We start from the raw sequence: 72,089 nt of genomic DNA on the forward strand, positions 1-72,089 counted from the left end.
AGGTCCCTGTCTCCGGCTGGGAACGCCGCCGTCTCCCGGCTTCGGGTGATGGTCCAGTCGGAAGGCCTGCGCGGGGCCGACCTGGTGGCCGCCTTCGTGGAGAGCCGGATTCTTCCTCTCCAGAGCCGGCCCCATACGATGTGTCAGATGAGCGGCCGCTTCGACCCAAGCTGGCTGAGCACATGGGAAATGCCTCATGCGGAGGTGGCGCTCATGGTTAATTACATCGCCAATTGCAAGATCGCCGGGGACTGGCAATACGGCAAGGCGTCGTATTCTCGTGCCAATCCTCCGCCCGTGGTAAGCTTTTCCTCTCTATCATCTTTTGTTGTTAGCCGGCTTCATGACGGCCGGCTTCTGACCAGTCGGTTCTTTTAGCAGAACCCCCTTCTTCCGCCGCCGGCCGGGGCGGCAGGGATTGAACGCCAGTACGCCCCCGATCGCACGGTAGACGATGTTGACGACCCGGACTTGGGGGCGGCCGCCATGGAAGACGCCGTCGTGGGGGACAACGCCGAGCCCGGAGGCATAGGGCTCTCCGCCAGCTTTGAGGACTTGCCGGATGATGCTGAAGCCGAAGAAGTCCCGCGTCGCCAGCCGGCGGCCGACCGTCAAAGCGCGGGCTCGTTTGCCGCGCTGGCTGCTGGCGGCGGCGCACAGAAGCGCCGGGCCGCGTCAACCCTCTTCGGCAGTCGGCCGAAGAAGTCCAAAGCCTCCGCTGCAGCGACAAAACGAGACAAGGCGGCCGCGAAGGCGGCCCGCTTCCGAAAAGCGGTGAAGCAGCCTCAGGCGGTCTCGGCGTGAGTCATCGATTGCTTGTATGCATGATTTTCATTGTTTTCTCCTGTTCGAACATTCTTCCTGACCCTTCTTCGCTTGCTGAACAGGGCGCCACTTTCCCTTGAGCGGGGCCCAGGCGGCTCCGTGGTTGGGCCGATTGGAGGGTCTTCCGGCCCCCGCCGCGTGGATCCCCGCGCCGACCTCATGGAAGCCACAGAGCGGAACGCTCGTGAGGCGCGGGAAGAGAGGGAGGCGGCGGAGCGGACGGCTGCTCAGGCGGCGAAGGAGCGGGCCGACGCGGCAGCCAAGGCCCAGGCGGAGGCGGCGACCGTGGAGACGGAGGCGGAGGGCTCGCGCAACCAGCCTCCGCTGCACGCCATCCCCCTCCGAGCCGTGGCCCTCGACACCCCATTGCCCCTGGCGGAGGAGACCGTCCAAGACCCGCCGCCAGTGCAAAGGGAGGAGCTCTTCGTGGTCTTCGCGGGGAGAGCGCCGCCGGCAGCGCCAACCGGAGCGGGCCAAGGCGGCCAGTCGTCGGCGGTGCCAGAGGAGCCGGCCGGGGGTGAGCCAAAGGCCAGAGCCGGCCTCGAGGTGCAGCCGGTGACGCGTCAGCGCGCAGGAGGAAGCGCCGCTCCGCCGGAGCCGCGCCAAGCTGCGGGCACCGGCCAGTCGGCGGAGGCTCTGGAGGCGGCCAGCTCCGCCACGTCCGAGTGGACTCCCAGCGGGGGGACCGGCGAGCTGAATGTGGAGGCCCAAGAGGTACGGAGCCGGCTTCGAGCTCAGGCCGCCCTGCTGTAGTAGTATACCCAGGAGTTCCTGTCGACGCGAGCTGCCATCCGGGCAAGTCTTTCGTTCTCGACCGCTCTGGTCTCTTGATTTCTTTCCGTGGGGGCGCGTCAGCGCACCCACTGGCTGTAGTCCCCGAGATTCGGGCCGACTTCTGAGCAGTCGGGTCGAATCTTTCTCGACGACTATCTTATTTTTGCTTTCTGTCTGAACTTTTCAGGAGTATCATAACTCTCGCGCTGCCGCCTTCAACTCCCAGGCTCAGGAGTTGGGTCGGAAGACCGGCGACCTGGCCAACAGCCGAAGTAAGTGCTCGCTCTTATCTGTTTGCTGTGGGGGCGCGTCAGCGCACCCACTGGGTGTAGTCCCCGAGATTCGGGCCGACTGCTGAGCAGTCGGGTCGGATCTTCCTTGACGACCTTTCCCTTATTGGTTTTTTCTCTTTGTCTTTCGTTCTTGCAGGGCCAACGCCGACTTGAGAAAGGAGCTCGGCGAGGCGCAGGCCGCCCTTCGCGCCAGGGACGCTGAGTACGCCGCCTTGGTCCAGGAGCGCGACCGCCTGGCCAAAGAGCTGGCCGACCAGGCAAAGAGCCATAAGGCGGCCCTGCAGAAAGTGCAGGACAGCGAGGCCGCCCTGAAGGCAGAGTTTGAGACCGAGGCGGCGAGCTGGGCTGAGACTCGTCGGGCGCTGGATGAAGGCTTCGGCCGCATCGAGGACTTGATCGATGGTAAGCCGCCTTCCTCGCTCCTCTCCTACCTCTTGCCGCCTGGGGTTTTGAACTGACACAGCTGCTGCCAATTTTCTTGTGCAGATTATTTTCCCGGCTACTCCGCCTTTGCCGCCCAAACCATCGAGGCCCATCGCGAAGCACGCCGTCAGGCGGGGGTCATCATCGCGCCAGACGCGAACCGAACGCTTGAAGAGCAACTCTTGGCTGTCCAAGCGCGGTTGCAGCCGGCTCACCGGATGCTTCGCCGGCTCCAACATGCCGGGGCGCAGGTGTTGGCCGCCCTCTGGCCCGGCGAGACGACCCCCCGTACCCCGAGCCGGACCGCCGACTGGCTGGAGGTCGCAGTCGGCCGCTTTGAAGCTTGGAAGGCGTCGGCGGCCCGTCTTGGAGCCGGGCGGGCATTGGAGTTTGTTCGCGCTTGGTACCCAGGGCTGAACCTGGACCAGCTGCGTACTTGGCGGCTGGAGGCCGACGCGGAGCTGGAGGAGGTGCGGCCGGCTATCGCCCAGCGTGCCTCAACGATCGCTGAGTGCACCGACATCAGTGTCTTCGCACCTGAAATCAACGATGATGGCGTCGCCTAGCCGGAGGAGTGGTTCGGTCTGAACCCGGCGGTGGGCAAGGACTCGGCCAAGGAGATCGCCTCTAGCGACGAGGGCGAAGATGACGAGGAAGGGGACGGTGAAGACGTCGAGCCGGCTAGTGGAACAACCGGCCAGCCTCAAGCTGACCGTGCCACCAGCAACAAGGCGCGTGGAAGAGCGCCCTCTGCGGGAGGCGGTGATCAAGCTGAGGTCCGCTAGCCAGCCACTCCTTCAGCCGGCGCAACCGTCTCCACCGACCAGCCCAGCTCGTCAGCCGCTCCGCCAGCTTGACCCGCCATCCTTATTTTTCCTGCTTGTTGTCTTTTGAACAATCTTTAAGCTTTCGCAGTTCCACCCACTGGGGGTGTATCCAAACTATGTTGAATGCTGGCCTCTTGGAGGTCTTTTATGTAAATGTTATTATCTGCATGTTTGGTTCCCACTCGCGTATGCTTTTTGTCCTTAGGCTTTTTCCTTTGCCGCCTTCCCTCTTTGGGGAGGCTAGTACTCGAGCTTTCTTGGATTGAAGCGAAGTGAATGGAAACCGGCCGGCCGGCTACTCTGGTAGTCGGTCGGTGGTAGGCGGCAAACCGGCTTTCGTTATATTAGTCCGTTGGCCCCTAGCCATTTTTCGTGTGCGCATCCTTTCCTGCTTTTTGACTCTTGCCAGCCGAACAGCCGGTTCTTCGAACTGCGACTTTGGCAAGAGCTAAGCCTGGGTGTCGGTACACTACTTGTCTGACCGCGGGTAGGACTTCTAATATAACTCCAGTCGGCCAGTCCCCGGGCCGACTAGTCGAACCCGGTGCCGGACGGAATAAGTAAATGAAATGACAAGGTCATAAGCATGATACTTTTCATTCATAGATAAAAGATGGCAGTCCCCGAGCCTTCCTCGGGGGGCCTATTGTCTCGTACTTAGTACAAAAGTTAGCGTGATACATACTGCATTTCACCTGTAAAATCTTCGAAGGAGGTTGGCGTTCCATGGTCGTTCCGACTCCTTGCCGGAGTCGTCTCTCTTGCGTGCCTTGGGCTTCTGCGCGTCGATTAGGTAGTAGGAGTCGTTGCCTAGGGCTCTGCTGATGACGAAGGGGCCCTCCCAAGGGGCCGCGAGCTTGTGCTGGCTGGTTGTTCGCTGGATCAGCCGGAGCACAAGGTCGCCCTCTTGGAAAGATCTTAGCCTGACCTTCCGACTGTGGTAGCGGCGCAAACCCTGCTGGTAGATGGCAGACCGGCTGAGGGCTAATAGCCGGCCTTCTTCCAGCAGGTCGACGCTGTCTTCTCGCGCTTCCTTGGCCTCCGCCTCCGTGTACATGGTTACCCGGGGCGAGTCGAACTCGATGTCGGTTGGGATGATCGCCTCGGCACCGTACACGAGGAAGAAAGGAGTGAAGCCGGATGACTTGTTTGGGGTAGTGCGCAGACTCCAGAGGACAGCCGGCAGCTCATCGAGCCAACAGCCGGCTGAACGCTCCAGTGGCACGACCAGTCGGGGTTTGATGCCGGAGAGGATGAGGCCGTTGGCTCGCTCTACTTGGCCGTTTGACTGCGGGTGGGTGACGGACGCTAAGTCCAGCCGGATACCTTGTGCTGCGTAGAAACGTGCCAAGGCTCCTTTGGCAAAATTCGTGCCATTGTCGGTGATGATGCTGTGTGGCACGCTGTACCAAGTTGTTATGTCTGCGATGAATGTCACGGCAGTCGGCCCATTCAGCTTCTTGATCGGCTTTGCCTCAATCCACTTGGTGAATTTGTCCACGGCGACGAGCAAATGCGTCATGCCGCCGCGCGCCGTCTTGAATGGGCCCACCATGTCCAGTCCCCAAACGGCAAAAGGCCAGGTGAGGGGAATGGTCTTGAGTGCCGAAGCCGGCATGTGTTGTTTGGAGCTGAAGAGTTGGCACCCTTTGCAGTATTTAACTAATTCTTTGGCGTCATCCAAAGCAGTCGGCCAGAAGAAACCATGGCAGAGAGCTTTGGCGACGAGTGACCTTGAAGCCGCATGGTGGCCACATTCTCCTTGGTGAATGTCTCTGAGGATTGCAATGCCCTTCTCTTGCTCGACACACCATTGGAGGACTCCAGTGACACTGCGCTTGACGAGTTCTCTGTTGACGATCGTGTATGCTCCGGCTCGACGTTGGACTTGTCTTGCCTCTGTTTCGTCAGCCGGTAGATCTTGGTTTACTAGGAAGTTGAGGATGGACTAAGCCCATGATGGAGCCGCGACTTCTCCTACTGCCAATGTGGCTACTACCACCAGGGTGGGCGGGCTGGGTGATGAAATATTGGAGTCGGCCACCGGCTGTTGTGTTGGTGCAGTCCCCGGGCTGGCTACCGCAGTCCCCGAGCCGGGTGTGGCAGTCCTCGAGCCGGTTGCCGAAGTCCCCGGGCCGACTACTGGAGTCCCGGGGTTGCCTGCCCTCTTCGAGCCGGACCCAGCCGCGTCGGGGTCAGGCGGCACGAAGATGGAATCGGACTCGGGAGACGGCTTGATTGACGGCTTGAGGAGGCGTTGTAGAGCGACGCCGGTTGGTATTGCTTGCCGAGTGGAGCCTATTCGAGCTAGGGCATCGGTTGGCTCGTTGTCGGCTCGCGGTACGTGGAGGAACTCGCATCCTTCAAAGTATCCGCTAAGCTGCTGAACCAGGAAACGGTAGCTCGCCATATTTGCGTCCTTGGCGTCCCAATCGCCGGATGATTGCTGAACCACCAAGTCCGAGTCGCCATAACATAGGATCCGGCGGATGCCGAGTTCCTTGGCAAGCCGGAGCCCATGTATGAATGCCTCGTACTCGGCTACGTTGTTGGAGGCGGCGAAGTGGATCTGTAGCGTGTATCTGAGCTTGTCGCCTTTGGGAGAGGTAAGGACGACGCCGGCTCCCAAGCCGGTGCGCATCTTGGACCCGTCAAAGTGCATGCGCCAATGGGTGGAGTCGGGAGCCGGCGGCAGGTACTGGGTCTCGGCCCAGTCGACGAGGAAGTCGGCCAGTGCTTGGGACTTGATGGCGGTACGGGGCTGGTAGAAGATTGTGTAAGGGGCCAGCTCAATGGCCCATTTCGCCACTCGGCCGGATGCATCCCGGCAGCCTATGATCTCGTCCAGTGGGGCGGTGCATACAACCGTGACAGGATGCTCTTGAAAGTAGGGCTTCAGCTTCTTGGCGGTAAAGTACACGCCGTAGCACATCTTCTGGTAGTGCGGGTGGTTCTGCTTTGAGGCGGACAGCACCTCGCTCAAATAATACACCGGCCTCTGGACCGGCTGGGCTCAGCCTTCTTCTGGGCGTTGGACTACGATGACGGTGCTGACCACCCGGCCGGTTGCGGCAATGTAAAGGAGCATGGGCTCTTTCTCAGTCGGCGCCGCCAGGACAGGCGGCGTGGCCAGCATCTTATTCAGCTCGTGAAAAGCTTGGTCGGCCTGGTCGTTCCACTCGAAGTGAGTGCTCTTCTTCATGAGGCGGTAGAGGGGGAGAGCTTTTTCTCCGAGCCGGCTGATGAAGCGGTTCAAGGAGGCCAAGCATCCGGTGTACTTCTGGATTTCTCGCAGCTTAGTGGGGATCGCCATTCTCTCGATGGCCTTGATCTTCACTGGGTTGCACTCGATGCCGCGTTCGGAGACCAGGAAGCCTAGGAGCTGGCCGGCTGGCACTCCGAACACGCATTTCTCGGGGTTGAGCTTGATTTGGAACCGGCGCAGGTTCTCAAATGTTTCTTTGAGGTCTTCCAGCAAGGTGCCGCGCTTCTCCGTCTTCACCACAATGCCGTCCACATAGACGTGAGCGTTTCTGCCGAGTTGCTTGAGGAGGCACTTCTGCATGCAACGCTGAAAAGTGGCACCGGCATTTCTCAAGCCGAATGTCATAGTCAGGTAGCAGAAGGCTCCAAATGGCGTGATGAAGGCGATCTTCAGCCGGTCGGCCGGGTCTAGCTTTATCTGGTGATATCCTGAATAAGCATCCAAGAAACTCAACAGCTCGCATCCGGCCGTGGAGTCTATCACTTGGTCAATCCTCGGCAGGGTAAAGGGATCCTTAGGGCAGGCCTTGTTGAGTCTTGTGTAGTCTATACACATGCGCCACTTGTTGTTCTTCTTTAGCACGAGGACCGGGTTGGCAAGCCATTCTGGAAAGAAAAGTTCCATAATGAAGCCGGCTGCCAGAAGCCGGGCTATCTCCTCCCCTACAATCCTTCTCTTCTCCTCTGATAGTCGGCGGAGGGGCTGCTTGACTGGTTTCACGTCCTCTCGGACGTGTAGTTTGTGCTCGGCGAATTCCTTCAGAACACCCGGCATGTCCTTGGGGGACCATGCAAAGATGTCCCGATTCTCACGGAGGAAATCGGCGAGCTCGCCTTCCTATTTGCTGTTCAGGCTTGCCTCGATGATGGCAAACCTCTCGGGGTGCTCAGGGTCAAGGGGTATCTTATTGGTTTCTTTGGCCGGCTGGAAAGATCCTTGGGCATCATACTCCTTGGGGTCAGGGGACTGGTTCGGTTGCTCGCCGGCCATGGCCACGACCCGGTCCAATATCTTCTTCTCTTCGGCAATCACAAGGGACTCGGCCAGCCGGCTGCTGGCTGCTGCGCACTCGGAGGACTTCTTGTAATCGCCGGCTACGGTGATGACGCCTTTGGTGCTTGGTATCTTCATCTTGAGGTATGCATAGTGGGGAACCGCCATGAACCTAGCCAAGGCGGGTCGGCCAAGCAATGCATGGTAGGGGCTCTCCAGGTCCACCACTTCAAACCAGATTGCTTCCCGGTGGAAATGCTCCTTGTCCCCAAAGAGCACATCAATCTTGATCTTGCCAATGGGGGTGCAGGACAAGCCGGGTACGATGCCATGAAACACTGTTCGAGTTGGCACGAGCTGCTTCGTCTTGACATTTAGCTTCTCCAGGGTATCACGGTACAGGATGTTGATGCTGCTCCCGCCGGCTATCAATACGCGGGAGAAGCGGGCAGCGCGTCTGTCCGTCGCGAGGGTGGCTTCCAGGACCAACGCATAAGAGCCGGGATACGGCATCACCTCTGGGTGGTCGGCCCGGCTCCAGCTGATGGATTTTTCTGACCAATGCATGTGTCCAGCGGGGTTGGCAGCGACCACGCTGACTTCCTGTTGCTCTCGGCGCTTGCCGCGCCGGTCTTCAAGCTGGCTTGTAAGGACGATGTAGGTTGCTTGCTCGTCAGGGAACTCGTCGTGCACGGCTCCGACTTCGGGCCGAGCGGCCGGGGGCGGTGGAGCCGGAGGCGGCGGGCCGGCCGGCGGAGGCGGCACGAGCACTTCCGGGTTGTGTGGTTGGACGGCTTCGCGCCGCTATGGAACTTGCACGGGGCGTCAAGAGTTTGCTCATAGGAGAAAGCCGGCTGCCAAGCCGGCCGGCCGCCCTTGGGCTTCTTGGGCGCGGGCCGCCCTTCAGGCGGCGCGTCTTCGACCGTGGCCACCTGCCGACTGTCGGGAGGCGGCGCGGGGCCCTTGCGCTTGTGGTCGTTCGGGTGTGGGCGTTGGCCGGAATCCCCTGCCGGCGTCTTGGGCGCCAGGTTGAGTACTTTCCCAGACGCGTCCACCCGCAGCTCGGTCTTCATCAAAGAGTCGGCGGTGGCGTATTTGTCGGCTATGTCCAGAAGCTCGTCGAGGGTAGTCGGCTCGTCGCAGAGGAGCTTGTGCTTGAGGAGGGTGCCTTCCCAGCATCCGGCAGTGAAGTATTCGATGGCTTGCACCTCGTGCACCTCCTCGCAAGAGTTGCGGAGCTCGGCCCAATGCGTGAGGTAGTCGCGAGTGGACTCGGCTGGGCCCTGTACGCACAGGGAGAGCTGCCTGGGCTTGGGAGCCCGCGTGTAGGTGCTGGTGAAGTTGCGAACGAAAGCTTCGGTGAAATCTAGCCAGCTGTTGATGCTGAGAGGCTTGAGGCTGTTGAGCCAGGTCCGCGCTGTGCCTTGCAGCATGAGGGGCACGTACTTCACGACAACGCGCCGGTTGCCGTTGGCTATGCTGACCGCCGTGGAGTAGTCGATCAACCAGTCTTCCAGCTTCACGGAGCCGTTATACTTGGGCGTGTCTCTTGGGAGCGAGAACCCTTTAGGGAAAGGCTCGTCGCGGATGCGAGGGCCGAAACAAGGCGGACCGACATCGTCTTCTTCTTCCAGCGCCAGGGATCGCGCCAATCGGTCGATCCGATGGCGGGCGTCGCTCTTGCCGACTCCTTCGCGGCGACCTAGTCGGCCGCTGAGAGTCGGGTGCGCCACTGGCGGTGGGGTGGGATATCTCTCTCCACGGGGTCGTGACGGAGGCGGGTTGCCCCGCCATTCCATGGCTCGGGGATGGCCATCCGCGTCTCGCTCGATGGAGATTCGGGTCCGGCTTCGGCTGGCCACCGGCTCTTTCTCGCGCCGCGCGCGGGTGTTGCTCGTAGTCGGCGTCCGGGACGTCACGCCGTGATCTCGGCGCGGGGGAGGGCTTCCCGTGCGGGCGTCGGCTTCGTGCCGCTGCGCGACCGCGTCAATCAGCTGCTGGATGCGCCGGGTCATGTGGGGGAGGTCTTCGGCCTCCAAGCCGTCCAACTCATCCACGGCCGCCTGGGCGGCACGCAGGTTCTCGAGCAGAGTGGCATAGACCGGGCGGTCGACTCCCAGCATGTCGGCGATGACGGTGCCGCGTTGCTTGACGACGCCAGCCCGGCTGGGCCCAGCCGCGGCCGGCGTGCCGAAGGCGGCACGGTCAGCTTCGCGCTGGTAGGCCTCAGTGAGGCGTCTCACGGAAGCCAGCCTCCGGCCCTCCGCGAGGAGGGCGAGGCGGCGTGCCTCCAGTGCTTCGTCGTCGGCATCGGCAGGGAGGGGGACGGACAAGTCGTGGGCCGCCGCGCGCGGGGCGTCGTGGGTGCTCTCGTCGGCCGGGCCGCTGTGGTCGATGACCATCACCTCGGTGGTGACAGTATTGTGGCCGTCGGTCCGAGGAAGCGGATCGTTGTAGATCGCGACATTGGTGGGGAAGGTGTCAAAGGAAGCCGTGTCGGAGTCGACAGGCATCGGGTCGGTGGAGCCAACCGACTCCAGATCCGCAGCGGGCTCGCTGGAGACATGGAGCTGGCCGAGGAGGTTGGCGAGATGGTCGGTGCCCGCATCGGAGGCGAGCTCGTCGGAGACGAGGGTTTCATCGAGGAGATCGGCGAGGCTGCTCGCCGCGCAGATGCTGGTGATGCCTTGCAGCGCGTCGTGGCAAGCGCCATCGGGCGTGCCGAGCTGGCTACGCTCACTGGGGAGGAAGAGGGTTCCCGTCCAGAACAGGTCTCCGGACGACGGTGTACCTGGCCCCATGGTGGGCGCCAAATGTCGGGTGGTAGGTGCGACATATGCCAACGGGTGGCTTATCTTTGTGAGAGCCAATAAAACATCGCTGGTGCCTGGAAACGGGATGAGGCGAAGACATGCACGCCGGCGGATCTTACCCAGCTTCGGGGCTCTCCGTGGAGATAACACCCCTACTGCTGCTCTGCGGGGTCTCCGCATGATCACTAGATGGACAAGTAGCTACACAATGCTCCTTGAGCTGTTTTCGGTCAAAGGAGGAAGAAGGGCCGGCTAGCTTGCTTCTTCTCCTCGTATGGTGTCTAGAACTAGCTGGGGTCGAACCCTTTGCATGGGTGCCCCGGGGGGTTTATATAGGCCTACCCCCGGGGATACAATGGTAATCCGACTGGGTGCGGGGCCCAGCCGTCTGTGACTGCGCTCGCCGGCTTCCGCGCCGGCCGCTGGGGCCCGCCGACTGGTGGGTCTCGCCGGCTGCTGGCTCCTTGGTCGACAGGCAGGCCCCACTGGTCAGGGCCCGGTCGGTGGCTGGTTACTGTTGCTCTATTCTGGTGACGTGGGCTTCGTCGTGGTAAGCATGGCTACAGTGCCGCCGCCTGGCGGGCGGTTACTGTAGCCTCACCGCATCTTGTCTCCTTAATGGGGCGTCTCCTTCGAGGAAGATGGCAAGCCGGCTACGGGGAGCCGGCTCTCTCTTAGGCCGACTGGGGGAGGTGTGGCCGCCTTCGGGTGTCTCTTTGCCTGGGGCCCACCTCCCGTGGGCTACGCTGGTAGTCCATCGTAGATGACATCGGGGCCAACATGGCAACAGTGCCGCGCCGGACGGGTCATGGCCACCCGTACGGCGCACTGTGCTAGTCGTGCTCCGGGATTCGGGGGTGGCGAGCTTCACTGTAGCCACGCCCCATCTCGTCACCGCTAGGTAGATGCAAACTTTGAGGGTACTTTCTCGACTATTTTATGGGAGCCGGCTTCTGGGAGTCAGCTTTCTCGCGGCCGGCCTTCTCGAAGCCGGCCCTCCCATGGCTTTCTTCATGAGGGCTAAAGTCGGGCCGCCTTCAAAAAGCCGGCCGGGGCGACAGCCGGCAAGGGGAAGGCGGCCCCATGTCTTGGGTTCTTGAGAGCCGGACGGGCTTGTAATTTTTTCAGAAGGGCCAGGGGAAGCCGGCTAGGCTACCCATGGCGATTTACTCCAACACTTTGCATGGCAACCTTCAAGCGGACGGACAAGCCAAAACGCTGACACACGAGACAACGCATACACGAACGACACGACGAAAGAAAGACAAAATACAACAAGGACTAATACACTCAACACAATCTCTTGAAAGAGAGGGCGGTGGCCGGAGCCACCTATGTTTGAGTCAATTGGTATGGCACCGCAAAGAATTATCCTTGGGCCCATGACCAAAACTCGTCTTTGAAGCACAAGTACCATAAAAATGGCTAATGTGAAAGAGTTGATCAATTTATGCATAATAGGGGAAGGGAGAGTTCATTGAGAGAACAACACTCCCCCTATGTCCATGCCTACACCTAAACAAGATAACAAGTTGAGTATGGTGAGGTGTGCAAGGGCTCAAGCAACATTGCTCGAATCAATGATATTTAGCTCATGCCTTAACTCGCGAAATCTTGCTTCATCCAATGGCTTCATGAAAATATCTGCAAGGTTATCATGAGTGTTGACATAGTTGAGCTCGATCTCCCCTCACCTAATGTGATCCCGGATGAAGTGATACCGAATCTCAATATGCTTCATCTTAAAGTGTTGAACTGGGCTGAGAGAAATCTTGATGGCACTTTCATTGTCACACCAAAGAGGCACTTTGTCACAAATGACACCGTAATCCTTTAAAGTTTGCCTCATCCAAAGAAGTTGTGCACAACAACTGCCTGCGGCCACATACTCGGTGGACGAGAGACAGACACGAATTTGTTTCTTGGAAGACCAACTTACCAAAGAGCAACCAAGAAATTGGCACCCTCCGGAAGTGGACTTCATATCCACTTTGTCTCCCGCCCAATCGGAATCCGAATAACCTACACGCTTGAAGTTTGCTCCTCTTGGATACCATAAGACAAACTTTGGGGTATGATCCAAATATCAAAAGATTTGCTTGACCGCCACAAAGTGGCTTTCCTTAGGTGCGTCTTGAAACCATGCACAAATTCCCACACTCAACATGATATTCAGTCTAGATGCACAAAGGTAAAGCAAGGAGCCAATCATGGAGCGATATACCTTTTGATCCACCACTTTACCATTGGGATCTAAGTCAAGTTGGCATTTGACGGGCATTGGAGTGGAAGCCGGCTTGACATCATTAAGCTTGAATCTCTTGAGCATATCTTGAGTGTATTTGTCTTGGTTGATGAAGGTTCCTTCTCTCCGTTGCTTGACTTCGAACCCGAGAAAGAACTTCAACTCTCCCATCATGGACATCTTGAACTTGGAGGTCATGAGTGCAGAAAATTCCTCATTGAAAGCTTTGTTAGGGGAACCAAAGATAATATCATCAACATATAGTTGGCACACAAACAACTCCCCTTTGACCTTCTTGGTAAAAAGAGTGGGGTCGATTTTCCCAATTTCAAAATTACGATCTTGCAACAACTCGGTAAGGTGGTCATACCACACACGTGGGGCTTGCTTAAGGCCATAGAGTGCCTTATCGAGTTGGTACACATGATCGGGAAAATAGGGATCCTCGAACCCGGGGGGTTTCTTGACATACACCAACTCATTAATGGGACCATTAAGAAAAGCACTCTTCACATCCATTTGTTGCAACTTAAAGCTATGATGAGAAGCATAAGCAATCAACATGCGAATGGATTCAAGGCGAGCAACGGGAGCAAAGGTTTCACCATAGTTGATACCCTCGACTTGGGAGTAGCCTTGTGCTACCAACCGGGCCTTGTTGCGAATGATAATTCCATGAGTGTCTTGCTTGTTCTTGAATATCCACTTGGTTCCAATGACATTGTGGTTCCCCGTTGGCCTTGGCACCAATCTCCACACCTTTTTGTACTCGAAGTTGTTGAGTTCTTCATGCATGGCATTGAGCCAATCCGGATCTTCGAGCGCCTCATAGACCTCTTGGGGTTCAACACAAGAGACAAACGCGTGATGTCACAATAGTTTCCCAATTGTCTACGAGTGCTTACCCCGTTTTGAATGCTTCCAAGCACATTTGTCATGAGATGGCCCTTGGTTGAGAGCTTGGAAGCGATCTTGGCGGCACGACGCTCCAATTCCTCCTCGGGGGCAAGTTGAGGAGCGGTCACTTGATCATCTTGAGCGTCGTCTTGAGCTTGTCCTTGATCATGAGGTTGCTCTTGATCTTGAACTTGCTCGGAGGAGAGAACTTGACCTTGGGCGTCACTTGGAGATACGACACCGTCTTGAGATAGGTTTTGCCCTTGGTCTTGTTCATGAGGTTGAGGGCCTTCACTTTGTTCTTCGGAAGCGTGTGTGCCTTGGGTTGGTGATGGCTCCACATGAGTGGAGCATTGTCCTTCTCCTTCGGCCAAAAGGGGTTCCTCAATGAGTAGGATAAAACCAACTCCCATTCTTGTTATGGCTTGGGGAGGAATTTCATCACCTACATCACAAGTGCCACTTTGCTCCACTTGGGAGCCGTTATTCTCGTCAAACTCCACGTTACACGTCTCCTCAATAAGTCTCGTGGACTTATTGAGGACATGGTAGGCATGAGAGTTTGTAGCATAACCAAAAAATATGCCCTCATAAGCTCTTGCCTCAAACTTAGACAACCGAACACCTTTCTTGAGAATGAAACACTTACACCCGAACACCCGGAAGTACTTGAGGTTGGGCTTGTTACCGGTGAGTATCTCATATGCAGTCTTGTTCAAGCCTTTACGGAGGTAGAGCCGGTTGGATGCATGACATGCGATGTTGATGGCTTCAGCCCAAAAGTTGTATGGAGACTTGAACTCCGCCATCATGGTCCTTGCCGCATCCATCAACATCTGGTTCTTCCTCTCCGCTACACAATTTTGTTGAGGGGTGTAAGGTGCAGAATATTGATGCTTGATCCCCTCATCACTAAGAAACTCATCCAAGGTGTAGTTCTTGAACTCGGTGCCCTTTTAACTTCTTATTGTCAAGATCTTTGCATTGTGTTGACGTTGAGCTTCATTTGCAAAGTCAATGACGGTTTGTTGGGTCTCACTCTTCCTCTTGAAGAAATATACCCAAGTGTATCTTGAATAATCATCCACAATCACCAAGCAATACTTCCTACCCCCAAGACCATCAAAAGATGGAGGCCCAAAGAGATCCATGTGAAGAAGCTCCAAAGGCCTCTTCGAGTAAATGATAGTCGTGGGAGGGTGAGCCTTTTCATGTAGCTTTCCTTCCATACAAGCCCTGCAAGCACGATCTTTTGCAAAACTAACATTTGTTAGTCCACGGACATGGTCCCCCTTGAGAAGACTTTGCAAAGATCTCATATTGACATGGGCTAAACGACGATGCCAAAGCCATCCCACATCAACTTTAGCCATTAGGCACGTCGCGGTCTTAGTGAGTCGCTCCGAAAAGTTAATCACATAGAAACCGTTTTCGACATGCCAAACAAAGGCTACTTTAAGAGTCTTGCTCCACAAGAGGGACACAGTATCTACATCAAAGAAAGTGGCAAAACCCATGCGTGCAAGTTGACGAACGGAAAGTAAATTATATGCAAGGACTCAACAAGCATGACCTTCTCGATCGTGAGATCATGAGAGATGACAACCTTGCCGAGTCCCAATAACTTAGAGGATGAGGCATCACCCCACTCTACATTGGTGGGCATAGATGGAATCTTGTGAACATCCACCACAAAGTCCTTGCTTCCAGTCTTATGATTAGTGGCCACTATCGAGAAACCATGATCCCCCACCGGAAGCAAATACCTACAAGAGATCAATGCCTGGTTTTAGGTACCCATTTTGTAATGGGTCCTTTGATGTTAGTAACAAGGGTCTTAGGAACCCAAATAGACCATTCAATGTACTCATAAGGAGAACCAACAAATTTGGCATAAACATGCCCATCACTAGCACGGCACAACACATAAGAAGGGTTAAAGTCGCTGGCTTTGTTGGGGAGGGAAGTGTTGCCCTTCTTGGCATCACTACCTGTCGGTGTCAAAACCGGCGGATCTCGGGTAGGGGGTCCCGAACTGTGCGTCTAGACCAGATGGTAACAGGAGGCAAGGGACACGAAGTTTTACCCAGGTTCGAGCCCTCTTGATGGAGGTAAAACCCTACGTCCTGCTTGATTAATATTGTTGATATGGGTAGTACAAGAGTAGATCTACCACGAGATCGGAGAGGCTAAACCCTAGAAGCTAGCCAATGGTATGATTTTTGTTCTGTATGTTGTCCTGCGGACTAAAACCCTCCGGTTTATATAGACACCGGAGAGGGTTATAGTTACAAAGTAGGTTACAATGGTAGAGGATCTACATATCTGTATCGCCAAGCTTGCCTTCCATGCCAAGGAAAGTCCCTTCCGGACACGGGATGAAGTCTTCAATCTTGTATCTTCGTAGTCCAGGAGTCCGGCTGAAGGTATAGTCCGGCCATCCGGACACCCCCTAATCCAGGACTCCCTCAGTAGCCCCCGAACTAGGCTTCAATGACGATGAGTCTGGCGCGCAGATTGTCTTCGACATTGCAAGGCGGGTTCTCCTCCAAATTCCGTATACCTGTTGAATAAAGTCCGGTTTCTTGTAAAAGTTGCGCTCCTTGGCTTCTACGCCCAATAATGGCCGTCTCCCACGTGTCAAACGAATATGAAAAGTCTGAGTCTTTTTACATCCACACCCCTAGCCGCGTAAATGAGCCGCCAATTTAAGGGGACGAGGATTTAGATCCAAACCACACCTTCTCCCCTTCGCGAGTGTTCATCAGAGCGCATCTGACAAAGGTGCATTCCACCATGGCCAGCCGTCGCAACTCCTCCTTTCGCCCTTCCAACCCTCAGCCTGGATATTGGGAGAGATGCTCCATCCCGCATAGTGAGCTAGTGACGCTCCAGACCAAGGGATTTCTGCCCCCGGCCTATATGGTCCCGGTTCGAGCCGGTCTTGCCATCTATAATGGCGGAGAGCAAGCGGAGAGTGCCCCTAATCCCTCTAAAGGAGAGTGGGTATGCCTTGTCCCTTATTTAATAAGAGGGCTCAGATTTCCAATCCATCCGTTTCTCCGGGGGCTCCTGGAGTTCTATGGCCTCCAGCTACACAATCTTATGACTGCATATCGCGGGCTTCGTAGCCCTCTGCGAGCTGTTTTTGGGTGTTGAGGCTCATTTCGGGCTGTGGAAAGAGCTATTCTGCCTTGTGCCCCGTTCTCCGAAGGGGTCAATATATCAAGTGGGCGGAGTCGAAGTGTGGCGCATCGCCGGGACTGGATATCTATCCGGAACCCCAAAGAAGGCGTCCGAGGACTCGCCTTCGGAATGGTTTTACATAGAGGATGTCCCGCTGCCGGATCTTGTCCGGATCGGCCTCCCTGAGTTCGATAGTGCTCCACTAAAGAAGCGCCTAAGTTGGCGTCCACGGAGCCCTCAGAGGGAAAGTGACAAGGACGTCCTTTACCTGATGGGCCGGATAAGATTGTTAGCTCATTTCGGACTGACCATGATCGGAGTCATGGCCGCATGCATCATGCGAGGGGTGCAGCCGCTACAGTATAGAGGCCACCCCATGCGGGACTTCAACGGGGAGGACGACGCCACCCGCTACGGCCGTAAGGGACCGGATTCGGCTGCGGCTCTAACAAAGACCTTGTCCGCTTTGTACAAGGGATAAGAGGAGGAATTTCTCCGCGTCAACCCACAGGGTGGATTTTTTATGTACAATCCCCCAAGCTGGGTAAGGTCACATTTACTTGCCCATCCGTTTTATATTCCCATTGTTAAATATTTAGTCTAACGACTTCAACGCAGGAACTGTGCCAGGCTATTAAAGAAATAAACAGCCCTCCTCCACAACCCGAGGACCCAGGACGGTCCCTCTACCCGGCCTCTCAAGGGGATCCGGACTTATCTGTGGAGCTGATTGATGGAGTGTTCCATCAATTGAGCAAGGACAACGCCTTGGTGGCCATTACGGCCGATTACCCAGGGCTAATCCCGGCCTCCCAGGTAACTGAGATCAAAGTCCCAGTACCCCGAATAGGGGTCCGCCCTCTCGTGTTTTCAGTTTCCTGATTACAACCGAGCTTTGCAGGAGAGGTTTTTGAGACGGGAGGCCGAACCTGCGGCGACAAGCCAACGAGGGGCCGCAGGGCCCCGTGGGCAGAAAAGAGGTGCAGTCTGGACTGAGGCGTCAACGCAAAGGTATGGCGCTCTCCCTTATCCCATGTGTTATACCTTCAAGGCATATTAACACTCGTGCTCTCTTCAGGACAAAGAGACCTCGCCGGACTATATCCGGAGAGGCTGCGAATCGCGCCTCCACCAGCCAGGCTCCAAAGTCTGGTCCGGAGGCGGAGGCGAACACAAGGCGCGCACCGGACGCTCCTCCGACGGAGGATGTGGACAGGTTGTCTGTCACCAATTCTGAGGTGGAGAGTGCCATGAACCACAGGCGTCGCCGGACAATTCTTCGCGACGCTTGTTTCTCCCAAGAGGCATTAGATGCCTTCAATTCGGGAGATGCGTACCTCCGTGCCGCTCAAAATGGTCTAGCCAGAGCCACGGAGCAATATGTAAAAGACATACGAGTAAGAAAATTTTGGTAATTATATATATATATATATATATATATATATACCAGTAGCCCCCGAGACTTGAAACAGTTAGAATAACTGATTAAGGATCATTTGTTATGCAGTTTCTTACAGAAAAGAATTCCCTACTGTCCCAGGAGCTGGAAGAGTGCAAAGCCCAACTTGAGGTCGCACTGGCCGCGGCAGGGGAGCCCAAGGGGACCCCCTCTGGTAATATACACTTTGAAAGATAAGTATTTTGCGAAGTACGGCATGGGTGCGAATCTGACAAATGAAATTGCAAATGGCGCCGGATTGAATCCGGAAAGGCAACAACTCCTATGCGAGCTGAAGGCTGGTGAGAAGGTGCTGACAAAGGTGAGGCGGGAGAAGAACGATCTCCAAGATGCCAACACCAAGCTGGGCGTCGACCTGAAAGATGTTCGTGCCCAGCTGTCAGACTCTGTTAAGGAGAATCATCGGCTTCAGCGCGACATATTTAGTAAGTGCTTGAATGAACCTTTGAAAAAAAGTTCGGCGGGGAAGTCGACTAACAGAGTAATGTTTGTAGGTGTGCTAACAGGTCGTCCTGCAGAGGAGATGCCCGGTTCTACGAGTGACCTTCTTCCCGAGCTCTCGCAACAGCTCGAGCGAGTTCGGCAGGCGATGCAAGGCATCGCCCAGGCCTTGTGGCCATCCATCTCCATGCCCGAAGGTCTTGGAGAGCTTGCGGAGAAGCGGAAGGGAGCACGGCAGTGCTTCCGATTGTGGAAGATATCGGCCTGCCGTCAAGGCGCTAGGGAGGCCTGGGCCATGGTGAAGACGCGGTACACAAAGGCTGACCCCAACCACATGGCCGAGGTCGGTCCTGTGGGGCCCGATGGGAAGGAGATCCCTGTAAGCTTAGTATACGGCCAAGTAGAATTGGCCGCAAAGTATTCCCAGCAGGACTGTAAATTAGACAGCCTGTTAGATGGTATTGAATAGGAATACAATCAGTCAGAATGACTATGTAATTTAATTGACATTTATAATGCCTTCTAGCCGGATTGTAGATCGTTTGTCATGGCCGACCTTTTTGCTCCAGCCTCGGGACTTGACGGTCCGGAGTGTGTCTGAATTCCCATGCGGTTATATAAGAACCGGGGAATGCATGGAAACCAGGCGTAGGGGTCATTAGTGCATGAACAGACAAGTGCCCGACTAGTTATGTTATATTACATGGTTAGTAAGAAACATCTTCCAAGGAGAATAGTTCCGTTAGGGGTTCCTTTCCCTGGGAGGCATGCCCTAAAGTGCATGCCCATTCTGCGAAAAAGACACGGGAAAAAGCATCTGGGGGCGCATAAATAAATAAGTGAAAAGATCATCTTTTAGGTCACCGACCGAATATTCCCTTAAGAATGCTAGCTTTCGGCTTCACCCAGTCTGAGGTACACATCCGGCTGATCCGGTAGTAACAATCGCAGAGGTGCTCCCTTTACCACCTAGTCGAATAATCGGGAATGTAGGGGTAAGCACAGGAGCCAGGCAACCCAGCTTGGCCAAAACTTAAGTCATATCGATGCATATAATGGTGAAATAAAAGGTACATGCGGAAGTATAACACATGTGTTGGGCATGAAGCCCGTATAAATAAGCTTCTGTTAAAAGAAGCCCCCAGGTTTAATGAGTGTGAATAGCACGTCATTTGATGAGCCTTTAAAGGCTATAAGAGAAAGGAAGGGGAGAAGGAGAGAAATGTAAGACAGACAATATATAAAAAATGGACAGAGGAAGGAGACGAACAGAGAGTCCAGTGCTAGGCATAGAATCTTCGGAGACAGGCCGCGTTCCATGGGTTCGGCTCGAGTCGGTTATCCGATGCATCTCGCAGGCGGTACGCTCCACCAGTCAGGACTTGGTCAATTATGAAGGGACCTTCCCACTTGGGCTTGAGTTTGTCCTTTTTCTTGTCCGGCAGGCGTAGAACTAATTCGCCAACGTTGTAATTTTTGGCCCGTACTTCTCTGCTTTGGTATCTTCGAGCCTGCTTTTGATAGAATGCGGAACGGGCTTTTGCCATGTCACGCTCCTCCTCCAATGCGTCCAAACTGTCCTGCCGATCGAGCTCGGCTTCTCTTTCTTCGTACATGCGCACTCGAGGTGAGTCATGAATTATGTCGCAAGGCAAAACTGCCTCTGCGCCATACACCATAAAGAACGGTGTGTATCCGGTGGTGCGATTCGGCGTGGTCTACAGCCGCCAGAGTATGGAGTCGAGCTCCTCTACCCAGTGCATGTTAGATTCCTCGAGGGACCGCACTAATCTGGGTTTGATGCCGCTCATGAGAAGACCATTTGCACGTTCGACCTGGCCGTTAGTTTGTGGGTGATAGACGAAAGCATAATCGAGCTTGATGCCCATGTTTTTGCACCAGAGTTTTACCTCGTCAGCCGTAAAGTTCATGCCGTTATCAGTGATGATGCTGCGGGGGACACCGTAACGGTGTACAACCCCGGATATAAAGTCTATCACCAGTCTGGATTCGGCCGTCTTAACAGGCTTGGCTTCTATCCATTTGGTGAACTTATCCACCATGACCAGTAAGTATTTTTGCTTGTGGGTTCCGCCTTTAAGTGGTCCAACCATGTCAAGCCCCCAGACCGCGAAGGGCCAAGTGATGGGGATGGTTTGGAGGACGGTGGGTGGCATATGGCTTTGGTTTGCAAAGAGCTGGCAACCGACGCGTCGTTGGACTAAGTCCTGGGCGTCTGCCCGGGCCGTCGGTCAATAAAAGCCTGTACGGAAGGCCTTGCTTACAAGGGACCGAGCTGCAGCATGATGACCGCCGAGTCCGGCGTGAATTTCAGCCAGGAGGTTCCGCCCTTCCTCTTCGGAGATGCACCTTTGAAGGACTCCGGTAGTGCTTTTCTTATAAAGCTCTCCCTCGTGGACTTTGTAGGCTTTGGATCGCCGCACTATGCAGCGTGCCTCATTTTGGTCCTCGGGGAGTTCCTGCCTAGTAAGGTAGGAGAGGAATGGTTCTGTCCACTGGGCGATGACGGCCATTATTACGTGGGTTGAAGGTGTTATTTCATTGGCAGAGCCTCCGATTGTGTCAGAATATTCGGTGTCGGGCAGTGCGGTTGGGTCCGGGCTGTTATTGTTCGGCTCCCCCTTCCCATACTACAGATGGCTTGAATAGCCTTTCCAAGAAGATGTTGGGGGGGACTACATCGCGTTTTGCGCTGATGCGTGCCAGGACATCTGCCGCTTGATTATTTTCCCGGGCTATATGGTGAAATTCAAGCCCTTCGAACCGAGCTGACATTTTTAGGACGGCGTTGCGGTAAGCTGCCATTTTTGGATCCTTGGCATCGAAGTCTCCATTTATTTGGGATATTGCGAGGTTCGAGTCCCCGCGCATCTCTAGGCGTTGAATGCCCATGGATACTGCCATCCGGAGACCATGTAAAAGGGCCTCATATTCGGCTGCATTGTTGGAGTCTGTGTACATAATCTGGAGTACGCATTGAACTGTGTCTCTTGTGGGGGACGTCAAAACGACGCCAACCCCTAGTCCGGCCAACATCTTGGAGCCGTCGAAATGCATGATCCAATTTGAATGTGTCGTACTCTTTAGGGAGTTCGGCCTCTGTCCATTCTGCGACAAAGTCGGCCAAAACTTGCGACTTGATGGCTCGCCGTGGCTTATAAGTTATGTCGAATGGGAGGAGCTCAATGGCCCATTTTGCAATCCGGCCCGTTGCGTCACGGTTGTTTATGATATCGTTAAGTGGTACTTCCGAGGCTACTGTTATTGAACACTCTTGAAAGTAGTGTCGTAGCTTCCAGGATGCCATGAATACCGCGTACGCAATCTTTTGATAATTCGGGTATCGTGATTTGCACGGAGTGAGGACAGTGGACACATAATAGACCGGCTTTTGAAGGGGGAATTTGTGTCCGTCCGTTTCTCGTTCGACGACGAGCACTGCGCTTACAACCTGATGTGTTGCTGCAATGTATAATAGCATTGGTTCGCCAATGTTTGGCGTGGCCAGGACTGGGTTTGTTGCCAATATGGCTTTTATTTCGTCAAGTCCGGCCATGGCTTCCTCCGTCCATTCGAAGTGTTCGGTGTGCCGAAGGAGGCGGTAAAGGGGTAGGGCCTTTTCTCCCAAGCGGGAGATAAAGCGGCTTAGAGCCACCACGCATCCGGTTAACTTTTGTATTTCTTTGAGGTCCTCTGGGATATCCAATTGTGACAGAGCTCAGATCTTGGCTGGATTTGCTTCAATTCCTCTACCGGATACAATGAAGCCCACGAGCTTTCCGGCGGGAACGCCGAAAACGCATTTTTCCGGGTTGAGCTTGATGTCGTATGTCCGGAGGCTATCAAATGTGAGCCTCAAGTCGTCTACTAGAGATTCGACATGTCTTGTTTTGACGACCACATCATCTACATATGCCTCCACTGTTTTGCCGATCTGGTTTGCCAGAGATGTCTGAATCATGCACTGATATGTTGCGCTGACGTTTTTGAGCCCGAAGGGCATCGTGTTGAAGCAGAATGGGCCGTATGGTGTGATAAATGCCGTTGCGGCTTGGTCTGATTCTGCCATCTTGATTTGATGGTAGCCGGAATATGCATCGAGGAAACACAACGAATCGTGTCCTGCGGTAGCGTCGATAATTTGATCAATGCGGGGGAGGGGAAGGGATCCTTTGGGCAAGCCTTGTTAAGGTCGTTAAAATCAACGCACAGGCGCCAGGATTTGTCCTTCTTTGGTACCATCACCAGGTTTGCTAGCCAGTAAGGATGTTTTATATCTCTGATGAATCCGGCCTCCAATAGCTTTGCTAGCTCCTCTCCCATAGCCTGTATCTTAGGTTCGAAAAAACGCCGAAGAGCTTGTTTTACAGGTTTGAATCCTTTTAGGATATTTAAGCTGTGCTCGGCCAGCCTGCGTGGGATTCCTGGCATGTCTAAAGGGTGCCAGGCGAAAATGTCCCAGTTCTCTCGTAGGAACTCTCGCAGTGCGGCATCTACATCAGGGTTTAACTGTGCCCCAATGGAAGCTATTTTATTGGGGTCCATTGGATGGACCTAGAATTTGACTATTTCGTCTGCCGGTTTAAAGGAGGTGGACTTGGATCTTTTGTCGAGTATCACATCGTCCCTATTCATCGTGGAGCACAGCGCAGTCAGTTCCGCAGCCACTAGGGCTTCGGATAGTGCCTCGAGGGCCAGTGTGGCTGTCTTGTTTTCGGCGCGGAGTTCTATGTCCGGATCACTAGCGAGAGTGATAATCCCGTTAGGCCCGGGCATCTTGAGCTTCATGTACCCGTAATGGGGTATTGCTTGGAAGATTGTAAACGCTTCCCGTCCTAGCACAACGTGATAATCGCTGCTGAACGGAGCCACATGGAACGTGACCTCTTCGGACCTGTAATTATCCGGCGTGCCGAACACCACATCTAGTGTGATTTTTCCTATACGGCGCGCTTCCCGACTGGGGATTATTCCTCTAAAGGTTGTGCTGCTTCGCTCAATGCGGTTCCAGTATATTTCCATTTTTTGAAGGGTTTCCTCATAAATGAGGTTCAATCCGCTGCCACCGTCCATGAGTACCTTGGTAAGACGAAAGCCGTCCACTATTGGACTGAGGACCAATGCGGCTGGTGCTCGGGCTGTTCGAATTTAGGTTCATCACTGGCGTTAAAGGTAATAGCCGTGTCACTCCATGGGTTTATTGTTGCTACTTGGTAGACTTCGGCGAGGCTGCGGAGTGTCCTTTTTCACATATTATTTGATGCGAAAGTCTCGAAGACTGTTAATACGGTATTGGTGTCTCTAGGGTGGCTTTCTGCGGCCTCCGGAATTAGGAGATCTTCGCCAATTTTGCCCACCTGCCGGAGTATCCAACATGCTCTAAGGCTGTGAGTTGGTGCGGTGTCCTCTGTACTGTGAATTTTACAGGGTCCATTAAGCCATCCTTCCAGTACGGTTCCATGCCCTGTAGAGGGTTTTTGCTTTTTGGTGCTTGACCCAGGTGTCAGGCGATGATGCACCCTTTTATTTTGGATTGGGTTTGTTTTCAGGGCCGCATCGTCCCAAAATTTTATTTCGGTTTTCCAGGCGCTTTCCGTCGCACAGTACTTTCATACAATGGACGCCAACTCAGCGAAGCATGTAATATCACAGCGACTTATGGCGTTGAGGATTCCCTTGTCCGTGCAATTATTGCAGAAGATTGAGATTGCGTCTTCCTCGTGGCAGTCCCTTATCCTGTTCCTAACCAGGAGGAATCTGGCCCAGTAATGATGTACTGTTTCTTCGGTCTCTTGCCTGATTTGGGATAGATCGCTTATGTTCGGGTGGGTGGGTGGAATTAAATCCGAAGCCTCACCCAATCTGAGGCTCAGAGGCCGAGGAATTTCCGAACTCGAAAATTTGGATTCCTGGATGTTGTCCAATGAATCCAGCTCATCGCTTGACTCTAAGTTCAGGTCTTGAGTGATATCCTCCCCTCCGCGGGTATCCGGCTTGGAGGGGTCAGGAATCCGGACGTAGCTAGTCCTTAAGATAGATGAAGGGTCGCCGCACTGTCCCTCTACCACGGCAACGTGATGGGTGACTTGGGGAGAGTTAATCTCTCTCAGATCTGGTTTAGGCCCAATCTGGCCGTAATCCGTAGCGACTCCCAGGGCGGCGATGCGATCCAAGAGCTCGTTTATGGAGGAGAGCTCCATTGGATCTAACTGCTCGGTGAGTTCCGAGCTGACATGAAGATTGTTTTCGATGGCTCGAGAGGTCATCGTCAGCGCAGAAGCCGAGCAGGCGGTCATAAGAAAACCACCTAGCTGGAGGGTTTGGCCGACAGCCAAAGCTCCCTTAGCGACGGTGCCGTCTTTAAAGACGGGGCGAGGCATCCTTCCTGATGGCGACGACACAGAGGAACTCTCAATGAAAGCACCAATGTCGGTGTCAAAACCGGTGGATCTCGGGTAGGGGGTCCCGAACTGTGCATCTAGGCCGGATGGTAACGAGGCAAGGGACACGAAGTTTTACCCAGGTTCGGGCCCTCTTGATGGAGGTAAAACCCTACGTCCTGCTTGATTAATATTGATGATATGGGTAGTTCAAGAGTAGATCTACCACGAGATCGGAGAGGCTAAACCCTAGAAGCTAGCCAATGGTATGATTGTTGTTCTGTATGTTGTCCTACGGACTAAAACCCTCTAGTTTATATAGACACCGGAGAGGGTTAGGGTTACACAAAGTCGGTTACAATGGTAGGAGATCTACATATCCGTATTGCCAAGCTTGCCTTCCACGCCAAGGAAAGTCCCTTCCGGACACGGGATGAAGTCTTCAATCTTGTATCTTCATAGTCCAGGAGTCCGACTGAAGGTATAGTCCGGCCATCCAGACACCCCCTAATCCAGGACTCCCTCACTACCCTTCACGGTGTTCTTCTTCTTCTCCTTAGTAGCACCCTCTCCCTCCTTCACAAAGGTTTTCTTGAGAGGGGGAGGTTGTTTGCCTTGTCATTCTTCTTCTTGCTGTTGGACTTGGGCGCGTACCCAATCCCTTCCTTGGCCACAACTTCCTTTTGATTGCTCAAAAGGTCGTTGAGGTTTTTCTCGCCTTGTATGCAAGACACAAGGCCTTTCTCAAGTTTCTCCTTCAACTTAGTATTATCCTCAACAAGATGCACATGCTCACAACATGGGTTTGTAGCATTTGCATTATCAATTAACATCATATGAGGAAATGTGGCTTTCTCCTTGGTTAGCTTTACTTGAAGTTGATCATGAGACCCATTGAGGCTAGCATGAGCACCCTTCAAGACCTTGTGAGACTTGTCAAGTAAGTCAAACTCCTCTTGGAGTCTAGCAATATCAACCCCAAGCTTGGCCTTCTCAGAGTTTAGCACACAAGAAACAACAAGGGCATGATCAAGATCTTTTTTTAACTTAGCGTGATCATCGTTGTGTGACTCCTCAAGAGCCAAACGATGACCACGCTCTTCCTCAAGAGCATTGGAAAGATACGAAATCTCATCGGCATAGTCACAACTATGCCCCTCCATCTTAGAGATGGTATCTTCGTGAGCCTCGATCATGTCATTGGCTTCACCAAGTTGTTCCAAGAGAGCAACGAAGTGCTTCTTGGATTTACCCTTCAGTTTACCCATAAAGGACTCAAACTCATTCTCCTCCACATTAGATCCCTCATGTTCATCAATGCAATCCATCAAAGAAGGATTATTAATGATGGTAGTTTTGATATTGGGGGTTACCTTGTTGGTGCTTTAGCCATGAGGCACTTGGAGGTGATGCTCTCATTGGGTGAGTCAAAGAGTGACACTCGTGGAGTTGTTGCAATGGCAACGGAGGCCATGGCAACCGACTCACCATCCTCCTCCTCCTCATCATACTCATTGTACTCTTCTTGTACCACCAACGCCTTGGGAGGAGTCTTCTTGGTGAAGTTGGTCTTGTTGGGGTAAGACTTGGCTTTGTCCTTTCGGATGGGCTTGCCACCATTGTCTTCCCTCTTCTCATAACGGCATTCCGTGGCTCACATTGCCAAAATTATAGCAAGTCCTCACACATTGCTTGCCCTTCGCGCCACTTGAGTTGTTCTTGTTGAAGTTGGGCCTTGAGTTCTTCTTGCTCCAAAATTGCCTTGAAGCAAGAGCCATGTGTTCATGATAGGCATACTTTGTATCTTCGGGGTTGCTCTCCTCTTCTTCCTCTTCGTCCTCTTCTTCCACACTAACCTTGGCCTTTAATGCAAGGTTGGGCTTCTTTGCTCTTTGAGAACGTAGCACCGCATTATTAGTGGTCTTGTCCAAGATGCTCATAGCCACAATGTGACGCCCCCGATTCAATCATACACTAATCATACACGCAAATGTGTACGATCAAGATCAGGGACTCACGGGAAGATATCACAACACAACTCTACAAATAAAAATAAGTCATACAAGCATCATATTACAAGCTAGGGGCCTCGAGGGCTCGAATACAAGAGCTCGATCATAGACGAGTTAGCGGAAGCAACAATATCTGAGTACAGACATAAGTTAAACAAGTTTGCCTTAAGAAGGCTAGCACATACTGGGATACAGATCGAAAGAGGCGCAGGCCTCCTCCCTGGGATCCTCCTAAGCTACTCCTGGTCGTCGTCAGTGGTCTGCACGTAGTAGTAGGCACCTCCAGTGTAGTAGGAGTCGTCGTCAGCTATGGCGTCTGGCTCCTGGGCTCCATCGTCTGGTCGCAGCAATCGGGTATAGAAAGGGGGAAAAGGGGGAGCAAAGCAACCGTGAGTACTCATCCAAAGTACTCGCAAGCAAGGAGCTACACTACATATGTATGCATTGGTATCAAATGGAAAAGGGGTATCATATGTGGACTGAACTGCAGAATGCTGGAATTAGAGGGGGATAGCTAGTCCTATCGAAGACAACGCTTCTAGTAACCTCCATCTTGCAGCAGAAGAAGAGAGTAGATGGTAAGTTCACCAAGTATCATCGCATAGCATAATCCTAACCGATGATCCTCCCCTCGATGCCCTGTGAGAGAGCGACCACCGGTTGTATCTGGCACTTGGAAGGATGTGTTTTATTAAGTATCTGGTTCTAGTTGTCATAAGGTCAAGGTACAACTCCAAGTCATCCTGTTACCGAAGATCACGGCTATTCGAATAGATTAACTTCCCTGCAGGGGTGCACCACATTTCCCAACACGCTCGATCCCATTTTTCCGGACACACTTGTCTGGGGCATGCTCGGCCTCGGAAGATCAACACGTCGCATCCCTACCTAGGCACAACAGAGAGGCCAGCACGCCGGTCTAAATCCTATGGCGCAGGGGTCTGGGCCCATCGCCCATTGCACACCTGCACGTTGCGTACGCGGTCGCTAAGAAGACCTAGCCTCCCTAATACAAGAGCAGGCATTCCAGTCCAACCCGGCACGCGCCGCTCAGTCGCTGACATCACGAAGGCTTCGGCTGATATCACGACGTCGAGTGCCCATAACTGTTCCTGCGTAGTTGGTTAGTGCGTATAGGCCAGTAGCCAGACTCATATCAAATACCCAGATCTCGTTAAGCATGCTATTTTGAAGTAACCGCGGACACCAACCAGGGCCAGGCCCACCTCTCTCCTAGGTGGTCTCAACCTGTCGTATTGCTCCGCCACAAGGTAACAGTCGGGGGCCGTCGGGAACCCAGGCCCACCACTACCTGGGTGGAACCACCTACCCCTTCAGCCCCCAACATCGGAATCACTTGCGGGTACTCAACGAGCCGACCTGACTTTAGTCAAAACATGTAATATGCATAAAATATACAGTATATACCCGTGATCAACACCCAACGTGATCACGGACCGATAGTATAGCATGGCAGACTAATGCTACCTCTTGAGCACTTCGTTGGTTTTCCCCAAAGAGGAAGGGATGATGCAGCAAAGTAGCGTAAGTATTTCCCTCAGTTTTTTGAGAACCAAGGTATCAATCCAGTAGGAGGCTACGCGCGAGTCCCTCGCACCTGCACAAAACAAATAAATCCTCGCAACCAACGCAAATAGGGGTTGTCAATCCCTATAGGGCCACTTACGAGAGTGAGATTTGATAGATATGATAAGATAATATTTTTGGTATTTTTATGATAAAGATGCAAAGTAAAATAGAGGCAAAGTAAATAGCAAAGGAAATAACTAAGTAGTAGGAGATCAATATGATAAAGATAGACTCGGGGGCCATAGGTTTCACTAGTGGCTTATCTCGAGAGCATAAGTATTCTACGGTGGGTGAACAAATTACTGTTGAGCAATTGACAGAATTGAGCATAGTTATGAGAATATCTAGGTATGATCATGTATATAGGCATCACGTCCGAGACAAGTAGACTGACTCCTGCCTGCATCTACTACTATTACTCCACTCATTGACCGCTATCCAGCATGCATCTAGAGTATTAAGTAAAAAACAGAGTAATGCCTTAAGCAAGATGACATGATGTAGAGGGATAGACTCATGCAATATGAAGAAAACCCCATCTTGTTATCCTCGATGGCAACAATACAATACGTGCCTTGCTGCCCTTACTGTCACCGGGAAAGGACACCGCAAGATTGAACCCAAAGCTAAGCACTTCTCCCATTGCAAGAAAGATCAATCTAATAGGCCAAACCAAACTGGTAATTCGAAGAGACTTGCAAAGATAACCAATCATACATAAGATAATTCAGAGAAGATTCAAATATTATTCATAGATAGACTTGATCATAAACCCACAATTCATCGGTCTCAACAAACACACCGCAAAAAGAAGATTACATCGAATAGATCTCCACAAGAGAGGGGGAGAACATTGTATTGAGATCCAAAAAGAGAGAAGAAGCCATCTAGCTACTAACTATCAACCCGTAGGTCTGAGGTAAACTACTCACACTTCATCGGAGGGGCTATGGTGTTGATGTAGAAGCCCTCCGTGATCGATGCCCCCTCCGGCGGAGCTCCGGAACAGGCCCCAAGATGGGATCTCATCGATACAGAAAGTTATGGCGGTGGAATTAGGGTTTTGGATCCTGTTCTGATCGTTTGGGGGTACGTGGATATATATAGGAGGAAGAAGTACGTCGGTGGAGCAACAGGGGGCCCACGAGGGTGGGGGGCGCGCCTGGTAGGGTAGGGGGCGCCCCCTACCTCGTGGCCTCCTGTTATGTGCCTTGACGTAGGGTCCAAGTCTCCTGGGTCTTATCTGTTGAGAAAATCATGTTCCCGAAGGTTTCATTTTGTTTGGACTCCGTTTGATATTCCTTTTCTTAGAAACCCTAAAACAGGAAAAAACAGCAATTCTAGGCTGGGCCTCCGGTTAATAGGTTAGTCCCAAAAATAATATAAAAGTGGATAATAAAACCCAATAATGTCCAAAACAGTAGATAATATAGAATGGAGCAATAAAAAATTATAGATACGTTGGAGACGTATCAAGCATCCCCAAGCTTAATTCCTGCTCGTCCTCGAGTAGGTAAATGATAAAAACAGAATTTTTGATGCGGAGTGCTACTTGGCATAATTTTAATGTAATTCTTCTTAATTGTGGTATGAATATTCAGATCCGAAAGATTCAAGACAAATGTTCATATTGACATAAAAATAATAATACTTCAGGCATAGTAACAAAGCAATTATGTCTTCTCAAAATAACATGGCTAAAGAAACTTATCCCTGCAAAATCATATAGTATGGCTATGCTCTATCTACACCACACAAAATATTTAAATCATGCACAACCCCGATGACGAACCAAGCAATTGTTTCATACTTTTGACATTCTCAAAACTTTTTCAATCTTCACGCAATACATGAGCGTGAGCCATGGATATAGCACTATAGGTGGAATAGAGTGGTGGTTGTGGAGAAGACAAAAAGGGAGAAGATAGTCTCACATCAACTAGGCGTATCAGCGGGCTATGGAGATGCCCATCAATAGATATCAATGTGAGTGAGTAGGGATTGCCATGCAATGGATGCACTAGAGTTATTAGTATATGAAAGCTCAAAAAGAAACTAAGTGGGTGTGCATCCAACTTGCTTGCTCATGAAGACCTAGGGCATTTTGAGGAAGCCCATCATTGGAATATACAAGCCAAGTTCTATAATGAAAGATTCCCACTAGTATATGAAAGTGATAACATGAGAGACTCTCTACTATGAAGATCATGGTGCTACTTTGAAGCACAAGTGTGGTAAAAGGATAGTAACATTGTCCCTTCTCTCTTTTTCTCTCATTTTTTTATTTTTTATTTGGGCCTTTTCTCTTTTTTATGGCCTCTTTTCTTTTCTTTTTTTTCGTCCGGAGTCTCATCCCGACTTGTGGGGGAATCATAGTCTCCATCATCCTTTCCTCACTGGGACAATGCTCTAATAATGATGATCATCACACATTTATTTTTCTTACAACTCAACAATTACAACTCGATACTTAGAACAAAATATGACTCTATATGAATGCCTCCGGTGGTGTACCGGAATATGCAATGACTCATGAGTGACACGTATGAAAGAATTATGAATGGTGGCTTTGCCACAAATACAATGTCAACTACATGATCATTCTAAGCAATATGACAACGATGGAGTGTGTCATAATAAACGGAATGGTGGAAAGTTGCATGGCAATATATCTCGGAATGGCTATGGAAATGCCATAATAGGTAGGTATGGTGGCTGTTTTGAGGAAGGTATATGGTGGGTGTATGATACCGGCAAAAGGCGTGCGGTATTAGAGAGGCTAGCAAAGGTGGAAGGGTGAGAGTGCGTATAATCCATGGACTCAACATTAGTCATAAAGAACTCATATACTTATTGCAAAAATCTACAAGTTATCAAAGCAAAGTATTACGCGCATGCTCCTAGGGGGATAGATTGGTAGATAAAGACCATCGCTCGTCCCCGACCGCCACTCATAAGGAAGACAATCAATAAATAAATCATGCTCCGACTTCATCACATAACGGTTCACCATGCGTGCATGCTACGGGAATCACAAGCTTCAAAACAAGTATTTCTCAAATTCACAACTACTCAACTAGAACAACTTTCACCATCTTTATATCTCAAAACAATTATCCAGTATCAAACTTATCATAGTATTCAACACACTCATAAGAAAGTTTTATTCTTAATATTGTATACCAAGCATATTAGGATTTTAAGCAAATTACCATGCTATTAAGACTCTCAAAATAATCTAAGTGAAGCATGAGAGATCAATAGTTTCTATAAAACAAATCCACCACTGTGCTCTAAAAGATATAAGTGAAGTACTAGAGCAAAACTATATAACTCAAAAGATATAAGCGAAGCACATAGAGTATTCTAACAAATTCCAAATCATGTATGGCTCTCGCAAAACGTATGTACAGCAAGGATGATTGTGGTAAACTAACAAGAAAAGACTCAAATCATACAAGACGCTCCAAGCAAAAACATATCATGTGGCGAATAAAAATATAGCTCCAAGTAAAGTTACCGATAGAAGTAGACGAAAGAGGGGATGCCTTCCGGGGCATCCACAAGCTTTGGCTTTAGGTGTCCTTATGTTATCTTGGGGGTGCCATGGGCATCCCCAATCTTAGGCTCTTGCTACTCCTTGTTCCATAATCCATCAAATCTTTACCCAAAACTTGAAAACTTTACAACACAAAACTTAAAGTAGAAAATCTCGTGAGCTCCGTTAGCGAAAGAAAACAAAAGACCACTTCAAGGTACTGTAATGAACTCATTCTTTATTTATATTGGTGTTATACCTACTGTATTCCAGCTTCTCTATGGTTTATAAACTATTTTACTAGCCATAGATTCGTCAAAATAAGCAAACAACACACGAAAAACAGAATCTGTCAAAAACAGAATAGTCTGTAGTAATCTGTAGCTAACGCAAGATCTGGAACCCCCAAAATTCTAAAATAAATTGATGGACGTGAGGAATTTATCTATTAATCATATGAAAAAATAATTAACTAAATAGCACTTTCCAAATAAAAACGACAGCAGTTCTCGTGAGCGCTAAAGTTTCTGTTTTTTACAGCAAGTTCAACAAGACTTTCCCCAAGTCTTACCAACGGTTCTACTTGGCACAAACACTAATTAAACACAAAAGACACAACCAAAACAGAGGCTAGGTAAATTATTTATTACTAAACAGGAGCAAAAAGCAAGGAATAAAAATAAAATTGGGTTTCCTCCCAACAAGCGCTATCGTTTAACGCCCCTAGCTAGGCATGAAAAGCAAGGATAGATCTAGGTATTGCCATCTTTGGTAGGCAATCCATAAGTCGCTCTCATAATAGATTCATAAGGTAATTTAATTTTCTTCCTAGTAAAGTGTTCCATGCCTTTCCTTAACGGAAATTGGAATCTAATATTTCCTTCCTTCATATCAATAATTGCACCAATCGTTCTAAGGAAAGGTCTACCAAGAATAATAGGACATGAAGGATTGCAATCTATCTCAAGAACAATAAAATCTACGGGCACATAATTCCTATTTGCAACAATAAGAACATCATTAATTCTTCCCATAGGTTTCTTAATAGTGTAATCCGCAAGGTGCAAGCTTAGAGAGCAATCATCAAAATCACAGAAACCTAACAAATCACACAAAGTCTTTGGAATTGTGGAAACACTAGCACCCAAATCACATAACGCATAACATTCATGATATTTAATTTTAATTTTAATAGTTGGTTCCCACTCATCATAAAGTTTTCTAGGGATAGAAACTTCTAATTCAAGTTTTTCTTCATAAGATTGCATCAAGGCATCAATGACATGTTTAGTAAACGCTTTATTTTGACTATAAGCATGAGGAGAATTTAGCATGGATTGCAACAATGAAATACAATCAATCAAAGAGCAATTTTCATAGTTAAATTCCTTGAAATCCATAATAGCGGGTTTAGCAACATCTAGGGTTTTAATTTCTTCAATCCCACTTTTATCAATTTTAGCATCAAGATCAACAAATTCCGAATTCTTGGAACGCCTTCTAGGTAAAGGTGGATCATATTCAGTCCCATCATTATCAAGATTCATATTTCAAAACAAAGATTTAATAGGGTACACATCAATAACTTTTAGATCTTCATCTTTATTTTCATAGGAACTAGAAGAACACGCTCTTATAAAGGCATCTTTCTTAGCAGGCATCCTAGCGGTTCTTTCTTCGCACTCATCAATGGAAATTCTCATGGCTTTGAGAGACTCATTGATATCATGCTTAGGTGGAATAGATCTAAGTTTCAAAGAATTAACAACAAGAGCAATTCTATCAACGTTCCTAGCCAATTCATCAATCTTAAGCAAATTTTCTTCAATCATAGCATTAAAATTCTTTTGCGAAGTAATAAATTCTTTAATATTAGATTCAAAATCAGAGGGCATGTTATTATAATTTCCATAAGAATTGTTGTAGGAATTACCATAATTATTAGAGTAATTACTAGGATAAGGCCTAGGATTGAAATTTCCTCTATACGCATTGTTACCAAAATTGTTCCTACCAACAAAATTCACATCCATAGATTCATTACTATTCTCAATCAAAGTAGACAAGGGAATATCATTAGGATCAGAATAAACACTCTTATTAGCAAATAATTTCATAAGTTCATCCATCTTTCCACTCAAAACATTAATTTCTTCTATCGCATGCACCTTTTTATTAGTAGATCTTTCAGTATGCCATTGAGAATAATTAACCATAATATTATCTAGGAGTTTAGTAGCTTCTCCTAAAGTTATTTCCATAAAAGTGCATCCTGCGGCCGAATCTAAAAGTTTTCTAGAAGCAAAATTCAATCCGGCATAAAAATTTTGTATAATCATCCACAAATTTAAACCATGAGTAGGGCAATTACCTATCATTAATTTCATTCTCTCCCAAGCTTGTGCAACATGTTCATGATCAAGTTGCTTAAAATTCATAATATCACTTCTAAGAGAGACGATCTTAGCGGGAGGAAAATACTTAGAGATAAAAGCATCTTTGCACTTGTTCCATGAATCAATACTATTTTTAGGCAAAGACGAAAACCAAGCTTTAGCACGATCTCTAAGCGAAAAAGGAAATAGCTTCAATTTAACAATATCATTATCCACATGTTTCTTATTTTGCATGTCACAAAAATCAACTAAGCTATTAAGATGGGTAGCGGCATCTTCACTAGGAAGGCCGGAAAACGGATCTTTCATGACAAGATTCAGCAAAGCAGTATTAATTTCACAGGATTCAACATCGGTAAGAGGAGCAATCGGAGTGCTAATAAAATCATTATTGTTGGTATTGGTTAAGTCACACAATTTAGTATTATCTTGAGCCATCGTGACAAGCAAGCAAACTAACACAAAAGCAAACAAAAAGCAAGCCGGCAAAAAGAGGCAAATAGAGAGGGAGGATAGAGAGAGGGAGAGAGAGGGCGAATAAAACGGCAAGGGTGAAGTGGGGGAGAGGAAAACAAGAGGCAAATGGCAAATAATGTAATGCGGGAGATAAGGGTATGTGATGGGTACTTGGTATGTTGACTTTTGCGTAGACCTCCCCGGCAACGGCGCCAGAAATTCTTCTTGCTACCTCTTGATCACTGCGTTGGTTTTCCCCGAAGAGGAAGGGATGATGCAGCAAAGTAGCGTAAGTATTTCCCTCAGTTTTTGAGAACCAAGGTATCAATCCAGTAGGAGGCTACGCACGAGTCCCTTGCACCTGCACAAAATAAATAAATCCTCGCAACCAACGCAAATAGGGGTTGTCAATCCCTATAGGGCTTACAAAGTCAAGTGGTGCTTACAAAGTCTCATGTGAAGCCCCCACATCATCAAGTGAGAAACAAACCTTCAATGAAGAATTGAGCTTAATGGTGAAGAACTTCAACAAGTTCTACAAGAATAGAAGCAAAGAGAGAAGTTCCAAGTCAAGGTCCTACAATGACAAAAGATCTTCTAGTCGAGAGCGAAACTGCTACAATTGTGGAAGACCCGGACACTACTCCAATGAGTGTACGGCTCCCCACAAGAGAAGAGAACATTCTCCCAAAAGAAGAAGTAGAAGAGAAGAATCACCATCAAGGGAGAGAAGGAGTAGGGATGATCTATATGAACGAAGACCCTCTCAGAGAAGCAATGATTCGGAAAGGAAGGACAAGTCATCAAGGAGCTACACAAAACGAAGACATCAAGCTCATGTTGGTGAATGGGTATCCGGCTCCGACTCCGACAATGACTCCGAGAGAAGCTATCACTCCGACTCCGAATATACTCAAGATGAAGGTGTTGCCGATCTAGCACTTGTGTCAACCAACTCCTACGACATATTTGATTCACCAAATGAAGGAATTGGAAGATGCTTCATGGCCAAAGGTCCAAAGGTATCACACCCCGAGTATGTTTATTTCAATAGTGATGAAGATGACTTGTTAGGTGATGATGATTTACTTGTTGACAACTATAGTGATGAATACTATGATGAAACGAATGACAATGATAAGGAGAAGATTGAGTCTCTAACTAAAGAACTAAACACTCTTAAGTTAGCTCATGAAACTATCTTAGGAGATCATCGAGAACTTTAAAGGACTCATGAGAAATTATGTTTTGAGAAGCTCAACCTTGAGCAAGAGCATGGGTTCTTAAAGGCAATCAATGATGATCTTCGCAAGAAAAGTTCTTCTTACATTGCCAAGCGTTTACTCTTATCCACTTACATGCCTCAAGTCAAGTCTAGTAACAAGAACAAGAAAGATTCTTCCTCTAGTAGTAACAATAATCATGCTAAATCAAATATTGTTGCTTCTAGTAGTTCTGTTGATTCCACTAATGATTCTCTTAGCCAAGTTACACTTGAGCAAGAAAATAGCTTATTTGAAGGGAATCATAGAGAAAGGTGTTTACAAGAGCCTTGCCGGGAGTAAGCTATTCGAGGAAATTGTACGCAAGCAAGGAAGGCACCGGAAGAATCAAGGTATTGGTTTTGAAAGAAAGTTCAATGCCAATGGAGTTGAGTGGGAAGAAGATCAATACCCCAAGACGAAGTTTGTTCCTCAACAAGAGAAGTATGATCCTACTTCTTTCAAAGAGACACAAGCTCAAGATGATCTTCCACCACAAGACCACAAGCAAAAAGGCAAGGACAAGCTTCAAGAGGAAATTGATGCATTTGAAGAAGCTCCTAAGGCCTTGGTCAAGTGGGTTCCCAAGACTACATCAAGTTCCACTTCATCAAGTACAACTACAACTCCGAGGATTCTCATCAAGATGGTGTGGATGTCGGATTTCGGGTTCCGGCAGACCCTTGAGGTTCGAACACTGGGGTGCGCGCGGAGATCTCTCCCCTACCGATCTACGTCCAATCTCCTCGCATGATCTAAGCTGAAAACAACGAACAACACAAGAGACACGAGGTTTATACTCGTTCGGGCCACTGTTGTGGTGTAATACCCTACTCCAGTGTGTGGTGTGGTGGATTGCCTCAGGGGCTGATGATGAGCAGTACAAGGAAGAACAGCCTCGCGAGAGGTGTTCTTGAGCTGGTGTGATGAACTGCTCGGGTGAGTTCAGTCGCCTCTCTCTCTCTGCTAGGGCTCTATCAGATCTCTCGATGTCTAGGTGTCCCCATCCCCCCTCTGTGGTGGCTAGCTCTCTTTATAGAGGCCCTGGGCCTCTTCCCAAATAATGAGCGGGAAGGGCGCCAACAATTGGCCATTTTGAAGGGGAACATCTAGTACAAGTTATCCTGACCAAAGGTGGTCTTCGGCTGCCAAAAGCACTGGTGGTGACGCCATCTTGGGCTCCACGATGACCTCCGTCCTGCCGCTCTGCTGGTCTTGGTCTCGTTGCACCGGAATGGCAACCTTTGCCCGATGCCTTGGCATGTGCTTGCCCCCTTTGTACCAAAGGGGAAACAAGGACACTACGCAGGCCGACGACAGCCTGGCGCCCACCTGGTCTCGATCATCATGGCTTGTGTCACGGGCTCCTCGCGAGGTACCCCTACCTTGATCTCTGTCGGTGTCAAAACCGGCGGATCTCGGGTAGGGGGTCCCGAACTATGCGTCTAGGCCGGATGGTAACAGGAGGCAAGGGACACGAAGTTTTACCCAGGTTCGGGCCCTCTTGATGGAGGTAAAACCCTACGTCCTTCTTGATTAATATTGATGATATGGGTAGTACAAGAGTAGATCTACCACGAGATCGGAGAGGCTAAACCCTAGAAGCTAGCCTATGGTATGATTGTTGTTATGTATGTTGTCCTACGGACTAAAACCCTCCGGTTTATATAGACACCGGAGAGGGTTAGGGTTACACAAAGTCGGTTACAATGGTAGGAGATCTACATATCCGTATTGCCAAGCTTGCCTTCCACGCCAAAGAAAGTCCCTTCCGGACAAGGGACGAAGTCTTCAATCTTATATCTTCATAGTCCAGGAGTCCGGCTGAAGGTATAGTCCGGCCATCCGGACACCCCCTAATCCAGGACTCCGTAGTAGCCCCTGGACTAGGCTTCAATGACGACGAGTCCGGCGCGCAGATTGTCTTCGGCATTGCAAGGCGGGTTCCTCCTCCAAGTACTTCATAGAAGATTTTGAACACAAAGATAGTGTCCGGCTCTGCAAAATAAGTTTCCACATATTGCCATAGAGAGAATAATATTTACACAAATCTAATCTGCTGACGTATTCCGTAGTGTGACATCGCACCACGGCCAAGGCTTTATTCGAATCGTTTTATTGTCCCACCTCAGCGTGTCATGTGAGGCGGTTTCCTTGGCACGTCTCATCGAAACAGAGATCGTGTCCCCTTATTCCGGGATTCTCATCAATACAGGCGTGGGTAACCCAATTGCGCCATTGATTACGGCGCTTGGAGATAAGCGAGTTTTACCAGGCTGGTGGGGACACGTAGTTGCGTCCACCCATATAAGGGGATAAGGATTGACCTTTTCACCTACGCCTTCTTCCTCCTTTGCCTATCCATTTTCGTGCACTCGAGCTCCGGCGCTCAAGTCCGCACTCCCCACCTCAACCTTCTCCAGCCATGTCCGGAGCGGGAGGCAAGTGGATGGTCTCCTCCGTTACGGAGGGACACATCAAAAAACTGAGGAAGGCCGGATACTTGTCTAACGACATCACATACCAGCTTCCCGAAGAGGGGCAGCTCCTCCCCACCCCAAGGCCCCATGAGAGGGTAGTGTTCCTTCCCCACTTCTTCCGTGGACTGGGCTTTCCTATCCACCCATTCGTCCGGGGACTCATGTTCTACTACGGCCTGGATTTCCATGATCTGGCCCCGAACTTCATCCTCAACATCTCGGCGTTTATCGTCGTGTGCGAGGTTTTCCTCCGCATCCGCCCCCATTTTGGCCTATGGCTCAAGACTTTCAATGTCAAGCCGAAGGTGGTGCACGGCAACCAGGCGGAGTGTGGAGGCGCCATGGTGGGCAAGCTGCCCAACGTCTTATGACTCGAGGGCTCCTTTGTGGAGACCCTGAACGGGTGGCAATCGGGGTGGTTTTACATCACCGAGCCGCGCAACCCTGAGTGGGTCGCGGCTCCCGAGTTCCGGTCCGGACCCCCAACACGGCTCACGTCCTGGAAAGACAGGCCTGTCGTGGGGCAGCAAAGGAGAGGTGACTGGACTGCAAACATGCATCCAAACCCTGGTGGACAAGCAGCTCAAGCTTCTCAACGTAGTCCAGGTTATTCTCATCCGCCGGATCCTCCCGTGTCAACAACGGGCCTTCAATCTGTGGGAGTTCAACCGGTGCATCACCGAACTATGAGCAGGCTCTTCGACACGACGTACGAAGATGCCTGGAAGGTGCTTTTCTAGGGCGCCGAGGCTCCTGCATCCGCTACCGAGGATCGCGGATTCAGCGCGCAGCGTCACGCTAGCGCGGTAAGTTGTTTGTACCTTTTACAGGGTATTAGTTTTTCGTAGTTTAACTCTATGTGGGATCTAAGCTCCCTTAACTTTGACAGGATTGGCAAGCAAAGTCCGGACAGATCGACTGTCCGACTCCTTTGCCCGAAGACCCAGCCGATGCCCGCTTGGCGAAGCTGCTGGTTCCGGCACCCTATGTGGTGCTGGAGATGAAGGCCACAAAGAAGGCCACGGGGACTCGAAAAAGTGCCCGGCGCCAGGAGGTGTCGGGTTCATCATCCGACGGCTCCAAGGCACATTCCTCCCATGGAGACGAGGAGGAGGAAGAAGAGACCTCTCCCCCTCCAGTGGCGGGAGAGAAGAAAAGGAAGGCCGGCCTCGCTGGGGAGGCCGAAGGGTCCAAGAAGGGGAAAACCCTTCCTCCGCACTACTCCACCAACGCCGACGATGGCGGAGAGGAGTGGCCGCTTAGGGCCAAGCCCCTGGCGAAATCGTAAGTATCCGGATACCAGAGTAATTCATAGTATTCCTTTATTGCACAGCTTTCCCTTATGTCGAATATGATTATGCAGCCCACCCAAAGACCGTCTTGACGCGTCGTCGAGCGGTTCACTGGACTCGTCGGATGTGAATTCGCTTCCGACGGCTACCTCCCCCCGTCCTAAGGACGATGCCGAAGTGTTGTCCCGACAGGTTCCCAGCCAGGAGGAGGTGGTCCCGGAGGCGCCGCAAGGCAACCTCCCGGACTCCAGGAGTAAAGGGGATAAAACCCCCCAGGGTTCCAAGTCCGGCTCTAGGCCGGACGCCGCTCCGGAACCTTCAAAAGTTCCAGAGTCCGGCGGGCGACCTCCTTCCAAGAGGAGCAAGCCCACCGTGCCGGTGAGCCCCGTCCAACCGGAGGCGCCGGACAATCTGTTGGAGGTGCTCAAAGGCGCCTCCATCGACGAGGAGCACCGCACCATTATGAGTGCGGTGGTCCAGAAGGTTCAGTCCGCCAAGAGCGGACTGACTGAAGTTTGTGCTAGCCTTTTAACAGGCTTTGAGGTAAGTAAAGAATGTGTAAATAATATTACCGCATAGACAGTAGTCCCTGATGCTCTATTTGGCGTTCGAGAAGAAAAGCCGAACAGAGGATCAAATAAAATTCGCAGGAGTCTAACAAAAAGGAGTCAATATGCGTATGCAGGCTTCTCTGCTAGTGTCCGCCGCACTGACTGTGGAAGTGGACATGCTAAAGCAGAACCTCGAGCAGTCTGAGCAAGAGCTTGGGCGTGCCAAGAAGCAGCTCGAGGACAAGGAAGGTAAGAAATACCTTGTTTAAATATATATAAAAAAGTGCAATTGCAAAAAATGACAGGATTATCATGGCTATTGTAGGGGCCACGTCTGAGGTGGCGACTCTTAAAAAAGCGTTGTTCGAGGCCAAGAAGACGGCGGCCACGGAGCGCACCGAGCGGGAGAAGTATGAGGCCCAGGTTGGCAAGGTGCGGCAAGAGCTCCAGGCACTCATGAAAAAACATGAGAGTTTGGAGCTTGACTCAAAGACGCGAGCGTCCGAGCTCGCGGTGGCTATTGAAAATGCCAAGTCTACCAAGGCCGAATCCCAGAAGACCCTCTAGGAGTTGGATGAGGTGAAAAAGGTAGCGGCGGGTAATGCATTCTTTATGCAAAGAAAACACATAAACGTGAGTTACATGTTACTTACCCGAATCCGGAGCTCTCCAGGAGCATTCGCAGATCTTCCCCATATCGTGTCCGATGCCGCCGCATTCTATCGAGCCGAGGAGGGCAGCTCGACAGAGAAGGTGTTCTGGTCTCAGTATGCTGAGGCCGGACACCCCGTGCCCCTAAGCGACCAGCTGAAGCAACTGGTCGAGCTCCACAAGGTGGCCGAACAGGCCATGAAGGGCCTCGTAGTTCGGCTGTGGCCTGGAGAGGCTCTGCCTGGGAGCTATTTCGGGCTGGTGCGGCGGCTGGTGGGGGCCTGTCCAAGGCTCGAAGTCATCAAGCGCTCCATCTGCATTGAAGGTGCACGTAGTGCCCTTGCCCGTGCTAAGGTGCACTGGGGCAAGCCGGATGCTGAGAAGCTTGTGAAGGACGGGCCACCGCCGGGGAAAGAGCATCGCAAGCCCGAGAATTATTATAAGGATGTTCTGAAGGGTGCCCGCCTTAGGGCGGATGAATGTTCCAGGGATGTAATTTTTGAGTAAAACTCGCTCGTCTTGTCCTGTGCGCTGAAAACTTGTTCATATGCGCTAAGCAATGCTGTTGGAATTTAAAATATTACCTTCTATGCGGCTGTTTATCTATTCTGAGAGATGGCGAGTCGTCGGCTTCTGCCCCCGTGCCGCTAGTGCTGGGGTGTTCGGGGATAAACCTGAGCGCTCTTCTTCCCATGTTTGGGGCCTTCGAGGGAGGCGCTCAGCACAACGAACAAGGCAATCAGACTATAATGCGTGAACACTCTCACTTAGCCATAGAATTCCATAATTTTAAATTTCGGGAAGCCCCTGGTATTCGGAAGACCGAGTTCGGGGCGCTATCCACGCCTTGGCCGGACAGATCCGACTCCTCGCTCGAAGCGGCATAAGTCTTTAGGGACTCGAAAAACCTCTCGAACAGCGACCAGCTCTCGCTTCATCATGACAGTCAGTTTTAGCTTTCTCTACTGAGGTGCTCGACCCAGCTCAATTGGGGCACAATCGCAGTAGTTCTCCTAGTGCTACCTTAGCCGACATAGCGGAACGTAAGGCACCAAAACATAGGAGCCGGGCAAACCCAACTATTGACCCAAGACAAGATTCGGAGCCGATGCATATAATGCTATAAGTTCGGGGTGCCGCACTTGTTAAAGTGTTTGGACTTCTCACACCATATTGAGGGGTACTAAAGCCCCTGGCGTATTTTGGCCGTACCAAAGTGTACGGGTGCAACATGTCGTTAAGGAACATATATTTGCAAAAAAGTAATGCAAAAATAAACAAAAGCTAAATATTGTTTATTAAAAAGGGCTGCGATCAAAGCAGAACGATACAAATAATGCGATAAGCAAAAGGTTGGACTATTTAACATGTCCGTTCCAGGGGCAGGCTGCGGAATGGTATGCGAAACAGGTATACTGCTCGTGATAGAGACCACCTGGGAGTTCCGTAATGCTGCATGGCTTGTCTGCTTCCCTGGTTCTTGCATCGTTTGTGCGGCAATTGAACTGCCGAACAGGCCTTCCGAAGAATGGAGTCCTGAAAGTAAGAGAAAATTAAAAAAAATCGGCAGCCCCTGGTGCGGTTTAAGCCGTGTTTCGGGCGTGCCGTGATGGTGCCCCTCCCCCTTTACCCATGGTATTTCTAGAGCATAGTTATGTACGCGAAGCACTGGTGTCGCATTTTTGCAAGGGATGGGGTTGGGGCCGCATTGCTACGCCTGCTCGGAACGTGCCAGGCGGTCTTGTTGTAGGTTACTCCGGGCGCGCTTGACGGTGTTTGGACGTTTAATGGCCGGACTAGAGAACTGCCTGGAGAGGCTGCTTTGTACTTCCGCTGCGAGGGTCGCCGTGTGCTCCTCCATTCGGAGGGAGCGTTCGGTGTTTCCATTGACCGTAATTACTCCCCGAGGGCCTGGCATCTTGAGCTTAAGGTATGCGTAGTGCGGTACCGCATTGAACTTGGCGAATGCGGTTCGCCCGAGCAGTGCATGATAGCCACTGCGGAATGGGACTATGTCGAAGATTAACTCCTCGCTTCGGAAATTATCCGGAGATCCGAAGACCACTTCAAGTGTGACTGAGCCTGTACAGTTGGCCTCTACACCTGGTATTACGCCTTTAAAGGTCGTTTTGGTGGGCTTAATCCTCGAGGGATCTATGCCCATTTTCCACACTGTATCCTGGTAAAGCAGGTTCAGGCTGCTGCCGCCGTCCATAAGGACTCTAGTGAGATGAAATCCATCAATAATTGGGTCTAGAACCAATGCGGCGAATCCGCCATGACGGGTGCTAGTGGGATGGTCCCTTCGATCAAAGGTGATCGGGCAGGAGGACCATGGGTTGAACTTTGGGGCGACTGGCTCTATCGCGTATACGTCCCTTAACGCGCGCTTCCGCTCCCTCTTGGGGATGTGGGTTGCGTATATCATGTTCACCGTCCGCACTTGTGGGGGAAAACCCTTCTGTCCATTGTTGTTCGGCGGCCGGGGCGCTTCGTCGTCATCGCTACGCAGCCCCTTGTCTTTATTTCGGCATTTAACTTGCCTGCCTGCTTGAACACCCAACAATCCCTGTTGGTGTGATTGGCCGGCTTTTTGGGGGTGCCATGTATCTGGCACAAGCGGTCGAGTATTCGGTCCAAACTGGACGGGCCCCTAGGATTTCTTTTGAATGGATTTTTCCGCTGACCGGATTTATAGCCTCTGAATCCGGCATTAACTACCGTATCCTCAGCATTGTCGCCGTTAATGCGGCGCCTCTGCTTGTTGCGACGCGACCTGCCACTACTGTCCCTGGTATCCGAATTACCAGGGTTCTTGGTCATATTATTGCTACGAGCAAGCCAGCTGTCTTCTCCCGCGCAAAAGCGGGTCATGAGTGTCGTGAGTGCTGCCATAGATTTCGGCTTTTCCTGTCCAAGGTGCCGGGCAAGCCACTCATCACGGATATTGTGCTTGAAGGCTGCTAGGGCCTGTGCATCCGGACAATCGACTATTTGATTTTTCTTTGTTAGGAACCGTGTCCAGAATTGCCTGGCCGATTCCTCTGGCTGTTGAATTACGTGTCTTAGGTCATCGGCATCTGGTGGTCGCACATAAGTGCCCTGGAAATTGTCGAGGAATGCGGCTTCCAGGTCCTCCCAACAACTGATTGATCCTGCTGGCAAGCTTTTAAGCCAATGCCGAGCTGGTCCTTTAAGCTTGAGTGGGAGGTATTTGATGGCGTGGAGATCATTGCCGCGGGCCATGTGGATATGAAGATGATAATCCTCGATCCATACCGCAGGATCTGTTGTGCCATCATATGATTCGATGTATACGGGTTTGAAACCCTCAGGGATTTGATGGTCCATTACTTCGTCTGTGAAGCATAGTGGGTATGCGGCACCTCTGTACTGGGCTATATCACGACGTAGCTCCAATGAGCTTTGTCTACTGTGTTCGGCCCTACCGGATTTGTGTCCGGCGTGACGGTTATCGTCTCGAGTCGTGGGGCGCCCATGCGATCCGTAGATCGATCTTGTTTGCCTTGCCTTGTCCTCCAACATATCTCGCGGGTCTGGCGCATTTTCCCGTGCCTTGGTACGGGGTGCGGCATGAGTGGAGGGCTCAGAGGCCTCTCTGTCGCGGCCACGAGGTGGCCGGTCGGCCGTATCAAGTGCTGGTGATGTAGTTTTAAGTTCTTCCTCCTCTAATCGGGGTAGCAACCTGCGCTTTGGGTAACTCTTGGAGGGGCGTTCGAGTTTATGCTCTTCGGCCGCAAGGACTTCAGTCCATCTTTCGACTAGCAAATCTTGATCAGCTCGAAGCTGTTGTTGTTTTTTCTTGAGGCTTCTTGCCGTGGCCATAAGCCTGCGTTGAAAACGCTCTTGCTCGACGGGATCCTCTGGTACGACAAATTCGTCGTCGTCGAGGCTTGCCTCGTCTTCGGAGGGAGGCATATAATTATTGTCCTCGACCTCTTTGTCTGCCACTCTCTCATGAGGGTTGGCTTCTCCATCCTCCTGTGTTGAATCTTGCTGGAGGGGGTTTTCTTCGGCACTCTCCGGAGTATTATTATCTCCCGTGCTGGAATCACCGTATTAGCTTTGGCGGGATTTTGAGCGGCGCCGCTGACGCCGACGCTTAGGCTGTTTCTTGGAGGGGTCATCCTCCGCTGTTCCATCGCCATCTCCTTCTTTTGGGGTGTCCACCATGTATATGTCATATGATGAGGTGGCTTTCCAGGGCCCAATAGGCGCTGGTTCTTCATCGTCTCCTGCATCGGCGTCCATACCGTCGATGTCTTCGGAGTCGAAGTCGAGCATGTCGGTTAAATCGTCGACAGTGGCTACAAAGTGGGTGGTGGGTGGGCTTTGAATTTCCTCATTGTCCGTATCCCAACCTTGCTGACCGTAGTCCGGCCAGGGCTCTCCTGATAAAGCGAGAGACTTCAGTGTCTTCAGAATATCGCCGAAAGGCGAGTGCTGAAAGATGTCTGCGGCAGTAAACTCCATGATCGGTGCCCAATCGGATTCGATCAGCAGGGGCGCGGAGGGTTCGGAGTCCAGAGAGGAGTCCGGCTCCTTGGAGTCACGAGTCTCGTGGAGTGCGGGGCTGGTGTTCGGCTCGATCGCCGTTGCGATCGCAGCCCCCGAGGCGGCGTCCAACCACTCATCCTCGATCGGCGCGGTTGGCTCCGAATTAAGGGTCGAAGCCGATGCGGGTGCGGCCTCCAGGGCACTGTTCGGCGGCAGAGCTAGATCATGCTCGTCGTGACAGTGCGGCGCGCTCGGCAGTGGCTCGAATCCGTCGAGGATCAAGTCCCCGCGGATGTTAGCCATGTAGTTTAAACTTCCAAATCTTACCTGACAGCCAGGGGCATAGCTTTCGATCTGCTCCAGATGGCCAAGTGAATTGGCCCGCAGTGCGAAGCCGCCGAAGGCGAAGATCTATCTAGGGAGGAAGGTCTCACCCTGTACTGCATCGTTATTGATGATCGTAGGAGCCATCAAGCCTAACGATGACGACACAGAGGAACTCTTTATGAAAGCACCAATGTCGGTGTCAAAACCAGCGGATCTCGGGTAGGGGGTCCCGAACTGTGCGTCTAGGCCGGATGGTAACAGGAGGCAAGGGACACGAAGTTTTACCCAGGTTCGGGCCCTCTTGATGGAGGTAAAACCCTACGTCCTGCTTGATTAATATTGATGATATGGGTAGTACAAGAGTAGATCTACCACGAGATCGGAGAGGCTAAACCCTAGAAGCTAGCCTATGGTACGATTGTTGTTCTGTATGTTGTCCTACGGACTAAAACCCTCCGGTTTATATAGACATCGGAGAGGGTTAGGGTTACACAAAGTCGGTTACAATGGTAGGAGATCTACATATCCGTATTGCCAAGCTTGCCTTCCACGCCAAGGAAAGTCCCTTCCGGACACGGGATGAAGTCTTCAATCTTGTATCTTCATAGTCCAGGAGTCCGGCTGAAGGTATAGTCCGGCCATCCGGACACCCCCTAATCCAGGACTCCCTCAATCTCTCCGCCTCCTCGTGAGCCTGCCTGATGTGGCTGCCTTTGAGGAAGCTTCCTGTCGTCCGCCCCGCGAGGCCTGGCCCCTCGCGAGGGTCTTGAGCTTGAACTGATGAAGATGGGCCGTGCTGGGCCCAAGGCGCGCCCGGGCTTGGTCTAGCAGGGAAGCGAAGGGGCAAGCACGAAGCGCCGCGGGCCCAAAAAGCATGCGCACTCGGGCTCCGCATGGTTGGACGTGGGCGTCTGCGCTTCCCCACAACGCCTTGTTGTGCGCCCGGCTAAGCGGACCCGCAGTTGCACACAGTTGTTCCTCCTTTCCGCTGCTTGCCCGCCTCCTACCTTTCCTTCTTCTTCGAGCTCTAGCCTCCGCCGCCAACCGAGCTTGAGTTCTTCCCTCTCTTCACTGCCATGGCGCTGACGAAGAAAGGAAGGGGAAAGAAGCCCACGCCTTCTCCCCGCACACCTCCGGCGGAGGCCCCCGCATTGCTCAGTCGATCATACTCAATCCAGAAGCTTTGAACAAGGTCCGCTCCGTCCTTCCCACGATCTTCAATGAGTGTGGCAGGACCACAGTCTGGCCTGCATCCCATGCCTTCCTTGATAGGATCATCATGGAGGTTTGATTCTTCGCCGATGCCCTATGGGCGGGTCTAGTTCCCCCCTTTTCCGCCTTCTTCAATGTGGTGCTCTCCCATTATCAGATCTGCATGATGCACCTTGGGCCGGAGTCCATTACTCTTCTGGCTATCTTTTCTTTTGTTTGCGAGGTGATGATAGGCGTTCCTCCTTCCATTGCCCTACTGCACCACTTCTTTTCCTTGCGCCTGAGCGACCCCACTCAGTGCTCACGGTGTGTGAGCTTCTTCGCCGTGCCAGAGACGGCTGCTTCAGGGATCGACTTCGGCCTTCCTTCTCCTGAGGCCAGGTTCAGAGAGCGGTGGCTGTATGTGGACGTCGGAGTGCCCAACCCTTTGCTCTCGCACCCGACCTCGCCTGCTGTTCCCAACCCAGGCTGGGATCATGAGGTGCTCGCGAGCCCCCGGCTCGCCTTCGTCTGACGCCGCTTTCAGAGTCTGAGGGCGCTCAATGTGTCAGCGCCCAAGGTGGTGAAGGAGTTCCTCCAATGTCGCATTGCTCCTCTCCAACGCCACTCTCGCCGGATGTGGGACTTTGCGGGGCATAGAGACCGCATGCGGCTTCAGGAGGAGGACTTGGCGCCTAAAGTGCTGCGGACGGTGCTCAGGGTCTTGACTCGCGATCCTTCCCAAGGCAGCCTTCGGAGCAATGGTGTCCTCTTGTATCTTTGCTCTGGCAGGGCCCATTTTGTGAGGCAGATGCCCAGCTTCAACGAGTGGGGACTGCGCCCGGCTGGCTTCATGGGACCCCGCGAGAACCCAGCCGCCGTGGTTTCTTCCCCTGCCACCCACAGTGGTCCTTCCTCGGGTGATAGGGCGGGGAGACGAGAGCCGGCAGGAGTTGAGGCGACCGATGTTGAGGTGGCGACGCCGCGAGAAGCCTCGAAGGCGGCGTCTCCCGAGGCCCGCCCTGGAGCGGCGCCAGGTGCGGAGTTGCGACCTATGGTTCCTGAGGCCGGGGCTCCCGAGGCCCCAGCCGTTCCTCGCGAGGCGACGCCTGATGGCGCCCCCCAGGATGACTCCTCCAGCGTTGATTATCTTGACACTTCTTCCGCACCAGAGGCCGACCCCTGCGCCGAGCGCTTAGGTCGGTTCCACGTAGACTTCGTGGCCCTCCGCAAGAGAAAGGAGGCCTTGGGTGGCGACGACCGCCCTCGCACGTCACCAACGTGATCTCGACAACGTGAAGGCTGAAGCCTCGCTGGTAGCTTCGCGGGAAGCCTGCTCCTAGGCCGTTGAGGAGGCTCGGAAGGCAGACCGGTGGCGCAAGGATGCAGAGGAGCGCGCACGGGAGCTCCAAGCCTGGAGCAACTCCCTGGAGCAGCAAGTGGAACTGCGCCAGGCGGCCCTTGAGTCGATGGGGGGGCTCTATTGACTGGGCAGAGCTTCTGAAGCGCGAGGAAGCGCTGATGCTGGAGGCCGCCAAGCGCAATCTGGACCTTGAGCGGTTGGAGACGAGGGAGCGCCTGGTGGCTCGGGCGGAGGATGACGTTGCCGCGCGTGAAGCCCGGGCCCAGGAAGAAGTCGATCGCCACGTGGCGGAGGCTCGCTCGGCCTTCGAGCGTGAATACGAGACGAGGTTGGGGCTGATCAGGGCGAAGGCTGAGGGCAGGAGCACAGACCTCAGGGCCAAACTAGCCAAAGCGACACGGCGTGCGGACTCCTCCGCAGCCGCCCTCAGCGCGGCATAGGCGGAGCTGTCCTCTTCCCGGGCCGAGCAGCTTCTTCTCCAACAGAGGGTTGATGACGCCGGGGCCGTCGTGCAGCGGAATGAGGACAAGATCCGTCGGTAGCGGGTTCTGGAGCGTGAGCATGCCCCCATGCTTCAAACACTCAAAGAAAGGGCCAACACAGCTTTGGGCAACATTTGCGAGGCTGTCGCTAAGGAGCCGCACGAGGTCAACTACGCCGGCAACCTCCAGTTTTTCACCGATGTAGTGACGCTCCTGGAGAACCGCTCCGAAAGGTCCCGTTGGCTTGTCGAAGAGAGGAGCCGAGCCTTGCTCGGGCGTGCGTTCTCCCCCGTCTTCAGCTATCTACTGGGCAGGGACCCCCACTTCGACTTCAATGCTGCCATCGCACCCATGCCCATAGCCGTCCGGGGCGACCTGGCGCGATGGGTGGAGGACAATGTGGACGCCCTTGTCAGGGCCTTTGCGTCCGATGATGACGGCGTGGTCGTGGCTGCCAATGAAGGCGGTGTTGTGGACGAGCCTGGCGCTGACGGAGATGCTGGCGGTGGTGGCGGCAATGTCAACGACGCCAGTGATGCCTCCGAGGATGCCCAAGAAGACGCGGTGAGTGATATGTCCGACTGACCGCATGTCACCGATGTTTAACCTGCACGAAGAAGGTTCGGGCTTGGCCCTGAAGAATGTAAGAGCATTTCGGGAGGGGAAGCCCCTTGTGTAAAGGTTTGCAATTAGTACCCTGGTAAGTATAACGTTGCGCCTGAACTTAGCCGCTGGCCCGGTGATGGGTCAGCTGACTTGTGTACCTTTTGACCCCGACGAGTCCCGAGCGGGCCTGCGGGGGCCGCCGCACCTCGGGTGTCTTCTGATTAACTTGTAGATTCCGCGATGAAAACCTCCGGAAAGGGTGCGGTAACAGCGGTCCTGGTTGTAAACGTGCCTGGCCCGGCCCGCGAGGGGCTCGCGAGGGGGGCAACCAATGCTAACTTTGGACACAAAGCTGAAACCAGAACGCGAGAGATTGCTCGAACGATACTAAACACCCCTTCCCCCAAACACACGCAAGCATCGAGCTCAAATCCAACTTAAATCCAAATCGAAGAACTTTGTCAACAAGGAAAGGCAAAAGCAAAAGGCCGCGTCCAGCACCTAGTCTAGTCTTCAACGTCTTCTCACCAGCGCGGAGCTAAGTGCTACCACTGGGCATGGGCGGGAGCCCCGAGGCCCGAGGGCGGCTCTCCGGACACTCCGGGGCGTGTACAGCCCCACTCATTATTATGTGAGAGTGTCACGGGCGGCGAGCTTCACAGGCACTGGGCCTTCTTCACAGGTACCCGCCTTGCTTCATATTGCCAGACAAGGGCCCCGCCTTGCGCCTCACTTTGCCGCCATCGATGGCGACCGGAAACCAAGGACGACGCAAATGGGGCAGAGCGGTCGCCAGCGGTTCCCCCGACGACCACGGGTCCCTTGCCGGGGGCAGGCCCTGGGGTACGTCCTGAGAACGCCTTGCTCCGACCGCCACGGGGACGAACCCGAATCTCGGCCCCTCTCTTGCAGCCCCCTGCGCCCTCCTCCTGAGGGGTATGAGGCTGCAGAATTGGGGCAGCCACCTGCTGCGGCGACCTGTATCTCCTGCGACCCATGGTTAGCATAAACTTGCTCCTAAGGGATGAGTGGTACCCGATAGTTGCCGCCGCCGGTGCAGTTGTCGAGGCTCTCCTGGGGTTCCTGAAAGAGCTCAGCTCCTGACATCTCCTTGCCCCAGCCTGGCCCGAGGAATGAGCCATGATCCTCTTCCAGTGCGCACCCCTGATCCACCATGCGGGGCACATAAGCTTCTAGGGCCACCGCCCCGTGCGCCCCGCCGTAGCGCCCCGCATGCCACGAAGCCTGGCTTGGAGCGCCGTCTTGGGGGTGATGGCGCGGCGGTCCGCCGGGGCCGAAGGCTGCGGCGTGCACCCCTTCGCTGGCCTGAGAAGAGGCCGGCATGACTTGTCGCCCGGTGCCGGCGGAGGTGTTGACGCTGAACGGGCCCTGGAGTCCGCTGGAAGTTGCGTGCGCGCGCACGACGCCGCCATACGGCCCGCCTGGGGTCTGGAGTGGCAGCTGGACGCAGAAAGGACATGTTCCCGAGGCGGCAGCGTCCAGGAGCTCGGCTACTCGCTCCAGCAACACGTCGCAGCCGCCCTCTAGCAGCCGGCACCGTAGCAGCTCTCGGGCCACCATGAGCGCGGCCCTGGAGTTCCCTTGCTCCCGTCTGGTGTACGGCACCGTGGCCGCGGCGTGGTTCGAGGCCCTTGCTGCGGCCCACACCTGTCGTGGTGTGAGGGCAGGCGGCGTCTGGCCGCGTTGCCCGTGCCCCGCAGCGCCCTGCGGAGCGCGGGCTGCCTGAGGCGCAAGGTTGAGGTCGCCCTGGGGCGGTGACACGGCGCGGGCGGGCCACGCTGCCCAGCGGTCGGAGTTGGCAGCCGGGTCACTTGACATTTGAACGGCGAGGCAACGGAACGTGATGCGGAGGAAGAAGGATTCCGGCGCTCCCCTACCTGGTGAGCCAAATGTCGGATTTCGGGTTCCAGCAGACCCTTGAGGTTCGAACATTGGGGTGCATGCGGAGATCTCTCCCCTACCGATCTACGTCCAATCTCCTCGCGTGATCTAAGCTGAAAACAACGAACAACACAAGGGACACGAGGTTTATACTGGTTCGGGCCACCGTTGTGGTGTAATACCCTACTCCAGTGTGTGGTGTGGTGGATTGCCTCAGGGGCTGATGATGAGCAGTACAAGGGAAGAACAGCCTCGCGAGAGGTGTTCTTGAGCTGGTGCGATGAACTGCTTGGGTGAGTTCAGTCGCCTCTCTCTCTGTCCTTGGGCTCTATCAGATCTCTCGATGTCTAGGTGTCCCCATTCCCCCCTCTGTGGTGGCTAGCTCTATTTATAGAGGCCCTGGGCCTCTTCCCAAATAATGAGCGGGAAGGGCGCCAACAATTGGTCATTTTGAAGGGGAACATCTAGTACAAGTTATCCTGACCAAAGGTGGTCTTCGGCTGCCAAAAGCACTGGTGGTGGCGCCGTCTTGGGCTCCACGGTGACCTCCATCCTGCCGCTCTGCTGGTCTTGGTCTCGTTGCACCGGAATGGCAACCTTTGCCCGATGCCTTGGCCTATGCTTGCCCCCTTTGCACCAAAGGGGAAACAAGGACACTACGCAGGCCGGCGCCCACCTGGTCTCGATCGTCATGGCTTGCGTCACGGGCTCCTCGCGAGGTACCCCTGCCTTGATCTCTCTGCCTCCTCGCGAGCCTGCCTAATGTGGCTGCCTCTAAGGAAGCTTCCTGCCGTCCGCCCCGTGAGGCTTGGCCCCTCGCGAGCGTCTTGAGCTTGAGCTGATGAAGATGGGCCGCGCTGGGCCCCCACTTGAGCCACGTCACAGGCCGCAGGCAGGCAAGTCTGGGGACCCCCGTTCCCAGAACACCGACAGTTGATCCCGAAGAAGAAGAACTAGAGAGTTCTTGAGGATGACTCCGCCAACATACTTCACTCTTATCATTTTGGCAAAGAACGAGTGCAATCAACTTCCACATCTTGCACCAGTTCAAGGAGTCACAAACCCTCTTGTTGGTAAGACAAGGGACAAGGTAACCTAAAGCTTTCATAGACATCATCTTGTGTGTGCATCACTCTATGTCTATGGATATCCTTGTTTGTTCCTTGTGGGACTAACCCGTGTAGGTATTGAAAGTGCAACTCACTTCAAAGGATAGCTCCGAATGATCTACATAAACTTAGAGCATCCACATCTTCAACATCTACATGAAGTCATCATCGACAAAACCCAAGGTTAGTTCATCCCTCTTAGGGGGGATCTCACATCTAGGGGGAGCTTTACTCTAACAATTGAGTTAAAGCAACTCTAATGGTGTGAAAACAACAATGCTTTATGTAAAAGTGGTAACCCCACTTGTGCTTAAACGATGAGTATGACCTATGATCAAATGTTCTCATTTGACTCCTAAGTCAATATACTCATATATAGATGACCTAGTCATCGCCAATTGCTTGATAGATGCTAGAATTGTTTGTGCATGCTTTGCCACATATTTCATTTGTCATTTTATTGTGTGAGCATGTTGGTTGCATAATTTACTCATTCGAGGACATCCACTTGTTGCTTTGATTGATTGGTTTCCTTTTCTTTTAGCCAAGTGGATGGACAAGAATGCCTAAGAACCTTCTCTAGCTATCTATGCTTTTCTCGTCTCAAACTCTATTCATGCTGCATCATAAAGTTTGATCAAGTCAGATTCAAACCACTCTGTGTGACGAGCACTCGGAGTCCCCGATTCGTCATAGACTTAAACTTCCAAAACTTCTTTGTGCGTTTCGGTCTGACCGATTCACCCATTTTGGTCATACCGAGATCACTAAGTCGATCTAGGTTTTCAATCTCGGTGCAACTGATTCGAACTTTTCGGTCAGACCGAGTTTCAGTAACTGCTTGCAGTTATGAATCTCGGTCCCACCGAGTTGTTCCACTCGGTCACACCGACAGGGTCAGGCTATATATATCCATGGGTCAAATTTTGGAAAACTTTCCGAGCCTCTGTTCACACACGAACACGTCACGTGTACCCTCGACGCCGGGGGTGATGCACCGCAGCTCATGTCGAAGGAGACCCGACCGACAGCACCATACGCAAGACAGTCGTCGGGCGCTTTTGCAGACCCGAAACCCCGCGCACCCGGGAGGGACCCCGTCAGGGATTGCGGCGGCTATGGGCTTCCCTAGGTCGATTCGCTCGCCCCTAGAGCCTCGAGATTCGCAACTCTCAAACACAAAGAACAGCGAAGAACGAGAGAGAAAAACGGTGGAGAGATAAAACGTAGATGAAAAAGTAGTATATTGATTTGTTTGATTGTGTGTTGTTCAATCGGCCGTCACCCCTTAGATATATAAGAGGCGGCTGGACTTCCCGTGCAAGGGAGAGACTTGGATTCACGTCCAAAACCCTAGTCAAATTCGGATTGGTTTTGTCCGAACTTTCCAAAACTGTTCGGTTTAAACTGGCTGCACCTTGTGGGTCTTTTTTCTGGTGGTAAACGATCTCGGATGGAAACGAGCCCAAAAGCAATCTTGACTGTTTTGATGAGACAAACAACTTTCATGTTGAACGGTTTTTGATCAGAAGTCATCTTGAGGGTCAAATCTGTCGCGAAAAACAGGCTATTCCTCGCGCTACCCATCAGACATGTGTCTGGTGGGGCGCGCCACATCTCGCCTCGTGACAGGGCTGCACTCCGATTACTCTAACTTTTGCATACGAACTCGGGTTTGGAAGATTTTTATATCAAAATCAGTCGTTTCGACGAGACGAAGACAAGCCGTGTAGATCATTTTTCCATTTGAGGTCGTCTTGGAGGCTTAATAGGCCAAAATGTACTCTGAATATAAGATCTTAGTACTTTGGGCATAGTTTCGGCCTTCGAGATGAAATCGGACGGCGATGACCCAAACTTCAAAGATGTTCATATCAACAATACGGAACTCTTTCATGTAGATCACTACTCCATTTGAGGCCATCTTAAATAAGTTCTTGACCGTGCCAAAATCTGGTGTCAACAACCTCCTCGCCCGCGCTTAGCCTGCTCTACCTCACTGGGTCTCCGGATCATCCTCCTCGTCGCCAGCTGCCTCCTGTCGCTGGTCTCAGCCGCCGTCAACGGGAATCATCCCCGCCGTTGCCGCCCTAGCGAGTTCATCGCCGAACTAGGGTATGAACTTGATCACTGTGCTATCCTTATCTGATTCCTAGCACATTGTGTTCGCCATGAATCTTGCCACGATTGAAACTATCTTATCCAGCCAAAACACTCCGTAGATTAGAGATGATCTGAAAATTTAGGGTTAGGTTTCCGCCGAAACCATCTCGGACCAACCGAAGTGTGGAACTCGGTACCACAGATTCAGCTCAGGCTATTGCACATGCGATTCTCGGTCTGACCAAGAATTGCAAATCGGTGTGACCGAGTTCAGCACTTTGTGAAACCCTAGCAGTCTCGGTGCCACCAAACTGTGACTCGGTCTGACCGAGTTCACTAGTTTAGGCTCCAAAAGCTGCTTCGGTATCACCGAGTTTATAAATCGGTTGATCTGAAATGCTTTCTAAGGAAAACTAAAACTAAGTTTTTGATTCATTCTTTTGCAAAAACCTCTGTATTTTGTGATGCTCATCCACTCTACCTCACCTATAATCTATTGACAGGGTCAGTTGATAGAGATTGCAATATGTCTGATCAAAGTGACAGTCAGAACAAGTCAGAGGAGCAGGTTCACTTGAGTGAGGGCACTAGTCCCTCTAGCAGCTCAGATGATGGCAGCAGGAGCACACCAAGCCATCTACCAAAGGCTGCCACCAGGGCCAGAAAGAAGCAAACTTCTGAATCTGAGGATGAAGACTATGCAGCAGTTGAGGATGAGGCCACTTCCAAGCAGAAAGTGGTTAAAAAGGAATATAGCACTGCTGCTGCAACTAAGCCTGGTATGAAGACCAAATTACCTGCAAAGAGAATTCCCATGTCTAAAGCCAGAGCCTCTACTCAAGTACCTTTGGAATCTGAACCCAAAGAGGCTGCTGCAGAAGGGAAGAAGAGGAAAGAGAGGGTCAAGAAGACCACTGCCAGAGTGCTTGGGAGATCCTCAATCATGAAAGACTCTAAAGAAGAGGAAGAGGAAGAGGATGCTGCACCAGCACCCAAAGCTCAAAAACTTATGGGAGATGCCATAAGATCAGGGGCTGCTTCATCTAAGCCCATAGCAACTTCTAAGCTAGCTGCTCCAAAACCCAAAACTGCACCAAAGAGGAGTACCAGGAACATTCCAGCTGCTGAGAAAAACAAGGCCCCAGTGTCTGAAACTGTTGTTGAAGAAGAAGATGATGAGACACATGTTTTGAGGAAGTTAAAGCCAAAAATTCCATATCATAATGATGCTCATCCTGTAGCTGAAAACATGAAGATCAGGAAGGACTCAGGATTGAGGATATGGAGAGAGTCAGATCCATATGCCACCAGAAGGAGAACTGTTGTGGACTACAGGTTCCATACCAAAGAATAGCAGGATATTTATGAGACAGTGTTGCTTGACAAGAAACCAATAGTATGTGACATGAGATGGGTCAACTGGGTGTACATCAAGGAGAATGAAGAACATTATCCAGGAGTATATGAAAGTTTCAAGGCTTGTGGAGTTGATGAGTTTGTGGCTCAGAAGCTCACAAAGTGGAATGATGAGCTTATCATGCAGTTCTACTCCACAACTCACTTCTACCCAAATGGCAAGATAGTCTGGATGTCTGAAGGCACTAGATACCAGTCAACAGTAGCAGAATGGGCTCAATTGATAAATGCTCCTGAGGAGAATGAAGATGACTTGGATGTCCATGCCAAGAAGAAGAAGGATCACAACTCCATGGCTAGCATGTACAAGGAGATTCCTGACACAGATCTTGAGACTCACCAATTTGGATCAGTGAAACACATGCTGTCAGGACTTCCTACTATCGATTGGAATCTCAGGCACACTCTTCTGCCCAAGTCTGCTGATCACAGAATGATCAGACGCCACTCCGTCAATCTGCTACATATATTTGATGTGCCACAAAAGTTCAAGGTCATGAGTCTTATAGTTGAAACTATCAAGAGGACAGCTGTTGACCAAAAGAGAAGCTGTGGGTATGCACCACAGATCCAGGAGTTGACTAACTCCAAGATGGGCACTGGCTTATACTTTTTGGACAAGGAGCACATGCCTATCTATCCATACTTTGAGGACAACCAAGTGGTTATGAATGAGGATAAACCATCTTCTGTGCACGTTCAAGCAAAGAGGGAGAAGGCAAAGGCTGAGAAAGCTGCAAAGATGCCAACTATGGAAGAGGCATGTCAGTATCTTCTGAAGAGCAAGCAAGATCAGCTCGGCTACTTGATTGCATCCACTCTAAGGATTGAGAAAGGGATGGCCACCCTGACTCAAAACCAGGAGAGCTTGGAAAGGATCATAGAGCAGAAGTTCTATGAGATGGATGTGAAGGTAACTGAGATCCAGTCTGTTGTGGAGCAACTTCAGGATGATATGCAGGAGAGGAAGGGCAAGACAACCACTGATGCATTTTCCAGAGTGCCTAGAGCTCAGAGGTCAGCTGCAGTGCCGGTAACAGACACCAGAGCCACTTCATCTGCACCAGCTATAGCTTCAGTGCCACCAGCTCCAGCACCTACTCCATCAGCTCCATCTACATCAACTGAAGCCTCCGTTCTTGGAGTTATCCAGATACCACCACCTGAAGACCAAGCCTGAGAGACGATTTAGTGCTATGCATTTTCTAGGAACTTTTTGGTAACTTGTTGCCAAGGGGGGGGGGAATGTATAGATCATAGGCTTCTAGAGAGAGCGTTGCTACTTTTTTATTCTCTCTTGCTTTGGTTGTTGAACTTTATTTTCTTGATTGAGATACTTTCTGTCTATGTGATACTTGGATGATCATGTGTATTTGATCATATGCTACATTAATGCTTGTTGGATGACATTATCATTTTATCCCTATATGATCATTCACTTTGCTTGGTGATGAGTGCATGTATTTAATTATTATCATTTTGAGCGCTCCACCAAGATGTATGTGACATGGAAGAGTAATCCATGAGCCTAACTCTCTGTGCATTTGCAGTCCAAAGCAAATCATAAACTATGCACAAATTTAGGGGGAGCTCTTGCTTTTCACACACTTCTCAAAGCAACAATGTTTTTCACTCTTATTATCATTCGTCGAAGCTTTGATCTATATGTTGTCATCAATTACCAAAAAGGGGGAGATTGAAAGTGCAACTATCCCTAGGTGGTTTTGGTAATTCCTAACAACATATAGCTCATTGAGCTAATGATATTCCAAGATTAATATTTCAGGAAAAGCTCAATGAATGGCATGGCATGGATGAGGAAAGTGGACCCCTCAAAATACTAAGGAAAAAAAGATTGGCTCAAGCTCAAAGCTCAAGACTCTACATTTTATATTTTAGTGATCCAAGATCACATTGATTCTATTGGAAAAGCCAATACTATCAAGGAGGGATGAGGTGTTGCTTGATGAGGTTCTTGCTTCATAGTGCTTAGTGATATGCTCCAAAACCCTCAACTACCTTCCCACATCCACATATGACCTAAACCAAAAGTCAAACTCGGCCCCACCGATTCTTTCTATCCGGCGCCACCGAGTTCAGATGTCATAGCCACTTCCACAAACCCTAGGAAAATCGGTCTCACCGATAGGGATCTCGGTCACACCGAGATGGGGTTGTAATCTCTCTGTTTCCCTTCGTAACGTTTTGGTCCTACCGACATGAGCGATCGGTCCCATCGAGATTGCAACGTAAACTCTCTGTTTCCCTTTTGTAACATTTCGGTCCCACCGAAATGAGCAAATCGGTCCCACCGAGTTTACCTGACCAACTCTCTGGTTAGCTTATTACCAAAATCGGTCCCACCGGGTTTGTGTAATCGGTCACACCGAGATTACGTTATGCCCTAACCCTAACCATATCGGTCCTACCGAGTTGCATCTCAGTCCCATCGAAAATCCTAACGGTCACTAGGTTTGCTAAATCGGTCCGACCAAGTTTCTCAATTCGGTCTCACCGAGATTGGTAAATTGTGTGTAAGGGTTAGTTTCTGTGTGGAGGCTATATATACCCCTCCACCCACTCTTGATTCATGGAGAGAGCCATCGGAACATACCTACACTTCCAATACACATTTTCTGAGAGAGAACCACCTACTCATGTGTTGAGGCCAAGATATTCCATTCTCACCATATGAATCTTGATCTCTAGCCTTCCCCAAGTTGCTTTCCACTCAAATCTTCTTTCCACCAAATCCATATCCTGTGAGAGAGAGTTGAGTGTTGGGGAGACTATCATTTGAAGCACAAGAGCAAGGAGTTCATCATCAACACACCATTTATTACTTCTTGGAGAGTGGTGTCTCCTAGATTGGCTAGGTGTCACTTGGGAGCCTCCGATAAAGATTGTGGAGTTGAACCAAGGAGTTTGTAAGGGCAAGGAGATCGCCTACTTCATGAAGATCTACCGCTAGTGAGGCAAGTCCTTCGTGGGCGATGGCCATGATTGGATAGACAAGGTTGCTTCTTCGTGGACCCTTCGTGGGTGGAGCCCTCCATGGACTCGCGCAACTGTTACCCTTTTTGGGTTAAAGTCTCCATCAACGTGGATGTACGATAGCACCAACTATCGGAACCATGACAAAAACATCCGTGTCTCCAATTGCGTTTGAATTCTCCAAACCCTTCCCTTTACATTCTTGCAAGTTGCATGCTTTACTTTCCGCTGCTCATAGACTCTTTGCATGCTTGCTTGAATTGTGTTAAGATTGCTTGAGTTGTGCTAAGATAGCTAAAATCTGCCAAAGACTAAAGGATAGATTTTTAATTGGTCAAGTAGTCTAATCACCCCCCCTCTAGACATACTTTCGATCCTACATATAATCATACCCATGGATACTTGAGGTGACATTGGAGTATCTAGGTGACATTAGGGTTTTGGTTGATTTGTGTCTTAAGGTGTTAATCTAGTACGAACTCTATGATAGATTGAACGGAAAGAATAGCTTCATGTTATTTTACTACGAACTCTTGAATAGATTGATCAGAAAGGATAACTTTGAGGTGGTTTCGTACCCTACCATAATCTCTTCGTTTGTTCTCCGCTATTAGTGAGTTTGGAGTGACTCTTTGTTGCATGTTGAGGGATAGTTATATGATTCAATTATGTTATTATTGTTGAGAGAACTTGCACTAGTGAAAGAATGAACCCCAGGCCTTGTTTCAACGCAGTGCAATACCGTTTACGCAAACTTTTACCATTAGTTACCTTGCTATTTTTATATTTTCAGATTACAAAAACCTATATCTATCATCAATATTGCACTTGTATCACCATCTCTTTGCCGAACTAGTGCACCTATACAATTTACCATTGTATTGGGTGTGTTGGGGACACAAGAGACTCTTTGTTATTTGGTTGCAGGGTTGCTTGAGAGAGACCATCTTCATCCTACGCCTCCTACGGAATGATAAACCTTAGGTCATCCACTTGAGGGAAATTTGCTACTGTCCTACAAACCTCTGCACTTGGAGGCCCAACAACGTCTACAAGAAGAAGGTTGTGTAGACATCAAGCTCTTTTCTGGCGCCGTTGCCAGGGAGGTTAGCGCTTGAAGGTATATCTTTAGATCTTGCAATCGAATCTTTTTGTTTCTTGTTTTAGCACTATTTTAGTTTATAAAAGAAAACTACAAAAAATATGGAATTGAGTTTGCCTCATACGCTTCATCTCTTTAATATCTTTCGTGAGTATGATGGAAAGGAAAATTGTGACAAAGTGTTAGAAGAAGAATGCATTAAAATGTTTGGCACTAAATGTTTGGATGATGAGCATGATTGCAATGTTGTTAGTATGAACTCCTTGAATATCCATAGTACTAATGATGATTGCACTAGTTATGATGAAAATGTCTCCTATAAACATGTCAATTTTTGTGGAGTGCATTGGGCTTGCAAGTACATAGCAAATAGGGAAGATAGATATTGCAAGAGGCATAAGCATTTAGAAACTTAATGGTTGCAAGAAAGGCTAAATGTTAGTGCTGAAAATTTAAAATTTCTTAGCCATACTTGTGAACTTTGCAATGAACATGGTCATTTAAATATCAAATGCAAATTGTTTCATGATCGAATCGTGTCCAAAAATTGTGATGATTTGATTTCCCTTGCACATTATAATGAACTTAGTTTGCTTTTGGGTTATGAAGAAATGAAACGTCAAACTAAGATTATTCCAGAATATAACCTCGAGAAATTCCTCGATATTGATCTAGAAGAAATTTATATGTATTGTGCGGTGAATTACATTGAAAATCCTTATATTGCCAATTATATAAAGAAAAGAAAACAAATAGAATATGAAGAGAATACTAACGAAAGGGAAGAGACTTCCCAATATCCTCCTATTATTTCTTATGATGAATCAAGTAACGAGGAGGAGCCTTCTATTCAACCAAGATCATCAATAAGGAGCTCCGAAAAGAGGATTGAACCCACACATGATGTGGTGAAGAAGAAGAAAAGAAAAAGGAAGAGAGGTAAAAATATATCTCTCCCAAATAATACTGCTCCTATTACTTTTGTGCCTCATGAAAATATAATTGTGGAAGATAATGCACTTGATGATGATCTCATTATGCCTATTGCTTGTTGTGATGATTATGATTGGGAAGATAATGATACTTCTTATGATCTTGAAGATCTTTTTGACACTTGCTTGTAAGAATATGAACTATACCATTTGTGCTATCCATACTATTGATGATGAGAGTGATTATGCTTATGATATGAAAAGGCCCAAGCTTGGGGATGCTATGTTTGATGAGAATGATGTTTTTGAGAATATATTTGCTGCAATTGATGTTTGTCCCAAGCTTGGGGATGCTACGTTTAATGAAGATGATATTTTTAGCCTCCCAAGTTTTGATGAGCAAATTTATTATGATGATAGCATGCCTCCTACTTATGATGATTATATTGATGAAAGTGGGTTTGGAAGAGTGTAAAATTTAGGAAGTAATGATCCCACTATTTTTGAGGATGTTGAATCTTATTATGATAATTATGAAAGTGGATTTGGAGAGGTCATGACTTTATTTAGTGATGATTCCACTATCTTGGAAGAAGTTTCAATCGATTATGATGAGAACAAAGTTGCTACTTATGATAATTATTGTGATGATACATATGCTATAAAAAGTAGTGACGATTATATTTATAAAACTTGTCATGATTATGATTACACTTTTTATGAACATTACTCTTTTAATGTGGAAACAATTTATAGTATTCGAGTCTCTTATGATACTCCCACTATTCCGATTGAGAAGAATTTTGCTTATGTGGAGAGTAGTAAATTTTGTATGCTTGTAGATCATGAAAAGAATGCTTTATGTGATGATTATATTGTTTAATTCATTCATTATGCTACTGAAAATTATTATGAGGGAGGAATATATGCTTGTAGGAATTGCAATAATATCAAGTTTCCTCTCTATGTGTTAAAGTTTTGAAGTTATGCTTGTTTTACCTTCCTATGCTCGTTGATTATTGTTCCCACAAGTTGTTTGCTCACCAAATCCCTATGTATTGGAAGTGAGTTAGACTTAAATGTGCTAGTCATATTCTTCATGATGCCCTCTTTATGTTTCAATTCTTATCCTTTATGTGAGCATCATTGAAATCATCATGCCTAGCTAGGGGCGTTAAACGTTAGCGCTTGTTGGGAGGCAACCCAATTTTATTTTTGTTATTTGCTTTTTGTTCCTGTTTAGTAATAAATAAATTATATAGCCTCTATTTTGGTTTTGTTTTTTGTGTTTAATTAGTGTCTGTGCCAAGTAGAACCGTTGGGAAGACATGGGGAAAGTCTTTTTGATCTTGCTGTAAAAAACAGAAACTTTAGCGCTCACGAGAATTGCTTCCATTTTTATTTGGAGAGTTATATTTAGTTAATTCTTTTTGAATATGATTAATAGATAAATTACTCACGTACAGAAATTTATTTTAGAATTTTTGGGGTTCCATAAGTATACGTTTGATCCAGATTACTACAGACTGTTCTGTTTTTGACAGATTCTGTTTTCTATGTGTTGTTTGCTTATTTTGATGAATCTATGAGTAGTATCGGAGGGTTTGAACCATATAGAAGTTGGAATACAGTAGGTTTAACACAAATATAAATCAATAATGATTTCATTACATTAACTTGAAGTGGTGTTTTCTTTTCTTTCGCTAACGGAGCTCACGAGATTTCCTATTTATGACATTTGTGTTGTGAAGTTTTCAAGTTTTGGGTTAAGTTTTGATGGACTATGGAATGAGGAGTGGCAAGAGCCTAAGCTTGGGGATGCCCAAGTCACCCCAATGTAATATTCAAGGACAACCAAGAGCCTAAGCTTGGGGATGCCCCAAATGGCATCCCCTCTTTCGTCTTCGTCTACCGGTAACTCTACTTGGAGCTATATTTTTATTTGCCACATGATATGTGTTTTGCTTGGAGCGTCATTTTATTTTATTTTGTTTTGATTTCTGTTTGAATAAAATACCAAGATCTGAAATTCTTAAATGTTAGAGAGTCTTCACATAGTTGCATGACTATTCAACTACTCATTAATCTTCACTTATATCTTTTGGAATAGTTTGTCATTTTCTCTAGTGCTTCACTTATATCCTTTCATAGCACGAGGGTGGTTTTATTTTGAAGAAATAGATGAACTCTTGTGCTTCACTTATATTATTTTGAGACCCTTTAGAACATCATGGTAGTTTTCTTTGGTTATGAAACTAGTCCTAATATGATGGGCATCCAAGTGGGGTATAATAAAAACTTTCATATAGAGTGCATTGAATACTATGGGAAGTTTGATACTTGATGATTGTTTTGAGATATGAAGATGGTGATATTAGAGTCATGCTAGTTGAGTAGTTGTGAATTTGAGAGATACTTGTGTTAAAGTTTGTGATTCCCGTAGCTTGCACGTATGGTGAACCGTTATGTGATGAAGTCAGAGCATGATTTATTTATTGATTGTCTTCCTTATGAGTGGTGGTCGGGGACGAGCGATGGTCTTTTCCTACCAATCTATCCCCTAGGAGCATGCGCGTAGTACTTTGTTTCGATAACTAATAGGATTTTGCAATAAGTATGTGAGTTCTTTATGACTAATGTCGAGTCCATGGATTATACGCACTCTCACCCTTCCACCATTGCTAGCCTCTCTAGTACCGCGCAACTTTTGCAGGTACCTTAAACCCACCATATACCTTCCTCAAAACAGCCAGCATACCTACCTATCATGGCATTTCCGTAGCCATTCCGAGATATATTGCCATGCAACTTTCCACCGTTCTGTTTATTATGACACGCTCCATCATTGTCATATTGCTATGCATGATCATGTAGTTTACATTGTATTTGTGGCAAAGCCACCGTTCACAATTCTTTCATACATGGCACTCTTGAGTCATTCAACATCCCGGTACACCGCCAGAGGCATTCATATAGAGTCATATCTTGTTCTAACTATTGAGTTGTAATTCTTGAGTTGTAAGTAAATAAAAGTGTGATGATCATCATTATTAGAGCAATGTCCCAAGTGAGGAAAGGATGATGGAGACTATGATTCCCCCACAAGTCGAGATGAGACTCCGGACGAAAAAAAGAGGCCAAAAAAAGAGAAGGCCTAAATAAAAAAATGAGAGAAAAAGAGAGAAGGGAAATTTTACCACACTTGTAGGAAATTTTCATTATAGAGAGTCTCATGATAGAGAATATACAAGCCATGTTCCTTTTACCACACTTGTGCTTCAAAGTAGCACCATGATCTTCATCATAGAGAGTCTCCTATGAAATCACTTTCATATACTAGTGGGAAATTTTCATTATAGAACATGGCTTGTATATTCCAATGATGAGCTTCCTCAAAATGCCTAGGTCTTCGTGAGCATGCTAGTTGGATGCACACCCACTTAGTTTCTTTTTGAGCTTTCATACACTTATAGCTCTAGTGCATCTGTTGCATGGATATCCCTACTCACTCACATTGATATCTATTGATGGGTGTCGGTGTCAAAACTGGCGGATCTCGGGTAGGGGGTCCCGAACTGTGCGTCTAAGGCGGATGGTAATAGGAGGTAGGGGACACAATGTTTTACCCAGGTTCGGGCCCTCTTGATGGAGGTAAAACCCTACGTCATGCTTGATTAATATTGACGATATGGGTAGTACAAGAGTAGATCTACCATGAGATCGGAGAGGCTAAACCCTAGAGGCTAGCCTATGGTATGATTGTATGTTGTCCTACGGAGTAAAACCCTCCGGTTTGTATAGACACCGGAGAGGTTAGGGTTACACAAGGTCGGTTACAAAGGAGGAGATACACATATCCGTATTGCCTAGCTTGCCTTCCACGCCAAGTAGAGTCCCATCCGGACACGAGACGAAGTCTTCAATCCTGTATCTTCATAGTCTAACAGTCCGGCCAATGGAGACAGTAGCCCCTGAACCAGGCTTTCAATGACGATGAGTCCGGCACGCAGTATTGTCTTCGGCATTGCAAGGCGGGTTCCTCCTCCGAATATACCATGGAAGAATTTGAATATAAGGATAGTGTCCGACCCTGCAAAATAAGTTCCACATACCACCGTAGAGAGAATAATATTTCCACAAATCCAATTTGCTGACTTGTTTTGGCAACACGACATTATGTCATGGCCTGGTGATTATTGGAACTCTTTCCTTTAACTAGCCCCGCACATAACGCGAGGCAGTTTTTTGACACATCTTGTCAAAGCAGAGATCGTGTCCCCTTATCACGGGATTCTAATCAATACGGGCGTGGGTAACCCAACTGCGCCATCGATTATGGCGCTTGGGGGATAAGCGAGTTTTACCAGGCTAGTGGGGACGCATAGTTTCGTCCGCCCATATAAAGGGATAAGGATTCACCGTTTCATGCATGCCTTCTTCCTCCTTTGCTCATCCATTTTCGCACACTCGAGCTCCAGCGCCCAAGTCCACACTTCCCACCTCAACCTTCTCCAACCATGTCCGGAGCGGGAGGTAGGTGGATGGTCTCCTCCGTCACGGAGGGACACATCAAGAAGATGAGGAGAGCCGGATACCTGCCCGACGACATCGCGCACCGGCTCCCGGATGAAGGGCAGCTCATCCCCACCCCCAGGCCCCATGAGAGGGTAGTGTTCCTTACCCATTTCCTCCGTGGACTAGGATTCCCTCTCCACCCATTCGTCTAGGGGCTCATGTTCTACTACGGCCTGGATTTCCATGATCTGGCCCCGAACTTCATCCTCAACATCTCGGCGTTTATCGTCGTGTGCGAGGCCTTCCTCCGCATCAAGCCCCACTTCGGCTTATTGCTGAAGACCTTCAATGTCAAGCCGAAGGTAGTGGGCGGCCGCCAGGAGGAATGCGGAGGTGCCATGGTGGGCAAGATGCCCAACGTCACATGGCTCGAGGGCTCCTTCGTGGAGACCATAAAGGGGTGGCAATCGGGGTGGTTCTACATCACCGAGCTGCGTGCCCTGCAAGGGCAGCGGCCCCCGAGTTCGGATCTGGCATCCCCACGCGGCTCACCTCCTGGAAAGAGAAGGGCCTGTCCTAGGGTAGTTTGGGAGAGCTGGCTAGACTCCAAACATGTATTCAAAACATGGTGAACAAGAAGCTCAAACTCGTCAACGTAGTCCACGTCATGCTCATCCGCCGGATCCTCCCGTGTCAACAACGGGCCTTCAACTTGTGGGAGTTTGACCCGGCCCAGCAGCAAACTCTAAACAGGCTCTTCGATACAACACACGAGGATGCCTGGAAGGTGCTATTCAAGGGCGCTGAGGTTCCTCCTCCTACTACCGAGGATCGCGGATTCTGTGCGACGCGCCAAGCCAGTGCGGTAAGCTGTTTTACCTCTTACAAGGTACTTGTTTTACATAGTTTGAGGCTATGCGGGATCTAAGCTCCCGTTCCTTTGACAGGACTGGCAGGAAATGGCCGGACAGATCGACTGTCCGGCTCCTTTGCCCGAAGGCCCAGCAAACGCTCTCCTGACGGAGATGCTGACTCCGGCCCCTTACAAGGTGCCAGAGAAGACAAAGAATGCCAAGGGAACTCGAAAGAGTTCCCAACGCCAGGTGTTATCGGACTCATCGTCCGATGACTCTGCGGCACACTCCTCCCCCGAAGACGAGGAGGAATAAGAAGATGCCCCCCCTCCAGGCGGGGGAGACAAGAAAAGGAAGGCTGTCCCAACTGGGGGGGCTGAAGGGTCCAAGAAGGGAAGGACTTTGCTTCTGGACAGCTCCATCGCCGCCGCCGAAGGCGAAGACGAGTGGTTACCCAGGGCCAAGCCCCTGGGGAGGTCATAAGTATCCGAGTACCAGAGTTACTCATAGCATCCTTTGTCGCACTACTTCCCCTAACACCGAATATGATTATGCAGGCCGCCACGAGCCAGTATCGATGTATCATCGGACGGCTCCCTGGGCTCGTCGGATATGGATAGCAATCCACTTCCGACTGCCACCTCCCCTTGCCCTGCGGACGATGCCGAGCTGTTGTCTCAAGAGGCACCGGGTCGAGGGGAGACAGTCCCGGAGGCGCCTCAAGGCGACCTTTCGTACTCCGGGAGCCGAGGGGACAAGGCCCCTGAGGGCCCCGAGTTCGGCCCTCAGCCGAACACCGCGCCGGAACCTCCAGTGGTTCCGGACTCGGGCAGGCGGCCTCCTTCTAAGAGGGGCGAGCGCCTGTGCCGGTGACCTCTGTCCATCCAGAGGCTCCGGACAATCTGCATAGACAATAGCCCCTGATGCTCTATTCGGTGTTCGAAAAGAAAAGCCAAAGAGAGGATCAAATAATACCGCAGGGGTCTAACATAAGTATGTCTATATGCGTATGCAGGCTTCGCTGCTGGCCTCAGACGCACTGACTGCAGAGGTCACCACACTGAAGCGGGACCTCGAGGGGTCCAAGAAAGAGCTCGGCAGCTCGAGGAGAACAAGGGTAAGTAATACCCTGTCTATAGATATGTATATATAAAAGAAGACGCGATTGCAGAATGACAGGATCATCTTATATTTGCCAGGGGCCACGACCAAGGTGGCGTCCCTGAAGCAAGCGCTATCCGAGGCCGAAGATAAAGCGGTTAAGGAGCGCACCGAGCAGGAAAGGCAAGAGGCTCGGGTGGGTGAGGTGCAGCGAGAGCTCCAGGCTCTCGTGACGAAGCACGAGGCGTTGGAGCTTGACTCGAAGACGCGAGAGTCTAAGCTTGCCGCGGCCCTCGAGAGCACAAAGAGTGCCAAGGCCGAAGCCCAAAAGGCCCTCCAGGAGATTGATGCGATGAAGAAAATAGCGGTGGGTAAGGCATTCTATATGCAAAGCAAGCATGTGGAAGTAAATTACCTATTATTTACCCGGATCCGGAGCTCTCCAGGAGCATTCGCAGATTTTCCCCGCAGCATGTCGGATTCCGCACAATTTTACTAGGCCAAGGAGGGAAGTTCAACGGAGAAGCTATTCTGGTCTCAGTATACTGGGACCGAACACCCGGTGCCTATGAGCGACCAGCTGAAGCAGCTGGTCAAGCTACACAAGGCGGCCGAACAGGCCATGAAGGGCTTTATAGTCCGGTTGTGGCCTGGCGACGCCCTTCCGAATAGCTACTTCGGCCTGGTGAGGCGGCTTGTGGATGCCTGCCCAACATTTGACCAAAGACATGATTCGGAGCTGATGCATATAATGCTATAAGTTCGGGGTGCCGCACTTGTGAAAGTGTTCGGACTTTTCACACCATATTGTGGGGTACGTAAGCCCCTGGTGTATTGGTCGTACCAAAGTGTATGGTTGCAAGGCGTCATTAATGAGCACATATATGTATGACAAGAATGCAATAATAGTCATGACGTTATGCATTGTTTATTCAAAAAGGTGCGTTTAAAGCAGAATGATACAGATGGTGCGATAAGCAAAGAGTAGGACTATGTCCCTTCCAAGGGCAAGCTGAGGAATAGTATTAAAACAAATATTTCGCTCGTTATTGTAATCCACCTGAGAGTTCTGTGCTGTGACGTAGCTTTCTGCCTCCCTGGTTGTTGCATCATGTGCTTGGCAATAGTGCTGCCGGGCAGGGTTTCCAGAGATTAAGGTCTTGCAAAAGAGAAAAATAACCAAACAGGAAGCCCCTAGTGCGGTTTAAGCCGCGTCTTGGGGCGTGCCGAAGTTGTGCCCCCCTCCCCACCTGTGCCCATGGTATTTTTAATGCGTAATTGTGTACGTATGGCATGAGTTTCGCCATTTGGCTGGGACTGGGGTGGGGGCTGCATTGCTAGGCGAGCTCAAATCGCGCCAGGCGGTCTAATTGCCGATTGCTCCGAGCGCGCTTGAAGGTGTTTGGGTCTTGAAATGCCGAACTGGTGGATTGCCTTGAGAGGCTGCTTTGCGCTTCTGCTGCGAGGGCCACGGTGTGCTCCTCCATTCGGAGAGAGCGCTCTGTGTGTCCATTTACTGTAATAACCCCGCGAGGTCCTGGCATCTTGAGCTTGAGGTATGCATAATGCGATACCACATTGAATCTCGCAAATGCGGTTCGCCCGAGCAGTGCATGATAACCACTGCGGAACGGGACTATATCGAAGATTAACTCTTCGCTATGGAAGTTATCCGGGGATCCGACGACCACTTCCAGTGTAATTGAGCCTGTGCAATGGTCCTCTACACCTGGAATGACGCCCTTAAAGGTCGTTTTTGTGGGTCGGATCCTTGAGGGGTCTATACCCATTTTGCGGTGTCCTGATAAAACAGGTTTAGGCTGCTGCTGCCATCCATAAGGAATCGAGTAACGTGAAATCCGTCAATGATTGGGTCCAAAACCAGTGCGGCGAATCCACCATGACGGATACTAGTGGGATGGTCCCTGCGATCGAAAGTGATTGTCGGCGTTCTGGGAACGGGGGTCCCCAGACTTGCCTGCCTGCGGCCTGCGGCGTGGCTCGAGGAGGGGCCCAGCACGGCCCATCTTCATCAACACAGACCCAAGACCCTCACGAGGGGCCAAGCCTCGCGGGGCGGACGACACGGAGCTTCCTCAGGCACGGCCTCATCAGGCTGGCTCGCGAGGAGGTGGAGAGATCAAGGCAGGGTACCTCATGAGGTGCCCGTGACGCAAGCCATGACGACCAAGGGCGCCAGGCGGGCGCCATCCCGCGCAGTGTCCTCCTTTCCTCTTTGGTGCAAAGGGAGCAAGCGCAGGCGAGAGCATCAAGCAGAGGCACCCGTTTCGGTGCAACGAGACCAAGACCAGACCAACGGCAGGGAGGAAGTCATTGTGGAGCCCAAGCCAGCGTCACCACCCGAGCCTTTGGCAGGCGAGGACCAACTTTAGTCAGGATAAGTGTACCAGATGTTCCCCTTCAAAATGGCCAATTGTTGGCGCCCTTCCCGCTCAATATTTGGGAAGAGGCCCAGGGACTTTGCCTATAAATAGGACTAGCCACCCCCAGGGTAGAGGGGATCGGCCAATCCAGAAACAAGCTGAGATCGGATCGAGTAGCATCACGCAGAGAGAGAGAGAGAGAGAGAGAGAGAAGGGTGACTGAGCTCATCCTAGCAGTTCATCGCCCCAGCCAAGAACAGACCCTCGCGAGGCTGTTCTTCCTTGTATTGCTCATCATCATCAGCCCAAGAGGCAATCCACCACACCACAAACTAGAGTAGGGTATTACACCACAACGGTGGCCCGAACTAGTATAAACCCTGTGTCTCTTGTGCTGTTCTTTCCATAGCTTAGATCTTAGCGAGACGGTGGGGTGCAGGTAGGTCGAAGGCGAAATCTCCGCGTGCACCCTAGTGTTCGAACCTCAAGGGTCTGCCGGAACCCGAAATCCGACATTTGGCGCGCCAGGTAGGGGTACACCGGAGTTTTCCCTTCCGCGACCACCACGATCTGCCTCGCGATGAGTAGCGCGTCGCCCGCTCTGGCCGCCGGCGCCAGCACGGGGGCCAGGGGGCTCCGAGCCCTAGCCCCAGCTCTGCAACGGGTACGGTGGCCGGACAAGTTCAAGCCAACGACGCCGCCGCGCTACGGCGGCGCGACTGATCCGCTGGCCTTCTTGCTGGCGTACGAGGAGGCCATCCTCGAAGCTGGAGGTGATGATAGGGTCATGGCCAACTGGCTTCCCATGGCCCTCACTGGCGCTCTGCGCGCATGGCTGCTCCACCTGCCGGCAGCCTCCGTGGCCTCTTGGGAAGAGTTCCGCGGCCTCTTCCTCGCCCACCACGCTAGACCAACACCCCCGGTCGTCGCGGCCCTCCTGGGCGGCTCACAGGCGCTGCCTACAAGTCACCACGTCAAGCCATTCATCCGCTGGGTCAGCACCGCTTCCACGCTGCAGGGGGCTCTCCCGGACCGGGCGGTGCCCAAGGCCGGCCTGACCTTTAGCTCAGAGGACCACCCCTCCAACTCGGCCTGCTCGGGTGCGCTCCCCATGCTGTGCACCCCCACCATCTGCCAGGTGGCCGTCACCAGAACTCTCATTGATGGCGGCGCAGGCCTCAGCGTGCTCTCGGTTGAGGCCTTCAACCTCCTCTGCATACCCCTGGAACGGCTGCAACCCAGCCGGCCCTTCTCAGGCGTTGGGGGCGGGTCATCCAGCTCCTTGGGACAGATCCGGCTCCCAGTAACCTTTGGCACCTACGACAAATTCCACACGGAGCTGATCGACTTCGACATAGCCCCCATCAGCCTCCCCTACAACGCCATCCTCGGCTATCCAGCGTTGGCCCAGTTCATGGCCGCGACGCACCCGGCGTACAACCTAATGAAGATGCCCGGGAGCAGCGGTGTCCTCACCGTGCACGGGGACACCAGAGACGCGTTGCGAGTGCTCAAGCTCGCCTTCAAGACGGCGGCGGCGGCACAGCCCGCCGACTCGGAGACTCCCGAGCCCAAGGGCGCTGCACCCGCCAAGAAGAAACAGTTGTTCACCCAAGACAAGGCAGAAACCAAGCAGATACCCGTCGATGAGGATGGGTCCACCAACGCCACTTTCACCATAGGCGCCAACCTCGAGCCCGAGCAAGAGGAGGCCCTGGCCAAGTTCCTGCGCGTGAACAAGAAGGTATTCGCTTGGGAGCCTGACCAGTTGGCGGGGATCCCTAGGAGCGTAATCGAGCATCACCTCAACGTGTGCCCCAACGTGCGCCCTGTGAAGCAGAAGGCAAGGCGGCAGTCCACAGAAAAGCAGGCCTTCATCGTCCAAGAGACCCACAAACTAGAAGCCGCTGGGGTCATTCGCGAGGTCCGATACCCGGATTGGTTGGGCAACCCCGTCATTATGCCAAAGAAGGGAGGGAAGGAGCGCATGTGTGTTGACTTCACCAACCTCAACAAGGCATGCCCGCAAGATCCGTTCCCGCTCCCCCGCATTGACCAGATCGTCGATTCCACCACAGAATGCGACCTGCTATGCTTCCTGGATGCCTTCTCTGGGTATC

The sequence above is a fragment of the Triticum urartu genome, chromosome 4A, assembly GCF_056163025.1.
Source record: "Triticum urartu cultivar PI428250 chromosome 4A, HENAU_Tu73, whole genome shotgun sequence".
Taxonomy (NCBI): Eukaryota; Viridiplantae; Streptophyta; class Magnoliopsida; order Poales; family Poaceae; genus Triticum; species Triticum urartu.